This window comes from Manis javanica, chromosome 2, assembly GCF_040802235.1.
Source record: "Manis javanica isolate MJ-LG chromosome 2, MJ_LKY, whole genome shotgun sequence".
NCBI classification, from domain to species: Eukaryota; Metazoa; Chordata; class Mammalia; order Pholidota; family Manidae; genus Manis; species Manis javanica.
In genome coordinates this window covers 223,643,787-223,712,448 of record NC_133157.1, presented here as the reverse complement: position 1 = coordinate 223,712,448, position 68,662 = coordinate 223,643,787, and the positions used below count along the sequence as shown (strand labels likewise).

The 68,662-nt window shown below is 59.6% G+C and overlaps 1 protein-coding gene and 2 long non-coding RNA genes across 5 annotated transcripts; all 3 read left to right on the top strand.

Moving 5' to 3' along the window:
• The first annotated feature begins 2,795 nt into the window (after positions 1-2,795).
• C2H8orf90 (chromosome 2 C8orf90 homolog) lies at positions 2,796-6,562 on the top strand. The gene is made up of 2 exons (XM_073230242.1): positions 2,796-2,893; positions 4,468-6,562. Exons 1-2 carry the CDS (start codon positions 2,827-2,829, stop codon positions 4,932-4,934), a joined length of 534 nt encoding a protein of 177 aa, XP_073086343.1. The 5' UTR covers positions 2,796-2,826; the 3' UTR covers positions 4,935-6,562.
• Positions 6,563-31,014: 24,452 nt separating this feature from the next.
• Positions 31,015-50,528, top strand: LOC108409599 (uncharacterized). 3 transcript variants are annotated; one of them, XR_012128608.1, is made up of 5 exons: positions 31,015-31,346; positions 34,709-34,959; positions 48,617-48,765; positions 49,298-49,414; positions 49,591-50,527. It is a non-coding gene; the product is annotated as an uncharacterized lncRNA (long non-coding RNA). The 3 variants fall into 3 exon arrangements; XR_005062610.2 differs by having other exon boundaries at positions 49,298-50,528; XR_001856267.3 differs by lacking the exon at positions 48,617-48,765 and having other exon boundaries at positions 49,298-50,525.
• A 575-nt stretch (positions 50,529-51,103) lies between these two features.
• LOC108409600 (uncharacterized) lies at positions 51,104-55,534 on the top strand. The gene is made up of 5 exons (XR_001856268.3): positions 51,104-51,472; positions 51,580-51,775; positions 54,301-54,438; positions 54,669-54,760; positions 54,881-55,534. It is a non-coding gene; the product is annotated as an uncharacterized lncRNA (long non-coding RNA).
• Positions 55,535-68,662: the final 13,128 nt, after the last annotated feature.

Here is a 68,662-nt window from a genome sequence, read left to right as displayed (position 1 = left end):
AACAGATTCTCCCCTAGAACCTCTGGAGGCAGCACAGCCCTGCTGACTTCTTCTAGATTTCCTCTCAGCAACACTGTTTCAAACCACCATGTGTGGGGTAATTTGTTACAGCAGCTGTAGGAAACGAATGCAGTGAGCCTCAGGGGGAACCCATATGAGACACACTGGGTCTTATTGGAGCAAACTGGGAGTTGTCCCTCCAGATGCTTGCACCCAGCTGCCCGGCTGTGGACTGCATTTCCCAGGCTCCTTTGCAGCCACACATGATCACGGGACAAATCTGCCCCCCTGGAATGTGAGAGGTAGAGGGTGGTTTCCCCTCATGTCCCTAAAAGGGAACTGCACGCCCTCTGCCTCTCCCTTCCTCCCTGGCGGGCAGGCAATGGGGTGCCACATCCAACAGACCAGGGCAGCTGGGGGAGCAGAGCCACAAGCCGGAGGGGGCCTGGGCCCTGGGCCCTGGGGTGGAGCTGCCCAAGGCCTGGCCGCGGAGGCTGCATGAGGAGATGCTGCTGTATTTACTGTGGGCTGTTTGTGACCAGAGCTGAGACACCCCCTGACCAACACTGACGGGCCTGGACCTGGTCCACAGAGGTGCTCAGTGGTGGTCTGTAGAAGAAAGTCCTGTATTAGCCCCTGATATGGAGAGCTGGGCACCCACTCAGAGCGGCTGCCCACCCGGCCTGAGTTCACGAGGCTGAGCCGCGTTGCTCTGATGCGTGCCCTGAGAGCTGGCGTTTGGTGACCCATGTGGCTAGAGCACAGAACAATGGAAACCACGCCCTGTCCTGTGAAACCAGGTGCCCACCCACCTACAGCTGACGTTGAGGCCTGAGGGCTGGTTGGGCCCCTACTGCATGAGCACCATCTTGTTCCAACCCAGGTCCAGCCCGTCAGGGGCTCAGGTATGGTGGGTGGGAGGCAGCATGTGCCAGGGGAGGGCCCTGGGCCGGCTGTGGGTGCTGGTCGGCACTGGAGTGATGGCACTCAGGGTCCAGACCTCCTAGGTGGAGGCCGGACACTGGAAGCACGCCTCAGGGCGCATGCTCACGTGACCGTCCCAGCATCCTGACCTCCTGCTGGAGGCCACCTGGGCTTCGGGCCTGTGCCAGAGGGCAATGGGGGAACTGTGCAGTCCCCACCCTTGCTACCTTGAGCAATGCAAAGGTGTTTTCTATCTCATGCATATGCCGCTGTTGTTTTACGATAGTGAGCAGAGCAGGCTTGCTGGGGAGCTGGAGAGGGTTCCAGCCCCGTCACTCATGTAAGGTTGGAGGCTCTTCTACCACTAAGAGACTGTCCTGGGGCACCCAGGAAGCCAGTCCTCAGGGATGGGGGCAATTTTCTACGACTGACTGAAATCTCCAGTTTTGTCACATTATATCATCCTTTCTGTAATGTTCTCATTTAACCTCAGGTAGGCTGTTCTCAGCCTGTTTACAGGTGGGGAGGTAATGTGGTTTGCTCAGCCAGCAGCCAGCAAATGTCCTATTCTCTCTCCCAACCCCCAGCCCTTCCCTACCTCCCCCATGGCTACTTTTCAGAGGGTGGTGGGAACCTGTGGGTACAGCTCATTTGGAGAGGGGTTTCCACCCTCCCAGTGGGGCCAGGCTTGAGCTGATCATGCCCACGGGTCTGGCCCAGAGGAGGTGTCCAGGCCTGCCTGTGGGGGCTCCCAGTGCAGGGAGAAGACTGGTCCTCCCCAGAGCAGCCATGGCCTCCCTGACTTCCCACTCACCCACCTCCCTAGACCTGAGGGGGGCACTTGACATGAGGACTCTAAGGGAGGGAGGCAGGGCTGAGCTGGTCAGACGGTGGTGGCTGGGTGGTTGGGCCCTAGACTCAGAGGTGGGGCTGTGTGCAGCCTAGACACGCAGATGTCCTCACCAGGACACATGGGGACACCGGACAACCCATGGGAGACAAGGGTAGGGCCAAGTCTGACTAGGTGACTTCCAGTAGAATGGCCAGCCAGGCCTTGTGGGGTTCTGGGGTGCATGTGGAACAGGCAGGGAGGGCTTCCTGGAGGATGCGGGGTGAGCTAGGGCCAGAGGATGCATGTGAATTTGTACTGGAGAGGGTGGGAAGGGCAAGGGTGTGGAGGTGTGAAATGCAAGGCCAGACTTCTAGATGGCGCCCTTTCTTCCCTCGCTAAGTAGCAGTCAGCTGACTGCGGGGCTGGGGGAACAAACTGCTCTACCGTTCAGTCGCCATGGCAGTCCGTTCCTTGCTCACTTAACAGTCTGGGGCTGGGGCCCAAGGGTGCATGCTTCGGACCTCTCCCTCCCAGCTACCCGTGGCCATCACTGGACCACCTCTTGAGGTCTCCCCTCTCCTGCCTGTGTTTGGGTCTGCTTTGGGGGAACATAAACCTAGAGGTGTTCCTTGAGGCCAGGGTCCCAGTCTGACCCATATAATGGGGATTACTGGAGTTGCTAAAGATGGAGCTGCGGACCTGCCCCCTAGCCCGACCCACGGGATCCCCACAGGATGGGCAGGCCAGCGGGGAGCACATACAGAATGGGGGCTGTGGGCGCCAGACTTACCTGAGCAAATGGGGAAGCACAGGAGAGGGGCCGGTTAACCTGGGCGGCTGGTAGGGGTAGCCCAGAGGTGTCTGAGTGCAGGGCGGGGTGGTGACGGTTCCCTGGGCAAGGCCACGTGAGGGCAGGGATGTTGGACGAGGGGCCTGCCAACCCCCACTCCGGCCCAGCCCAAGTCCAGGTGGGGCCCCTTTAAATGCAAGGTTCTCTCCCCACCTAGCAGGCTCCGCCCCCCCGTCTCCTGGGCAGCCAGGTAAACAAGCCTGACCCCCAGGCTGCTCACATGGCTTACTCCTGCTCTGAGGAGTCCAGCCCAGCAGGCCTGCCCCTTCCTCCCGTAGCCACTTCTGGTGAGACACATGGTAGGGGGAGGGATGGAGAAGGGGGTGCCCGTGGCCTCTGGGGCTCTAGAGTTTGGGAGAGGAAGCAGCCTCTGCCAAGGTCACACAGCAGGACGGGTCCGGGGCTGGGCGTGAGCCTCACCTGCTGACGGTCCCCTCTTCCTGCTCCACACCCACGGCAGGGGGCCCCAGGTGGGCTTCTCAGGCCCCTTCTCTTCCTATCCTCACGGCCTTCGTGATTTCAGCCAGTTCTGTGGCTTCATGCCGGGCCTGCCCGGACTCCGGTCACTGGCCTCTCTCCCTCTGCTGCCCACTGCTGAGTTCTTCCCTTGCCCTGCCCCCTGGGGAGGCCCCACCAGTGTTTGCTGAAGGGGAGGAGAATCGTCAAGGAGGCACTGGAGCCCGAACGATGTGGCATAGCAGTGAGTGGTCACCCAGCCGGGGGTCGGGTCGGGTTTGGGCCTGACTTCCCTGGGTCTGATCCTCACCAGTAAAACAGACAATATTGTCTCCCCTTCCCAGTAGTGTCAGGAGGAGGCCTAAGAATTCATGGTCAGAACCTTGTCCGGGTTCATCCACTCCCTCCTCCCATGCCCCCAGTCCTGCCTGTCCCCAGGAAGCTGCCCAGTCTGTCCAGGATCGAGCGAGGCTGGTCTCTGTCCTGCCTGGGCCTGGGATCAAGGGGAGGCCCACACCCCTTCTGCTCACCTTGGTCCCCAGAGCCAAGCATGCTCATCAGATAACGAATGCAGGAATGGTGTCTCCTGGATGAGGTGCCCAGAGGTGGGCACAGCAGCCCAGACAGCATGAGGGCATGGGGCACAGCCTGGGGAGGGACTTCCAGGGTGCAGGGGCCTCGCACTAGGTGCACAGTGCTGTGTTCAAACACACGTGCGTCCCTGGATTTCACCAGGCGCCCAGGCGTCCACGTGTGACTGAAAGACCATGGGTCAGAGGTGTAGAGAGCTCCCCACGTCTCCTGGGCTGGCTCCCCAGGAAGGGTGCCCAACAGACACTTGCTTCCAGTCTTCCCCCTCTCCCCTGTGGGCCTGCTCCTGCCTCTGGGTGGGCTGGGAACCGAGCTGTCCCCCTGGGCTCTTCTCCACTTCCATGTAGGAGGCCTGGCCTGGCCCCTGGTCTCCTCCCAGCAGAGCGTTTCTCCTGTGCTTGTCTCGGCTTCATCCGTACGTGGATCTGACGGCACCTCAGGCTGGGCCCCCACAGTCCAGCTCTCTGCGCAGCCCAGCAGGACTACCCTCTGAGAGCCGCCTCCGCACCCCCTGCCCTTCCAGGGTCCGCGGGATGCCCCCAGCCGACACAGTTTGCTCAGGAGGCTGCACGTGGCCAGCCCCGCCACTCCCCAGGCTCCTCCTCCCTGGAACTATGGTCCAGATATTTGGTGCCTACGCTCTTCCACACCCTCCGGGGCCTTTGGCCCTTCAAGGCGGGTGCTGCCGGCGTGCGCCCCTCTCTGCCACCCCGTGGCTCGGCGGAGTGGGGGACAGGTTCCCCAGCGGCGGCGCCGCCGGGCTCGGTGGCCTCTCCCCGGTCACGCGCTGACGGCCGCCCCGCCGGTCCCGCAGGTCCCGCCGCCCCCCAGGAGCCGCCCTTCCCGGACATCTACGGCGGGGACGCGCAACTCTGGGAGGCGCACTTCCGCGGCATCCGGCGCGCCTACCGCGTGCTGGGCAAGGAGTGCGACTTCGCCATCCGCGTGCTCACGGAGGACTTCACGCTGCCCTTTCCGTTCGCCTGGCCGCCGGGGCCCGACCCGGCCCGCGGGCCGCTCTTCTACGACCCGCACGACCGCAAAGGCTTCGACTTCCTGCTGCGCGGCCCGGGCGCGCCGCCCCCCGCGCTGCTGCGGCCCCTGCACGCCGCGGCCCAGGCGGCTGTGCGCAAGCGGCGGCTGGTGTTCAGCTATGCCAGCGCGGACGCCGGCCGGGGGCCCTGCCTGGTGCTGCTCGCGCCCGGGCTCGCCGCCGGCGCCGCCTTCCCGGGGCCCGCGGGGCCCAAGGCCGCCAGCCTTGGCGCGCCCGAGCTGGGCTAGCCGCGCGGTCTATGGGCAATAAAGAGTTCCTCTGCCTCTGCACCCAGGCTCTTGGCTGCACACGTCGGACAGGCATTTGGTGCCCTCTGGCTCCAGGGGGGCCCTGATCCCAGCTCTGCCCCAGGCAGGCCAGGCTGCGGTGGTGCGGTAGGGGCCTCGTGGATCTCAGATAGTAATGCAAGGAGTAAAATCAAATGGCAACCAGGACAGGCCGGACAGGCCAGAGAGCAGCTGTCCCAGAGGAGAGGACTGGGGCGGGGAGGGTGGTGGTGGGGGGCCTCCATCCACAGGGCCTGCCCTTCAGGATCCTAGCCTCAGCCCTGCCTGGGGATGACCCATCCCACGGACCTAGACGCTGAGGTCCCAGCTCCCAGCCCTTCAAAGAGTAGCTGGGATCTGGTTCACTGTGTGTCTGACCCCAGTTCAATGGTTTTCCCCATTTTCCATGACAGGGGGGCACTGGCATCTGGGGGCACAGGAATGTAGGTGGAGGCAGAGAGCAGGAGACCTTGTGAGTGGGGGTCGGGTGGGGAATGTGACGGGGTAAGGGACACTAAGGTGGAGTACTGCGGGGCGGTCCCCAGAACTGCTGCTGCCCAGCGGTCCGCCCGCTGCTGTCTCTGGGGAGAAGGGAGTGCCTCCGGCACCCGCCCCGCTGTGAGGCGGAGCGAATTTGTTGGGCTGGGAATGGCCACATGCCCAGGTTTCCTCTTGTTCCGCCTTTGGATTCCAGGGGTGCTGGGGGAGGCCACTGGGCTGGTAGGGGCATTCTCACTCCAGGGCAGATGGAATCAGAGCTTTCCCCCTTCCCTTTCTTCTAATCCGGGAGTTATTCATAGCTTTCTAGTCGTGGGCAGAAATGTTTTTTCCAAAGCCTTGTTCGGTTTGCCGGAGAGCCAGTAACAGGAAATGCTCACCTCTGGAGAAGGAGGTTTCTGGGCTCCAGAGGGGTGTCTCCTGCTTCCCCTCCTCCACTGGTGGCCCTGTCAGACACCAGTCCCTGCCCCAGGCCCCCTCTGTCTGTGGACCCGGCTCTCTGGTTTATAGACATGCACAGTTATCTTGAAATACTTTGGCATTTTGTTCAAGATGGGGCAACAGCAATGACATTAGGTATTGTATCTGCTATATTGCATATTAATTGTTTGGGTTCTCCCGGAAACAGTCTCTACACATGGATTCAAGTGCAGGTGGTTTATTTGGGAGGTGACACGTGGGAACACAGCAGAGAAGTGAGGCAGAGAACGGGGGGAGCTAATAATAGGCATGATACACAGCATGCTAGTCCTGGGGACAACTTATGTCCACTGGGGGCCCGGGGAGACAGCGTGGGGTGTGCCTCTGTGCCATCCCAAGCCAGGGACAGGGAAGCCAAGTATTTAATCACTGCCTCTGAGAGGCATTAGCTCGTTGGTGGTTCAGCTTGCTGTGTGGGGACGGATCACCCGTCCCTCCTGGAAACAGCAGAGACAGAGAGTCACCACTTCAAAAAGTTGGATACAGACTGACGGAGTAATCTTATGACTGTAGAGTGTAATAATGAGAATTTGGGGTTTATATTTAGAATTTTTGTTAAGTGGAAATTTTTCTAGAAATGTATTCTTAATACAGTTTATGAAAGTTTTGACAGACTGGAAATAAAAATGCTGTTTCTTCACCACCACTACTTGGAGAAGCATTGACCTAAGGGACAAAGACCCAAAATGTGTAATAATGAAACAAACACAATGTTTTAAAAAAAGAGCAAAACACGGCAATAAGTACTGTGAAGAAAATGAATGGGGGCAGACCCCATTTCAAACAGGGTGGTTAGGGAGGGCTTCTCAGAGGAGGTGGTGTTAAGAGGAAGAACGAAGAGGAGCCAGTCATACGAACACTGGGGCAGGTGCTCCAGGCTAAGGAGACAGCTCCCAGCAGAGGGGACAGCATGGGCGAAGGCTGAGCAAGACGAAGAAGCTTCAAAGGTCAAAGGACTAGAAGCAGGGGCTCCAAGGCCAGGGCAGAGCGCACTTCAAGGAGGGACTGATGAACAGCCACCGTCCTTCCAGAGGCACAGCGCTGTAGAGTCCAGAGCCCTTTCACATTCACTGCATCATTTCACCTTTGCTGAAATTCCACGAGGTCACTGACAGATGAGGACACTGAGGCCCAGAGAAGGGAAGGGGCTTTCCCAAGGGCACAGACCAGTGTGTTATCAGAACTCCAGAAGGCCCAGCTCCAGCAGGCCTAAGTCATGAAAGGTTTAAAAATGGTTCATGTAACTGGAAGGTATGGAAATTATGAGCTTCAGGTAAGGTTTGATCTAGGTCTCAAGGTTTGATCCAGTGGGTTACCTGTATTAATTAGCTTAGGCTTGTGTTACCTGAGCCAATCCCTGTGGCCAGGGTGTGGCAGTTACCTTAACTGAATTGTAAGAATTGAGGCCCAGGACACTATGGAGGCCCCCACATAGGGGAGGATAGAAGGGATGATGGGGAATGATTGCTATGAGGTATGAGTCCTGGGATTTGGCCCCAGGGCTGACGTTTTCTGTAAAATCACACATTTTCTCTTCCAGTTAGATATACTGCTCCTATGCATGGTCAGAAAGGGTCACCAGGGGTTGGGTGGGCAGGGGGAGGTGTGGGGGCATCTGCCCTTTAGTGTAAAGCAGGGTCAAGAATCTAATCTGTTTCCTGAGTGCCTGCTTGTGTGGGGTCCAGAACTGGGGCCAAACGTTCAGTGGGGAAGACATTGCCTACATCAAAGCCCACAGACTGAGGGCAGGGAAGCCATCAGGATGACGCCCTGCTGTGCCTCAGACGAGAGCCTGGGAAGTCCTGCCTGGGACTGGACTTTGCCTGCTTCCCTCCACCCCACGGGGAGACCATGGAGCCCTCACCTTGCCCTTTTTGCACTAGATGCTGGGATGCTCAGGGCACATTTGTGCCCCATCACTGTAATTTTCTCAGATATGATCCTCTCGGGAGGATGCCTCTCCCATCTGGCCTTGTCTTCTGCCGGCTGGCTTTCAAGTCTTAGGATGCTGGGGCTAGAATTAGAAGAATGCCACTTCAAATCATTTTTTGAAATTGGAAGGAAGCACCTTCTTTTTACTCACTGTCTGGTGGCAACAGTGTGCTCACCATCCTCCCATTGGCTTGCCAGAAGATTCCATCATCTTCTCAGAACCCTGCTCTGTGGTCTGTGCTGAAGTATTGTGGTTGCTGTGCCAGGACCCCCCCGCTGTGAATGTGCAGATGGGACCCAGAGAGCTCACCTTGGCGACCAGAGGGGCTGGGCATGCTGGGGGGTTTCGGGGGGGAGGGCAGGACTGGGTTATCAGTGCAGACCCTGAGGTTGGGTTCCTCTACCTCACAGCCACCACACGCCTCCCTAGTGAGACAGGAGCTGTCACATCCTGGACATTTAAAGGAGGTGGCTCCCCATTTGATTCCTGGGCTGCTGGGTACAGGAGTTGGGGCAACCTCCCCCCACCCCCATGTCTTCGGGAGCAGACCCTGAGGAGCAGCGAGAATGTTTCATTAATTGCAATTACAATCTTCAAAGGAAGCCGAGAGTTGAAAGTTGCTCCTGATTACTGGGTTATGGTGTCGCTGGCTCCCCAGATTGATTGTGTTGGAATTTCCAATGGAGAATTAATTGAGTTTCTGTGAGGACCCACTTGTATCTCTCCCTGTTTAGACAAAGCCTGTTCAGCCCGGCACAGGCGCGGGCCTGGAATGACGACGAGGGGTGGGCCGGTAGAGGATGGAGGCAGCTGCCTGGATGAAGAGATCAATGCCAAGGTCAGGGCTGAGGGAGTCACGCCTGGCTCCGGAGTGGAGGCGTGGGCCAGCCGAATGGCTCTGCGTGCTCGCTAATGTCACTCGCCAAATGCTTCTATTCCTGCCTTCTGGCACTTCCTAGGGAGGGACTGCTCCTCCAGCCCCTTGTGGCTGGGTGGGGTCACGTGACTGGTGCTGGCCAAGGAGTTGTGGGCACCATGGCACCTGTTGCTTCTGGGCCAGAGCATTTGTTGCCAGTGCAGTGTGAGGCCCTCTGGGGTCCTTTTTCCCTTTGCCGGGTGGCTCCTCCATCATCCTGAGTCCTGGAGCTTGCCCTGGGGGGCCTGCAGCACGAGTGAGAATAACCCGTGCGTGCCAGGCCCCGAGGTCTGGGGATTGCTTCCTCCTGCAGCACAATCTTGCCTCTCCTGACTGATGCAGGCTCCTGCAGAATGCGCGGGCCCAGTGCAAAATAAATAAGCCCTATTCAAAAACTAGTAAGAACCACACAATGGCAAGAGCGGAGTAGTAAGCCAGCACGGGGCCCCTCTGAGCACAGGTCCCTGGGAGTCTGCCTGGGTCACCCACACATGCAATCGGACCTGCTGCAGACCTAGGTTTCCTCTTCTTTCTGCACATGAGGATGTGTGAGTTTGTTTGAGTTGCTTCCTTTCTCTGAGCCTCAGTTTCTTCATTTGTAAAATGGGAAGCCCTGAAGACTGAATGGGACGGGATGGGGGGGAAGTGTGAGCGTGTATCACGGGCAGGAGGTCCTGTGGTCCCTTCCCCTCCCTCTGCAGGGCTCACTTTCCTCCCTGCCTGCCGGGGGGCGCCTTCTACCTCTTTCAGCAGGCAGTCACTGAGCTCCTGCTGCCTTTCAGGACTGGTTTTCTGCGCTGGCACCCAGCAGGAAGCCCTGCCTATGAGGCAGGCCACAGGCATAAGTGAGAACATGCCATCTTAGGGCACTGAGTGGCTCACAGTGGTGTCAGGCAGGCAAGGGGAGGGCATCATTGCTGTGGGGCCAGGAGACCACCTGAGTAGGGAGATTTGAGCAGAGCCCTCAGGGGAAGCAGGCTGGGATGCAGACAGCTGGGGGAAGGATCGTAGGTGGAGGGAATTACAGGTGCTGGTGTCTGGAGGCCTTGAGACTGGGGCTCATGTGGGCAGAAGTGGAGAATATAGGTATCTCATGTGGGGCCAGGACCTAACTGAGGGGACTTCGGTTTGTCCCATGGGTGAGTTTGGAGCAAAGAAATGACATGACTGCATGAGGGCTTTAGAGCATGCATTCATAAGGGGGGACAATATTGCCCCCTTGGGGAAAGTTTGGTTCTTGGGGGATGAAGAAATCTTATTCTTTATGTGTGCAAGCATAGATATGCATATAGTATATATACACAGACACTTGGCTCATCTGTGACATTAAAATTTCATGGGGCCAAATCAAGAAAGAGTATCTAAAAAGGCTCCTAAGGTATGTGGGGTGATAATGAAAGAAAGGTTAAGAGTCCCTGGTCTAGGAGGTGTAGGAGGTCCAGGAGGCCCGGGAGGTCTAGAAGGATCACTTTGCAGCTGAAAATATAGAGGTGGGTAGTCGTGGAGGCTAGAAGTATTAGGGGATGTTGCAATAATCCAGGTGAGCCATACTGGGCATCCGATGAGGGTGGGGGCTGGCTAGTGGGGTTTCCTGAAGGTTAGATATGAACCAGAGAAGGAGGGAAGTCAGGGACCCCCAAGGTCTGGGCTGGAGTTTTCAATTGCTAAGGTGAGGAGGCTGTGAAGTAGGCAGTCTGGGGATCCTCGGGGTACCAAGGTGGTGGCAGTCTCTGCATGGTGCAGGCCTGCAGCCTAACGGGTGTACTGGGGACAGAGGCTCAGCACAGAAGGAGGTCTTGTCTGGTGGTGGCTGAGACCCAGAAGTGCCCTCAGAGCCCCTTGGCTCGGCAGGCCCTCAGGTGTCCCATCTGTGACATAGGCCTGCTGACACCTGGCTGGAGCAGGTTCCTCTCTGCGGGCAGGGTACTCTGGCAGGAGCCGCTGAGGGCCATTTCAAGCCCCAGTCCTGAGTTGTTGCTGGGGCGATGAGTTCTCCCCTGCCCTTCAATCACTGAGGGCTTACAAGCCCTGACATTGCATGAAGAAGGGGAGCTGCCCACCTGGGCATCCCTGCTTCCCCCACCGTGGGAGAGTTAATGGGAATCTTGGGGGCAGGGGGAGCTGGAGAGTGGGAGGCTTAGAGTAGGTTCCACCCAGGAGGCGGGAGGCCTGGAGGCTATAGGCATTCTGATGGTCAGGCGTCTGCTGGGCTCACGTGGGCCATGGAAGAGGGGTGTGATAGCAGTGTCAGGGCCAGCCTGAGAGAATCCTGCCCCAGACAAAATGGGTCCCATCATCTGTGCTTTTCCCAGTTGGCGAAACTGAGGCACGCGGCAATAGCAGGGCAGGGAGTGGCCAAGCAGATTTTTGGGCCCAGTGTCTGTGCCTTGCACTGTGGCTAAGCTCCCTGACCTCGCTGAGCCCTGGTCTGCTCCTCTGGAGTTGGGTAATGGGGTGCCTCTTCACGTGTGGGGGTAACCGTTGTGTGGATTGAAGGAGAGGCTGTGTGTCCATGCTCAGCCCCGCACTGGCCAAGGCTCCCCCAGCCTGGAGGCTCAAGGCACCTGTGTCTGTGACGGGCAGGGAGTCCCTCTGTCCCCTGACCATGACCCCACCACCAGTCACCAGCCACACTGGGTCTCAGCTGGTTCCCAGGCACAGAGTGCTGGAAAAAGACCCAAAGAGCTTCTCCCTCCCTTTAAACGCTCATTTGTTCCTACCCATGAGTATGCGACTGTCGCCCACCTCCTCCCCAGAACTTCCTACACTCCAGCAGCCGAGTTCTACATTAATCACGGCTAATTGCTAGCGGGAGTCATTTATGTCAAGAGCCATTATTCCTGGGAATAAAGAGAAATAAGCGATGCCTCCTTTCAGGAAGCCCAGAGTTGCCTGGGAAGGAGCAATGCGGCCCTGGACGAGGTGCTTGTCCCGGCTCCTGGGCCAGCCCACGCGCAGAGCCTCCAAACAGCATGTGGCAAATGTGGGGCCTCTGGCCTTTGCTGAGTGTTAAGGAAAATGAGCACGTCCGTCATGTTCATGCATTTTTCTGAAGTCGTTGTAAGTTTCCTTGAAACCAGGGATGGTTTTTTCTTTTTTCCTTTTTTGGCAACAACAGCTGGGAATAAGTTGACACTTTCTAAAAACTGTCACTTATCGCTTGGGAAGGGGGCAGGGGAGGGAGCCATGCTTGCCAAGCCCCAGGCCCAGATCCGAGCTTGCACACCAGGATGTCCTGGCTTTTCAGGAGGTCGGTGGCCTGGGGAGGTCGGGGGTGGGCCTGAGCCCGTGGGCCCTGGGGTAGGCTCACCAACCAGGACCCAGAGGACAGACAGAAGGACAGTAGAGAGGAGTCTCTGCATGGGGCTCAGTTTTGACACTGTTCCCGTGTTTTCATTTTTATTAAGGGATGTCTTAGGTCTGATAACTAGAACATCTGATTATTTTCTTATAATCAGGTATTGTGTCTGATTTCTGTTAATCCTGCCCGAGGCCACACCCATGAAGGGGATTGGGGCATGAGCGCAGTGGGCACGCAGAGCTCCAAGCACTGTGTGTGTGTGTGTGTGTGTGTGTGCATGCTCTTGCTTGTGTCTGCACAGGCATGTTCGTGTGTGCTTATATGTGCGGATGTGAGCGTGTGCACTTACTAGCACACACGTGTGCCTATAAACACACTCTTGCACACACATACACATGTATCCATATATGTGTGCATGTGTGTGCATACATTTGTCTACAGGCACCTTGTTTTTCACACACAAATAGTACACAAAGGCCCTTACAGTTCACAAAGCCCCACCCCTCCTACCTGTCTGTCACAACAGTGCCTGAACTCTGGGATTTTAGGCCCAGTTACTAATGAGGACACTGATGCTGAGAGGACACAGGGGACCTGCCTGGGGCCTCTAAACTGAGAACTGTCCCAGCAGGGGCGTCTGTGTCCATGAAGCCCTCTGGCAGGCCAGGTGGGTCTCCTCCTGACTGGTCTCAGCCTTCTCCTCAGACTCCTGCCCACCTAGAGTGACCCGGACCTGTGCTCTGTGGCCGCCTTCCCACTTCTGAGGCTATCTTCCTGGGCGTGTATCCCAAGCCCCACACATGGCTCCGAGATGGGGTGGAGTTGTCGTCCTGTTTGAGCCTGTTTCCTGATGGCCCTGGGGACTCCCTGGCTCCTCACCCCCGACACCCACCAACTGAAGCCTGAGCACCTTGCTGCTCTCTGGCCTCCTCACCTCTCGATAATACCTCCTCAGGTTGCATACCTCCTCCAGGAAGTCTCCCTGGATCCTCCCACACCCCAGGTTGGGATCCCCCAGGGCTCAGCCCTGGAGCTATTGTTCCTTTGAGTGACTGTGGCTCTGCCCCCTGCCCTGTGCTCCCAGCAGGCCTGAGTCCCATGTGCCTGCCTGCACAGAAGCAGACGGTCTGTAGCCTGAATGGCCTGAATGTTGGAGAGGTGAGCCATCAGCTAGAACTTCAGGGCAGAGTCCCCTGTTCTGCTGCTCTGGGCCAGGTGGCAGAACCGTGTGGCCTTGACTCCCCTGACAAAGCCGCCCACCCGCAGCAGTTCTGAGCGGCAGCCAGCAGAGCTGGCAGGAGCACATCTCCAGCCCTGCACTGCTACAGCTGCTGGGCAGGGCCCGGCCCAGGTGGAGGCTTGGCAGCACCACCCTGGGGTGCCTTGTGCGGGAAGCGTGCAAAACCCGGGCCCTGAGGGTGTGGCCCCACCCACACAGCCCCAAAGGTGTCCCTTTCTGAGTGCCCTGCAGCCAGCCAGCCAGTTCCAGCCCCGATTCCCGCGTCCCCTGCACCTGCCTCGGCTCTGTCCGCCTTATCACCTGCACCATCCCCAGAGCCTAGGCCTCAGTCATGAGGACACAGGTTCATGTCCGGTGGCTCTGTTACTGGCTGCACCATTCTGGGCACGTGTCTCCACCAGCCCCCAAAACTCTGCTCCTCGTCGGCAAGCTGCATGCTGTGGGATGAAGTGAGGTGAGTGTGAGGTTGCAGACTGGGACCCCCAGAGAACCTGGGGAGCTGGGTGGAAAAAGCAGTCTTGCTGCCCTGCTGGGAATCTCCAGGTCCCCAGGCATGCTGGGCTACCTCCGCATCTCTCCGGAGCCTCAGCTAAGGACCAGATGGTGTTTTGAGCATTTTAATAAGAGCTATTTGCAGTGTTGTTGCCTTAAAAAAATTCTTGCTTAATGAGCAAATGCACGTCGGTAGCAAGTTAAAGGCGCTTGGATGTTTTAAATATTATGTACGTTGTGTTCGTTGATGTTAACAAACCTGATTTTTAATTACACTTTCCCCTGCTGCCTGGCTGGAATGAGGGTAGGGGAAGGGAGGGAAAAAATCAGGTAAAACAAGAGTGGTTTGCCATCAGAGGTGACAGCCAGTTTCCCCAGATCTCCCCTTGGCCGGCATGGCGCTGATGGCATACAAACACGGGAGCTTGGCAGGGTGTGGGGATGGCCCCCCTGCCCCCCTTCAGTTCTCAGGCGTAGGCTGAGCCTGGCCCCGGTCACACGCTGACCCTGGTCCTGGTTGGAGAATAGGTCCTTTTCTCTGGTTGAACTCAGTTGAACACTGAGCCTAATCCTGGGTGTGTACTGAGCCATGGCCTGATCACAGGCTGAGCCCTGATCCCAATCATACCTGAACTCTGACCCTGGGCATAGGCTGAGCCCTGACTAATCATAGGCTGAGCCTTGATCCCAAGCATTAATTGAGCCTTGACCCTGGTTATAAACTTAGCCCTAATCCTCACCACAGCCTGAGCCCTGATCTCAGCCAGGGATTGAACTGGTCATGTTCACAGACTAAGGCCCTGATGGCCCCAGTTCTCTGCTGGTGCTGCCCATGGGAGGCAGGCAGGGCAGGTCTGAGCACGCAAGCAGGCCTGAGGCCCCTGGAGTAGCGCCTCGGGCCTTCAGGAAGGTGGTGTTGGGACCTGCTGCCTCGCTGAAGCTTCCTGGAACGCTGGTGTCTCCCCGTCCCAGGTTGGGCCGAACGTTCCTGCCCTCTCCCCTGTGAGGAATCAGTTCCCTCGGGGACCCGTGGTCCCGTTGCCGGGAGAGGGTCTCACAGAGGTTGAGTGTCTATTGTGGTGCCCGTGTAAATCCCTGACCCTCCCACGTGGCAGGCAGGTATTGACACTTTCCCCTTTGCAGGTGACAAAATGGTGGCTCTTCTGGGCAAGGGCCTGCCACCCTCACCCCAGGGCTGGAGTGCTGGGCAGGGGCGGGGTCATCCCCTGGTGGGACCCTGTAGGAGTGGCTCCCAGAGGCCGGGTGGGTCAGTCCTGGGCGGTGGCTGCACAGGGAGGAGGAGCCAATGGAGGGAAGTGGTCTCTGGGTAGGATATAGCCGAGCTGCAGGGCCCCCATGTGGGTTTGTCTATGACACCATGTCCCTCGGGAGTGTCCAGCCGGGTGTGCAGCCCGGGGCAGGGGAGGGAGCTGACTGTCCAACAGAGCGGCTTTGGGCAGAGAGGGTTGGGAACCGGCCCTGCCTCCTGCGCCTCTGTGCGCCTGGGAGGTCCCAGACCTGGGAGCCCGCTTTCCTCTGCCTGAACACAGCCCGGCTCAGGCCGCTGTTACTCCGCACAATGTGGGGAGCGCACAGGTGGCTCCTAAACAGCGCGCACTGCAGGCTTCATTCCCTCGGAGTCCGGAGTCCGGGGTGTGAGCAGCCACCTGCTTCCTTCTCAGCGTCCCCAGCCCCCTACCCCCCAGTGGGACAGGATGGCTGCAGGGGCCTGGAGCCCCGCATTTCCCCACGCCCAGCAGGTGAGGCTCTGGGGCCTGGCATTCCTGTGCAGGCCTCTTAGCAGGAGCTGAGGGCTCTGGGGAATTTCAAAGTGGTCCTTCCCCAGCTCCCTGCTGGAGTGCGAGGGCTCTTTTCCATATTCACGGTAACAATCTGGTAAAGCATTTGGAAATTCGACTCACAGAAGTGTGGCACCCTGGGGATTTTACACAGGCCTTCCCCAGGCATGCCTGACTTCCCGCCGGGGACACTGGGATTCTCTGCATCCATCTCCTCCCAGACCCTCTCGGGGTTGGGAATCCAGGCTCCAGTTGCCCCTGTGGAGGGACTGGGGCTTGTGTTTGGTTGGACCCTTGGCACAGAGCCCTGAGCCTGGTGTCAGAAGACTCATACTGCAGAGCTGCTGAGTGTGTGAGCAAGCCGGCCCCGCATCCCGCGGCTGCAAGTGGCACAGGAGGGTCCTCAACCAGGTCTGCCAGCCCAGCTGTGGTGCCTCCCCTGATGCCTGGGAGTCTGCTCCTCAGCCAGGCTGTGGGCTCCCGGGCATGGGGCATGAGCTTCCCACTCACCAGCAGTTCTGCGAGGGCAGCAGCCCCTGGCGCACATTGGGTTGGCAAGCCCGTACGGGGGAGAGAGGTGATTCCCCCTTACCCCTCCCCGTGTGTGTACACAGTAGCAGTGCTGAAGCCCAGGTGAGGTATAGAAGGAGGTCGTTAGATTCTCAGCTGGCCTGGGCGAGGCAGCCTGGGCCCTCAGGCATGCTTCTGCACGGTGGTGCACTCACTCCTTCTGTGGGCATATTCTGAGCACTTGCTATGAGCTAGCATGTTCCAGGTCCTAGAGGCACCCTGTGGGTGAGACGCCACCCCTGCTCTCCAGGAGCTGGCCCCTCAGTGGTAAGAGACACACAGCGCCTGCCCAGCTCCCGGCCAGTGACGTTGGCTGGGAGATGGGTGGAGGAGTGCTGACGGCCTGCAGTGTTTCAAGGCCTGATGATGCGGCACGCTGCAGCCGAGCCTGAATGGAAAGGAGGTTCTGGGGACACAGCATTCGGTCACAGCACAAGCATGGCAAGTGCCCAGGGTGGCCTGGGGGCCTCAGGCCAGTCGGCCACTGTCTGCGTTTCATTTCCACATGTGTCAAGTCGCCTACCAAGTCCCTTCTGTTTACCAGGCACTGTTCTAGGAAGAGACTCAAACGTACAAACACCCCTGCCCTCCTGGAGCCTGTGCATTAATTGCTCAGTTCTCAAAGTGTGGTGTGTGGAGGCATGAGCAGGGTTCCTCAAGATGCTTTCAGGGGACCCACAAGGTCAAAACTATCTCCCCACTAGCACCCAGATATTAGTTGCCTTTGGCACGATGCTGGCACACAGGCACCACAGTGAGGTAAAGTGACACTCAGTGCAGCTCAGAGCAGGGGCTCAAGCTGCTAGTCACGGGCTGTCCAGGGCCACAATCAGCAAAACCTCGAGCCAACACGGCCTTACTGCAGACTGTCACCTTTGGTGACGCAGGGAAGTACCTCCTTAGCCTGGCCTTGAGTGTGCGTCGCGTTGGGGCCTGGGGAGAAGCACGCTCAGAGGCCCCTGTCCCCACAGAACAGTGGCCCTGGTGGTCGTTTCAAGGATGGCTGCAGGAGCCTGGACCTCAGACCTGGCTCTGCGACGTCCACGGGCCCACAGGCCGGCCAGGAACGCGAGCGGGTCAGGGACAAGCCCCCAGCCTCCAAGGGCCCTGCAGGCAAGCCCTCACTCGGCCCCACAGCCAGGGCCTGCAGGGCTTGTCGCCACCCCCGGACCTTCTCCTGCATGTGGGCGGTGGGATAGTCCCGCCTTCCTGGGAGGGCTTTGAAGGCTGGAGAGTGTTTGTAAAGTGCCCAGCATTGTTCTACAAATGGTCCCAGTTACCACTGGGAATGACCTTTCTGCAAACCTTTTGAAGGATGTCCCTATACATCTGTTGTCAAGAGGGGAGACTGAGGCTCTCAGGGGTTGCTGACCTGCCCAGGGCCCCACAGTGATGGGGCCTGATGGCCATGCCCAGTCATCCCACACATTTGGATGCCCTCTTGCACTGACGTCCGAACCTGGCCTGCAGCTCAGGCCTCACAGAGCTGATTTCTGGGGCTCACAGCCCCCTGGGGCTGGCTCCTGGTCCGTTGTCATGGGACCTGCTTTCTCACCGCCATGTGCTGCTGATGTGAGGCCGGGTTCCAGCAGGACAGAGAGGCTGGGCTGAGAGAGCAGGGCCGAGGGGCCAGACGGGGGCCAGCTCCTGGACGGGCCTGCGTGGGCTGGCTGCCTCTGCCTCGCAGACACTCAGGCAGTCTTCACTCTCCTGGGAGCAGGGAGGGGCCCTTAGGGGGAGTGACCAGCACTGCACTCAGAGCTGGACTGAGGGGCTGTTCGGGGCTCTTTCATTGCAGCCAGGGGTCCAGGGATGCCCAAAGCTCACCTGTCAATTACCCCACACCTTCCCCTGCAAGAAGGCAAGCAAACTGGACACGAGGATAAGAGCAGGGTGAGGACTGAGACCCTCGTGGGCAACCCCCTGGTACTCTGTGTCCCAGGCAAGCTCTGGGCAAGGCCAAGTAGTGGCAGGCAGGCTTGGCGTGGGGAAGGCGCTGGCTTGCCCAGGTCAGGGGCTGGGGCAAGTATGGGGACTGTGGGGAGGCAGCCATGGGAGGATGTGGGTGAGTGTCTGTGGGGAGCAGGCTGGGCAGGGGTCCCCACGTATGTCCAGGGTGGCCATGGTGCTGTGATGAGGGCCTTGGGGGGTCACGGAAGGCCTTGTTGGCCCAGCTGGGAATTTGCATTTTCCTGTAAAATGGGGCCATGGGACACTTTGGAGGGTTGCCTGGCTAATGGGTGGGCCACAGAGGAGGGTGAGGGCAGGAGTGGACGCAGGAAGCCTAGGCCTGGGGTGGGCAGGCAGAGAGGGGCATGTGGGGCCTCTCTACGGCTGGTGGGTGGGCCTGACCCCAGACTCCCTGGGGGTGGGGCTCCTCTTCCTCCTGTCTCTGCTCGCAGCGTGCCCGGGGCTCTGCACTGCTGTGGAGTTGGGGCCAGCTGCCCTTGGACATGGGCTTAAAGGCAGTCTGCATGGTGTGAGGTCACTGAGTCCTGAGTGACCTGGGACCCCTGCTGCCCTCTAAGTTAGCCACCTGTTAGCGAAGGGCTGGAGGACCTGACATCCTGTCCAGCTCCAGCTCCTGGGATTCTGAGACAACTGTGGGACCTGAATCTGCCCGCCCCTTGTCCTGGCCGTGACGGGACAGAGCTGACTCGTTCCTGGGCACTGGAGTTTGCTCTCAGGAAGAAGACATGGCATAAAAATAGCATCCCCGCACCAGTGAACATACGCTGCTTCGAGGGGGCGGTGGGAGGGATTGAGGCCCGCGGATGGGCTCAGAGCAGGAGGCCTCATGGCTCTGAGGGAGGCTGCCCGTCACTGGCACTGACGTGGGGGCGGCAGAGGGGAGCTGCTGCTCATGGGGCACCTGCTGCGTGTCGGCTGCAGCATTACGGCGTCAGTCGTGTCTCAAGGCCCAAGCCGGTGCCAATACTGCTCCCCAAAGTAAGGACACTGCAGGGAGGGGGAGCAGGTGACTGCTGGGCCACCCAGAGCGAGAGGCAGAGCCGAGCTGGGTGGCCTGAGCCCAGGGAAGGTGTTTCTCCTGTTGGCACGGGTGAGACTTATCCACACCCCCCCTATATTCTACCATCCACCCACCCATCACCCACCCATCAATCCTCCCATTCATCCATCCAGCCAGCCACCCATCCATCCATCCATCTGTCTACCCACCCATGCAACCACCTATCCATCCATTGATCACCACCACCCACCTACCCACTCATCCATCCATCCACCCACCCACTCATCTACCCATCACCCATCCATCCACCCATCCATCCATCTATCCATCCATCCATCCATCCATCCATCCATCCATCCATCCATCCATCCATCCACCCACCCACCTATCCATTACCAGGTTAGATGCTGAATTCTCTCCTCAAATTGTCCTGGTTCACTGTGTACCCTAAGCCACGGCAGGTGGCTATTTGGACCTCAGTTTCCCTGTCCATGGAAGGGAGGGGTGTTGGAGTCCACAAGCATCTCACCAAGGGCCCTTCGGAGCTCTGCATACTCAGGGTGAGAGAGTGAAGGTTGTTCCATGGGCCCTGCCCCCATGCAGGGGGCTGCCCAGGTCTTTGGCCCACACCCAGAGTCCTGTGTCCTGGCCCTGCCTGCCACTCTACTACTCCCCATCCCAGCCATCCTTCTTCTCTCCCCCTCCCCCGCACCCTCCTGTACTGGGGCTGCCTGGAGAGCCCACCAGTGAGCCATTTCCCCCTCCACCCCTTTCTCCTAGCACAGGGGTTCATGGCACGGCCTTGAAGCCAGGCTGTGTGGCCTGTCTTCTGGCTCCTTTCGTTGGTCTTTCTGTGCCTCAGTTTACACATCTGTGAAATGGAGAGGCCTCATCTTAACAGGTTGGGAGGATTCTAAAGCCCTGGATCTAAAGCCCTATTAAGAGGCCCGGTTCACATGCATGCTCAGGTGTTGGCTGTTATTATGAACCAACATTCAGGGACTCAGAGGTCACCTCTGGGACCTCAGGCCCAGCTAGGGCCCTGCTGTGTTGGGAGACATCAGTAGCAGTGCTCAGCGGCTGCAGGGCAAAGCCGGCGGTTCCGTGGGGGCACGTCCAGCTGGTGACCCCCGCTCCTGCCCAGGCCAGGGCACGGCCTTTGGCTGCTCCTCCCACGGTCCCACCAGGCTGCTCAGAGGAGAGGGGCACGCAGCTGGAGCTTGGCGCCCAGAGACGGAGCAGGGGCCACCGGTGCTCCCTCGCCACCCCTGCCCCTGTGATGTGAGCCCTGATGTGTGGGACCCCGTGTGATCCTGAACTTGGGCTGCAGGCCTTGGTGATTAGAGATGTGAATTTTTGCCAGTGGATCCTGAGGAGGCTGGAGACCCGGTCCGGGCCGCAGCTCCCCTGGGATCACCCGTCTCGCGCCCCCCAGTCTCCGGTGGTCCTTCCTCCCATCTGTCCTGGCTTCCACCTGCTGCAGCTCCGGGCAGCCTTCCCTTGGAGCCTAATTATGGTCAGGAGGTGGGAGCAGTGCTGGGAAAGGCTTCTGCCCGGCTCAGGGGGCAGCACACCCCCTCAGAGTCCTCTTGCAGCTCTCCCGGGGGCCGGGAGCTCTTGGTGGAGAAGCTGGAAGCTACCCGGCAGGGAGCGGAGCCCAAGGGGCCTGGGACAAGAGCAGGGAGCTGTGACTGCGCGACTGCCAGGGTGGCTCTGCTGCCCCCTGGAATGGGGGTAAGGGGGTCCGAGAGAGGATGACCTCTTTACCTTCCAGACATGAATGCTGGAAGAACGTCCTCGCCGTCCTCATTGCCCACCAGCCTCCCCCAGAGCCCCTGCCCTGCCCCCTGGGGAGGGACGTGGTGGTCCGTGGTCCTGACTCGGGGGTGAGGTGACTTCAGAAGCACCAGAGCACCTTCACCCAAAGACCCCCAGGTGGGCCTGTAGGGGAAGCTGTTTGAGAACGTGGCTTCCACACAGGAGGTCAAGCCCCAGGCGCCCTGGCTGAGGTCCCCAGCACGTCAGGGAAGAAGGGCTTCAGGAATCATGTCTGGGGGCTGGGGGGCATGAGACCCAGGTGGTCAGTGAGCTGTCCGGGGTGGTGTTGGCCCAGCATGCCCCAACGAAGCAGACCCTCAGAACAGGAAGGCTCAGCATGTCAGAGCAGGGGCAGGGACACCTCACAGATGGGGAAAAACTGAGGCCCAGTGGGGAGAGAGCACACCCAAGAACACGGCTTGGGCACACCATGGCTCTGGATGGGCTGTGTGAGCAGTGCCAGGCGATGGGCCGCACGGCGATCCCCCAGGCCATGGCAGGGCCCTTCCTGGAGCTCCCCCGCTGCCGCTGCCCCTCCATCACAGCCCTCCCTGAGGGTCCCTAGCTGGTTCCTTGGCTGTCTTCCCCAGGCTAGGTTCTCCAGGACAGGCTCCAGGTGGCGCATTCACATTACATCCCTAGTGCCTGGCCCAGAACAGGTGATGGGCACTTACTGAAAGACGATTTGCCTAGGTAACCAACAGGAAGGGCTCAGGGCCAGCCTGAGAATTTGGTATGTTTGCAGACAGATAAATGAACTCATGGCATCAGGCCCTGCCCACCTCTTGTGCCTTTCGCAGACATTGCTAATCAATCACAGAACTGCTTCTCCTGGACCCAGATGTAGGGAGCCACTCAGGCCTCCTCCAGTGCTCCAGGTGACCTCTCCCAAGGAGGCTCTGCACACCCCTGAGATGACACCTGCGTGCCCTTGGCCTGGGCAGTGGGGAGTAACTAAAGATCTGAGAACAGGAGTGTGGCGTGCTCCCATGGGAGCCTTCCGGACGATCTGGGGGAGTTCATGTCTGAGGGCCACAGGAGTTGAGAGCAGGTCACCAGGAGGCCTGGTCGGCAGCGGGGTGCGGACAGCTTCTTGGAGGGGCTGGGCTTGGACTGCCCAGCAGAGGCAACAGGACTGCGTCTTTGAGAAGACTGCGTGTGAGCAGGAGAGGGACCTCTCCCCACACACCAGGCGGGCGGACGCCACGCTCCTCATCCCAGTTAGTGGTCGGCAGCCGCAGGGGGCGCCCCATCTCCATCTTCTGAGGGAAGAGAGGGTCATGGAGCCACTTGAGGCCACCCAACTCTGAATAAAGTTCTGAGACTCCATGAGCCCAGTGTGCTTGGACCCCAAGTTATACCCCTTACACACACACATGTGCACACATGCACACGAATGCACACTCATATCCTCGCACATGCTCATTAACACACACATGCCACATGTACCTTCACACCCACTCATATACATGTGCACATACCACACAATGCACTCACAGGCACATGTGTATTATGTGTGCACACACATGAACACACATGTGCACACAAGCAAACTCCATGTCTGTTGCACATTCCTGTCATACTAACACTACATGTGCACGTCTCTGTTATATGCACAAACTTTCCATACACTCACATCCTTCATGCACACATGTTACACAAACACATACATCACACAGAAGCTGGGGTTCTCCTGTCACACGGCATAGCACACATGTGTGGACAGAGTGAGCATGCCCAGGTCCCATCCACCCTGTGCCAGGGGTTCTCAAACTGCAGAGGAGTGGGGGGTCCACCTGGGTGGGGCTTTCAAGGCACATCTGAGTGTGCAGAGGGTCTGAGGCCCACTCTACTGAAATGCCACCAGGCTTGCCCTTCTCAGCTGTTTGCCTTCTTCCCAAGTCCAGTTCATTGGAGACAAAGGCCTTCCTGGAGGGAGTGGGCACCAGGAGTGGGGACGGCATCACGGGCCCCAGCAGTTGCCGCCTCCCTAACTGGCCTCTCCTTGGCCCTCCAGCCCACCTGGTGACAGCTGGGACCTGAGTGCTCCCATCTTCCGCAGATGGGGGCGGATGGGAAGACCCAAGGGACAGCCTGTCTCATGGAGTAAGTTTCTTGTTCTGCCACTTTGTTCTTAATCAGTCAGTTCCACGCTGGCTGGGTGGCCAGAACGAGGGGTCCCTTTGAGGGGCAGATGCTCTGCAAAGCCCTTTTGGAAGCCAACACATTTGGATGGAACTGAAATCTGTCACTGGGCATTGACATTGTTCACTACTGGAGGCCAAGCTGCCAAAAATGTATATTTCTAATTAAAATAGGAATTAATCCTCTCCCCGACTACCTGCTATCTCCAGCCAGAGAAGCAAGAGTTTATGCTGCTAATTAATGTTATCGCCTGTTAGCTTTATTTACATAAGCAGATGTAAGTCACACGGCTTTGTAGGAGCTGATGGAAAAACTAAAAAGATTTTTTTTTTTTAGTTAAAACAATTGATTACCTGGCTCACCCCTCCTGTAGTCTAATCACAGACTTGCAGGGGGCCCTCTCTGGTGCTCCCTGAGACCCTGGGTTGATGCCTTCTTCCATGAACCTGGGGGCTTGTCCCAAATGGCGGGAGAAAACAGTGAAAGTCGCTGCAGAGCAGCTTGGAGGGAAACAGGCTGGGCTGCACATGCCGGGCCCCGTGGACGGGAGGGTTATTTACGGTTCCTGGGGTTGGCTGTTTTTGTTATCTAGTTAAATAGACTCTAAATACCACACTAAATTCTTGGAAAGTTCCTGGCAAATTAATAAACCATAGTAATGGCTCTGGGGTTCAGCATGGATTTCAGGAAGGTTCAGGTCTGTTTGGTGACGACACCTGCATGGCTTCGCTGGAGGGTCCTTCCGGAGAAGCAGCAGAGGCCAACGGCGGCGGGAAGCCCTCGCCCTGGCCTGGGTCAGTCATCAGACATTAGGGGGAGAGGGCTCTGTGTGGCTGGCCCTGTGCCGCCAAGTGATGTGGGCAGGCTCCCTGGCTATTGGGGGTTGAATTATGTTCCCCCAAAGTTCCATCCACTTCTGAACCCCAGGACCTGTGAAGGTGACCTTATTTGGAAATAAGGCCTTTGCAGATGTGGTAAAGATGAGGTCAGAGAGGAGTAGGGTGGGCCACCAATCATGTGGCTGGTGCCCTTGAAAGAAGAGGGAGATTTGGACACAGGCCCAGGGAGAAGAGTGCACCAGTGGAGACAGGCCCAGGGAGGGTCCATGCGACGACTGAGGCAGCCATGGGAGTGGTGGGTCTGCAAGCCAAGGATGCCGGGATTGCTGGCAACACGAGAAGTGGGCGAGGCAGGAAAAGATTGTCCTCAGAGCCTCCAGAAGGAGCCCCCTTTCTGACACCTTGATTTCAGATTTGTTTTGGCCTTCAGAGCTGTGGGAGAATGCCTCTCTGGTGCATGAAGCCACCCAGTTTGTGGCACTTTGTTCCTGTGGTCTTAGGAGACTAATGCATGGCCCCTTGGACCTCCTTGTCAGTGGGACGTGGCTGTCATGTCTGTCTTGATTTCTCCCCCTAAGCTCTAAGCTCCTTGGGAGCCTCATTCCACACAGTGTCCCATCCATCCCTCTGCACAGCACCCCCCAGGTCCTGGCAAGTTGGCCAGCCTGGCTGGCATGGAGATCCCCCCACTCTGGGGAGTGTGGCAGAGGGCACCCTTGGGGACTAGCTCTGCCCAGCCCTGAGGGAAGCAACTTACCCCCGTGCCGCTTTCCACAGCGGTGACGCGGAGGCCGAGCCCTGGTCCTGTGTGCATCGAGGCGGGTGAGGGCGCACACGCTGTGGGAAGGTGCTGCCTGGCCCCGTGGCCTCCCTGACTCCCGTCTCTGATCTGTGTGCGGAGGACCCTGACCATGGCCGAGTCTGGGCTCAGACATCACCTTGCGATCTGAGGCCTGGGGCTTCTAAGGAGCCCCAGGAGTGAGCAAGGGCAGGTTCTTCCAGGGGACAAAGTCAGAGCAACTTTGAGAACCATCCTCGCCTGCAGGGAACAGCTGTGCGGTCTCAAAGCATTTCCTCTGCCCACAGTGATTCTGCGGTGTTTTTTCCCCTCCTTGAATGAAGAAAAGAAGTGATGCTGAGTAGAGCAATTACCCAAATTGAGGCGGAAATCAGCCCTGAAAGGGAGAGAAATGAAGAGGATCAGCCAGGCAGCAGCCCCCACCCGGCCCTCTCCCGCGCCCCACCTGCCTGCCTGTCCCCGAGGTCAGGCTGCTGTCCTTTGCAGAAGCAGTTCCGCTCTGGTGGCCAGTCCCCCTCCCCCCACTGCCGCCCAGCAAGGGCCCTGGGGACCCACTGGCCCTGCACCCAGGGCCTCTGGGATCTCAGCATCGCCCTCGGGATTCAAAGTGGCTGTGCCCTATCACTCTCTCCTTTCCTCCTGGTAAAATTGTCCTAGTTTTCCCTGTTCGATGGGCAAGATCAGACCACAGTCATGGGCAGAAGAAAGAAAACTGAAACCCACCCGCCGCACGCACAGACACCCGCCGCCCTCAGCGTCTCCTTCCAGCCCCTCCGGGGCAGGGACCCCCACTGGCCGTGACACAGACCTTCCCTTTGCCTTCCTGCGGGTGATCCCATATGCTGCCACCCCACACCTCGGTTTCCCCATCTGTAAATGAGTTGCCCCAGAGGTGGTTCTCTTAGGTTGGGTTCTCTATGAAGATGTCCTGAGCAAGAAGTTGTGTGCATGGGTTGTTTTGGGGGTCCCAGGGAGTGGCAGCAGGGGGTGCCATGGAGCCACTTACCCGTGGGCTGCTGGACCTGGGAGGGTCAGGGCCCTGCTGTGGGGCGGCGGCTCAGAGCCGGTGTTCCAGGACCACTTGCTGGCCTCCCCTGCCCCAGTCTCTCAGAGACCCGGATGAGCGTGGTGAGAAGGCCAGGTGGGGTGCAGCCCCAGGCAGGTGCTGATGGGGGGGTCTTAGCGCCAAGGTGGGCCGTCAGAGGGGCACTTTCAGATTCCTGCTGGGCCTGCAGTGCTGGTTCATTCTCGTGCAGAGCCTCGGCAGCGAGGCAGAGCAGACCCTGCTGTCGCACCCATTTACCGGGTGTGGAGGCCAAGCGAGGGCAGCTGGGGAGCAGCCTCGGGCCTCCCTGTTGGGCCCCTAGGAGGAGCAAGGGCCTCGGAGCCAGCTTCCCCTCACTGGGTCCGTAGGCTGGGCTCGCTGTTGCCCAGCAGGCCTGTCCCGGTGACGTGACGATTACCGGATCCGCTTCTTGCTCACGCACGGTGGCTGCAGGAGGCCTGGGGCTCCAGCTCTGGAAGGATGCTGGGCCCTGCAAAGGCCAGGCAGAGCGGCAAGGTCAACCCCTGGCCAGTCTGTGCCTCAGCCCAGAGCGACACGGCATTTCCCCTCACAGCCAGCGGGAGGTGGGGGCAGGCAGGATCGTGGGGAGCAAGGGGCTGCCTCTGGGAGCCTGTGCCCTTCGCTGTGTGACGGGGGCATCACCCTCTGCCGAGGTTGTGTGGGGCTCAAACATGCTCATGGTGCATTCAGCTGGTGCTTGATGAATGCTTAGTGCCAGCACTGAGGTCTCACCTGGGTGTGGGGTCTGTGTCTTAGAGCCTGGCTGTGCCCCATGAGGGAGAGCCTTGGAACTGGGAAGGGTGCTGCAGGCTGTGTCCTGCCGCTGGCCTTGTCACCGGGGGTGGGGGGGCAGGAGTGGCTGTGGCTGCTCTCCAGGAAGTGACATTCGGAAGGAGGGGGGCCTGGGGCTCCCATAGCGTTTGAGTGCTGCTGTGAGTGCTCCCAGGGCAGCCAGATGCGTTCGCAGTGACGCTAGTGGGCAGCAGGAGTCAGCACGGAGCACTGGCAGGATTTGGGGCTCCAGAGGTGTGCTTCTCACTGGCGGCTTCATCTTCCTGCCCAGGTGGCTGGGCAGGGGAAGGCAAGGAGAATGGCCTTAGAGTCTGGCCCCCCCTCCGACCTGTAGCCCTGGGCCCTGGGCCCCTGGCCCCTGGACCTAACTGTCCACAGGCCACATACCAACCCCACCCCACCAGCCTTCCGATGTGACGCCCCAGCCTCCTTCTGATCTGGCTCCTGCCACGTGCCCACAGGCAGCACACTCCACTCCCTTCTCCCACCTTCGAATTATCTGGGGCCTTCCCTCCACTTGGGCCTAAGTTTTGAGGGGCCCCTCAAGGATGCAAGGGCTCAGAGCAGCGGCTGGAGTCCCGCTCTGAGAAGAAAGCACTGTGTGGCTGGGGCTGAGATGAAGGGCCGTGGCTCACCTGCCCCCCTTTGTTTCTTCTTCCTGGTCAGACACACCTGCTGTGGGGTGGGGTGAGGTAGGGGGTGAGGGGCCGCCACCCCCACCACCTCTGCTGGGCATGGAGCCCCCCAAGCTGGCAGGCAGGACCAGTGGTGCCTCATCTACCCAGGGACCTGTGCTACCCTGTGGGGACTGGGCCCCCCACTCCAGGCCTTCATCTAAGCTGCTGCATCTGCCTGCCATGCAGTCCCCTCCCTTGACTGCAGACCAGCCGGTGAGACCAGGAGCCTGGAGCCCGATCTCAGCGGCCTTTGTCCTGGGGCCTGCGATGGTGACTAGGTGCCTCGGCCTGCACACAGCGCAGGTCAGTCGCCCCTGGCTGGGAGCTTGCTGCTCCCGGCTCCTGGCCCTTCCCCTCCTCTGATGGCCCTGCCCTGCCCACCAGCTGCCCAAGGGGCCTGGAGCTGTCTTTAGCCATCGAATCCTGCATGTCGGGCATGGACACAGGAGCTGGGGAGGGCAGGCCATGGTGGGCAGGATAAACAGGACGAGGACCGAAGTGGATGGGCCCAGCAAGCAAGCAAACAGGATTTCCTAGCTGGTGGTGAGTGCCAGGCGGGAGGGCGGGGCGAGGACAGAGAGGATGGGTGGGCACTTCACAGCGGGGAGCCTCTCTTCTCTGGGAGAGCCTGCTCCTCCTCCCAGTGCCAGCCATGCCCTGGTGCCCGGGGTGGCCTGGGGCTGGATGCCTGCCTGCTTCCTTCCTGCAGGCTCCTGTTTCCTGGGTGGGATTCCAGGGCATCCCAGGGCCAGCCCATCCCTTCTAGACCTCAGGGGCACAGCTGTCCAGTCCCAGCTCTCTCCCTGAATGGCCTCTCTGCCTCTCCTTGTCCCCTCTGACCCCTGGTCTCCCATGGGCTCCTTGGGGACCCCCAGCCCCAGCTCCTGGCTTTGCAAGGCCCGCATCCTGCCCTTCCTCCAGAGAACAGCTGAGCCCCCCACTCCCACTTCCTTCTTAACATGGAGCCAGATCTGACTGGGGTGCTGTGTCAAGCTGTGCTGACTCCTCTCCGATGTCACCTCATTGCATCCTCAGCTGGGTACAGGACCGTTGCGTGCATTTTCTTTGCCCCAGGAGACCTGCACACACTACTCAGAAGCGGGTGGCGAGCCGCCAGGGCTCTCCCAGAGCTGAGTCCAAGACTGCCCCCATTTCCTCCCCCTCGCCTGGGACCCTCCCTTCTCCCTCCCATGGCCCCCTGGCCCGCACCCCGGATGCGCTGCTTCCCAAACTGGCCCATCACCACTCAGCTGACGTGGTTCCTGCGGCTGGCTTCTTAGGGCTGCTCTGCTGGAGGGCTCTCTCTCCAGTGGCTCCTCCCCCAGGGAGGCCACTCTGGCTGGCCCATCAGATGCTCTCCAGGACTCAGTTTGCAGCAGAGGGTTGATCTCAGTGGCAGCCCCAGGAGACTCAGTCATGCAGTCACTCAACAAATGCTCCTGGAGGACTGCTAAGAGTGCTCAGCCTCCCTTTTTTTGATCAAGGCAGCCTAGAAGGGCAGGTGGGCCTCTGCTTCCCATTCCAGACACCTTCCCAGGGCAGGTGGGCCTCTGCTTCCCATTCCAGACACCTTCCCAGCCTGATCCCTGGGGTGTCTGGTAATATGAAAAAGTGTCCACTCTTTTTTGATTGGTAGTTATTTGAAATTGCAAGAGAATCTGCTATCATAACTCAAGCCAAGTGCAAGCAATGGTGACTTCCAACAAGTATGCCTCCCATCCCTCCTGCCAGTGGGGGCTGATTTTAGTCTAATTGTGTTCCCCTCGCTTCCCAGGCAGGGAGTGAATGGTGTGTGTGCTTGTGAATTTGAGTGTGAGGGTGCACGTGGGTGTGCGCTTGTGTATACACATGTGCAAACAGAATGGTTGCAAACATGTGTATGTGTGCACGTGTGTGAGACTGTGCACCTCTCTGCCAGTGTACAAGCACTGGTGTGTGCCAGCATGTGAATGGGTGAGTGTGTGTGTGCATGCACATGCATAAGTACATGCGTGTGGGGGGTATGCATGGAGACAAAGAGGATGAGCTTCCCACCTCCAAGGTGCACACTGTGGGCCCAGTAGGTGCCACACCTGTGAAAAGACCAGGCCTTGGGACTTTGCGTGTGCAGGGAGGTGAGCACCAGGGAGGAGTCCATGGGAGGGGTGGTGCCCCATCTGGCTGTGGAGATGTGTGTGGGAGGCATCCAAGGGGTCAGAAGCTATGTGAACCCAGATGTGGGGCAGCCATGCTTTGATGGTTTTATCGAGGCAGCGCCACTGCTTCTGGCCTCCAGGCAGAAAAGGGACTTGGCTTACCTTTCCGGAACCATCTTCCTTGCTCTCACCATCGCGTACTGGTCACGGGGGCCCCTCCAGTTCACAGCAGGGCTTTGTGTCTGTCACCTCATGTGTCCTCCCATCAGCCTCACCTCACTGTCCTCGGGGCCAGCAGGGGAGGGTGTTGTGCCTATTCTACATATAAGGACCCTGACACTGGGGAGGGGAGATGGCTGAGGGGAGACCGTGGCCACCCTGCTGGACACAGATGGGCAATGAAAATGGGGGCCAGATCAGGGATGGCTTCCTGGAGCTGGTGGCCCTGAGGAAGTGGCTTAGAATCAGGCAGTTAAAAACCAAGGCTCTAGAGCCCCGGCTCGGCCTCCCTCCTCAGAAGCTTCAAGCGAGTCCCCTCCCCTCTCTGTGGGTGCTGCTGTTTGTGACAAGGTGGGCCTCAGACTGCGCCACGGCTCTTTCTGCCCTGAGGTTTTATGACTTTGACTCTAGGGTCAGGTGCCTCCCTGGCCTTGACCCTTGAAGGTGGGATGACAGAGGGCCAGCTGAGGGTGTGGGTTCCAGCTGTGGGCAGCGGGTCTGTGGTGTCCTGGGAGGGCCAGCAAAGGTGTGGTTCCCAGGAACCTGTTGACCTGGGTGGGCAGGGCTGGCTGCCGGGATAAGAGGCTGTGGAGGCTGCCGGCCACCAGCCTGCGGTATGCAGCTGCTGAGGTGGCGGAAGGGAGGAGGCATGCCCCTAGGGCGCCGGGAGGGAGATCTGCCTGCCCTTTGCAGTTGGCGGCTGACTGCCTAGGGGCGCAGACGGTCAGTGGCTGACCCATACTGCCCCCAAAGGGGATCTTTCTAAAGCCACACAGATCAGATTATGTGCTGGAGCTGGGGCCACCTGTGTGGATCCTAATGGCTCACGTCAATCTGTGGAGTGTGAGCAAGCTCAGCGGGGGGCAAAGCCACCCACCTGAAGGGGAGGGGTTGTGGCAACCACAAGGGCTTCTGTTTGTCATGCAGAGACGGCTTACTTCTCTCGGGCTGGACACTGGATTAGTCCACAGGACAGATGTCTGCGCCGTCAGCAGAGTCTTGGGGACGTTGTACAGGACGGCCATGTACAGCTGCTTGTGTACCTCACGATTCTAATGCAAACAGCATCCCCTATGCCATGTGTCTATTTTGTATGTGGTTTGAACACAAAGGCTGCCATGAGTTCTCACCCTTCCATGCGGTGCCAGTAAATGCTGATCTTGCTCTGCCTTAGGCCCACCCAGTGCAAATGTCCCATGTCTGGGAAGCCTTCCCAGAGTCCCCTGGGTGAGGCTATTTTCTGTCTCCTCTATCGTGATGGGCCAGGACTGCCCACAGAATTCCTCACCTGCGCGCCTGCCCCTTTGCGACGTGACCGTGCAGCTCCTCCCATCAGGAGGCGGTCACTTTCCACCCTCGAGTCTGGTCTCGGCTCTTCTGTCTGCTTTGGTAGATGGGACAGTTGCAAATGTGACAGGAAAGGGGCTTGAAAAGTGCCTGAGTGTCGGGACGCGCCCTGTTCTGCAGCCCTTGGGGACCCAGGAGCCACCATGGTGGAATGAGTCTGGGCTAGCCTGTGGGATGAAGGCCCAGCGGCCTCCTGCTGACAGCTGGGCGAAAGCCAGACACTGAGTGAAGCTGGCAGACAGCTAATGCACTTGTGAGCCGGATGGCGTCATGTGGAGCAGCGACGCACATCTTGCTGAGCCCTGATCCAGTGACCAACTCACAGGCTTGTGCACAGTAAGTGACCATGTTTCAGCTGTTTTATTCTGGGAGGTTTGCTACGCGGTGACAGTGAACTGCTGCTGATCTGTGTCCCACGGCACTCATTCTCCAGCGTTGCCGCCAGGGTCATCCCTGTGGTGACATTACAGCCCCTGGGGCATGTGTGTAAGAGAACAGACTCTGGAGTTCATAAGACTTGGACCCAGAACACTGCTCTGGTGAGTCCTGGCCCATGGCCTGGATGCATCACTTCACGCCTCTGAGGCCGATTCTTCATGTGCAAAGTGACAATCAAAGCTGTTTGGTTCCAAGCTCAGTGGGTCATGATCAAACCTATGAAGCACTCAGTAAGAGCAGCCAGTGCCCGTCCTCGCTGCCAGAGCTGGTGGCCCACATGTGACTCCTTGTGGCTTGTCCTGGGATCCCTGTGACTGGGGTGGGGGAGGGGACTTGTCTGGTCTCGGGGTGCTTGGGCCAGAAAGTCCCACGGCTCGAGTCCCTTGATGCCCCGAGACCCCTTCCCCCTCAAGCATCCGGGGAGAGCTGCTCTCCTACTAATTCTGTGAATATTTTTATTCATCGTTCATCTTGGCATTTTTTGTTGACATTCAAAAACAGTCAAGCAGGATGAATATCTGTGTCCGGGACCCATAGGCTCTTGCCTCCGCCCACTAGCTGTTAACTCACTTCTACCTGCTGTCATCACAGGGGTTGTCTGTGCTGGGGCCCGCAGGGGTGGGTCCTGGGGGGGCGGCTGCTGGAGGAGATGGGGCCCTTATGTGAGCGTGATTACGCCAGCGTTGGGCAGCCGGGGGCTCCGGCCCTGCTTGCCTCTGTGGTCTTCTCTGGTAACCTGCTTGCATTCCTGCAGGGCCAGGAGGCACAGCGTGTCATCTCCCAGCCTTAGTGGGGGTAGCCTTTTCCATGAAGATTTCTGGGGTGAGGGGTCCCACAGTTGCCCATGCCCTTCTCTCTGTATCCCTGCTTATTTAAACATTTCCCTGGGCAGAGATGCTGACTGTCCACCTGCTGCTGAGGGTTCGTGGGGACAGGATGGGCCTCCTGCACCCTCTGAGGTGGCTTTCCCAGCCCTCTGACCCATGCCTGCAGCCCCTGGGCCTTCACTAAGCCTGGCCTGGTGCAGGCTGGCAGCTGATGTGTTTATTTGCCTGGCAGTGGAGGTGGGCGGGCAGGCACGGCAGTAATTGGTACATTTTGTAAGCAATCATCTCCTGGCACCTTCTGCTGCAGCGTATGGGCCTCCCAATCCCGTTAATCATGGCCTGCGGCCTGAGGTCCCCTCGCCTGACAGCCCCATTTCTCTATGCTGGGAGGATGGAGCTGTTCTGGCCCCTAATAGCATTATCTGTTATTCCCGACTCATTGCTCTCTCCTGGTGTGAATGGAGTCAGAGCCTGTGCACGGGGCGGGTGAGGAGGTGGCAGGCAAGGGGTGGCTGGTTCTGGGCCTGGGCAGGCTAGCAGGGAGGGCCATCGGGGGCCTCAGCTTGGCTGATCCTTGGCACAGCACTGCATGTGTCTCATGGGCAGAGAGGCAGGAGGGAGAGGTGATGCCCCATACAAGGTCACGCAGGCAGGAGGGCAGGACTGACCCCAGCTCCCCTGGTTTTAGCCACCTAGGATGAGAAGTTAGCGAGGGAATTTTCAGAGCCCACTGCAAAATAAAAATTGAGACCCATTACTAAAAAATTATTGATAATTTCAAGGCAGCAGCAGAGCGTTAAGCTGAACAATGGGCCCCTCCGACTCGGAGTGCTGTGTGGCCGTGTGGGTGACACGAAGCTGCCCTACCCACAGTATTCACACATCCCTGTGTGCACACTCACATGTGTGCACACAGACACATGCACGTGCGCAGGGCATCAGGGAATGCCGCAGGGGCACCTCAGAGTGACCCAGGCTCGGGCCTTGCTTGCTCTGCGGCTCCCTGTGCTCCGGTGTCTCACCTCTAAGAGGGCCCTGGGCAGAGCCCCAGGCCAGGGCTGCCGTGGGGCCCAGAGGCGGGAATGTCCCAAAGCAGGGCTCCTGCAGGGAAGCACACCTGGGGTCCTTCCTAATATTGTTTATAATGGTTGGGATGATGGCTGCCTGCGGGAAAGACAGCAACAGATTAATCCCTACATGATCGATATGCAGCCCAAAGTGTGCTAATGCAATCTGTTTCTTCATTTGCTCTGCAACATACACACAGCACCCACTGGGTGTCAGACCTTCCACAGGGTGCTGACTCTGCCTGCCCACCAGGGCTCACTCAGACTTATAAGCATGCATCCATCCACCTACCCACCCACCCACCCACCCATCCATCCATCCACACATTCGTCTACCCACCCATCCTTTCTTCCATCCATCCTCCACCCACTCATCTACCTAGCCATTCACCCATCCATCCACCCACCCACCCATCCATTCATCCATCCTTTCCTCCATCATCCATAGATCCATCCACCCACCTACCACCTGCCCACCAGTCCATCCATCCACCCATCACCCATTCACTCATTCATCCATCCATCCATACATTCTTTTTTCTACACACCCACCACCCATCCACCCACCCACTTATCCATCCGTTCACCCACCCACCCTTCCTTTCTCCCTCCATCTGGTCATTCATCAATTCACCCACCTATCCAGCCAGCCAGCTAGCAAACACTTATTCTTTCTGCAAGTATTCACTAAGCTCCTCCTTTGTGCCAGCCCCTGGGGGGCCAAGAATGAACCGTGCACATGGATCTGCCCTGAAACTGCAGTGTAGGCAGAAGGGAACAGGTGTCCAAAGACACAGAAGCAGGAAGGGCCAGGGTGGGGTGGGCCTTTAGCTCATCTGCACATGTCACCGTGGTACCCAGCATGTGACTGGAACCCTGCTGAACTGGGCTCAAATGAGGCTCAGCCACTCACAGCCGTGCCACCTTGAGCATGTCACGTGATCTCTCTCTCTCTGCCTAAGTTTCCTTATCTGTAGGATGGGGATAGTTACTGTACCTCTGCTCCCAGGATTGTTGCATGAGATTAAAAGTATTAATTCAAGTCAAGCACTCAAAATGGCCTTGGGCATATTGTTAGTTAAGTGCCATGTCAGCATTAGAAAGAAATAAAATTTCCAAATTGATTTTTTTACATTTAAAACATTGCAGCTTGATAGGAGGGTCTTTCTGGGCCCAGTGGGGGTCTGGTTGAGAGAGTGGGGTGGGGAAGGATGTTCAGCGCACTGCAGACACACGTGAGACCCTCCTAGTGATGGACAGTGAGCCGCACTCCGCAGCCACTGATCCCGAGGGTTGGTGTGGTGTGGGCTTCTGGGTGTTTCTATCGCAAGCACTGTGGCCTGAACATGTTTTTCCTTGTTGACAGCCTGACCAAGCTGGACGTAAGCCCTTGAAACCCACTGTGGTCAGGGTGGTGATGGCGGATGAGGAGACACAGCACCCGGGTGTCAGAGGAGGAGAAGCCATTTCTGTTTGGGGGCAGGGAGCGCCATTTAATCTGAGTTGTCAAGGCAAACAAGGAGAGGGGCCATCCCGGCAGGAAGAACCAGCATGTGCAGGCGCAGAGGTGGAACAGACTAGAAGCTGTATCGCACAGTTCCCAGACTGGAGGTGGAGGTAAGACCCTTGCTACAGGTGGATAGACGGGCAGGTCTGCGCCAGCCTACATCCAGCGCCCACCGCACACAGACGTGATCCCCAAACACTCGGGGCAGCTGCCCTGCCCCGTGTCCTGAGGGCTGTGAGCTGCAGGTCAGGAGGGTTGGGTGATGCGCTCAGGCTCCTGGGTGGTCGGACTGGGGCTCAACTTGACCCCAGGCCCGAGCTCTGGGATCAATTCCTGGGCCACAAGTTGTGGGGTTAATAGGAGCAGAGGTTGCCGGTGGGGTTTGTGTTTCTGGGCAAGAGGGTTCTGGATTTCCACCTCGTTGTACGGGTGGCGGTCACACCCCTCAGCTGGGCCCTTGGGGTAAAGGGTGGCCAGGTCCGTGGCCTCCAGGAGCCATGGCCGAGCAGCTGGCAGGTGCCGAGCACTGTTCCCTGAGCCTTGCTGCCCGGGCTTTCGGTGGGGCATGGCCTCCTGGGGTCCATGGACCCCGCTGCCCCGGGCAGTTTGCTCCAGGGGGTTTGTGGGAGGCAGGGGCTCTGAGGCAGGTGGCCCGCTGCACCCCTACTCCCCCACGTGGGCCCAGTTCCAGCTCAGTGCCCTTTGAGAGGACAGCCCTGGGGTGCTTCGCTGGCCTGCCTGCCTGCAGCCTCCCCTGTGCCCTCATCTGCCGTGATGACCAGCTTCCCCTGCCCACCCTCTGCTGTGATGCCGTGTCTCCCTGCTCCATGACTGCCAGCAGCTCCCCGCACCCAGCTGCTGCCATCTGAACGTGTGGTTTCAGGGGCGGCTCTTCTGGCCTCCTTGTCCTCCCCAGCGTCCTCTCCTGATGCCCAGGAGCCCGGCATGCCCACTCCTCCCTGCAGCTCTGTTCTTGGGAAAGCAGGGCAGGTTCCCCCGGGAGCTGCCCAGAGCTCCTGGGTGTCTTGCTCCTCAGACTGGGCTTGGAAGTTCTTGGTGACAGGCCCCAGTGCTTCAGCCTCATCTCCCACCAGGCCCCCTCCCGCCCCCACCTCGGGTTCCCTGGCCTGTGCTCTGGGGGTGTGGGTACCCGGGGAACCGCTGCCTTCCCCAAACCCTCCTGGGGACTCAGAGGGCCCTTGCCCCACAGGCTCAGCAAAGCCCTCACTGAGGATCCCAGACTTGGTGTGTCTCAAGCTCTTGAAACCCCGAGCTTGGGGCTGCTCTCTCCGGGTACATGAGGTGACTGTGTGGTCACTGGCACCCCCCTCTGTGTTCCTGAGCTCAGCACCCCTGCCCCTCCACTGCCCGGGGCCCTGGGGTCACCTGTTAGAGGGTCCCAGAGATCTCTGTCTGGAGCTGAATCAGCTCAGGGACCTAGTCCTACGTGCTCCCACTGGAGACAGGGGTCTGTAGGCACTGAGCGCTCCCACCCTCGAAGGCAGGCAAAGGGGCCTCTTAGCTTGGGGGCCCCCGTGTTCTAAGATGCCTCCAGGGTGAGCCAGGAGGTGCAACTTTTTGAGGGTCCCTTCAGCTCAGGCTACATCAGAGGTACTGGGACACTGCTAGTGACCAGGCCCCAGTTTTGTATGGTCACCCAAATGATGACAACGTGGGTCCCGGAGCCTGGCTACCTGGTTTCAAGCCGCAGCTCTTCCACCTGCCACTGTGTGACATCAGACAAATTAGTGAACCCCGCTGAGACTCAGTTTCCCCATCTGCAAGGGAATCTCTTCATTTGTTGTGGGTTTCCAATTAGGGCATGAAGGTAAGATGCTCAGAACAGGACAGGCTCCTGGCGTTTACCTGGTTCTGCTATAGTGGCGGCTCCTCTCCCGGGCCTGCTGTGGTCCTGGCCGCCAAGCCCTGGCCTGGAGTTTGTGTCGCCTCTTCTCCAGATGCTGGGGTCCTACGCGCCCTTTGGGCTTTGAAAGAAATGTGCCCCCTCCATCCTTTAGCAGAAGAGCGAGTCTTTCTAAGATCAAATGAGGCTCTCAAAGGGCTATTGGCCTGCGCGGACAGACAGGCTGGCCCTGGGCAGCTCTGTGCCGCACTCGCCCCTAGAGAAGGAGACAGGAGCCCTGCCTGGCCAGCGTTCTGTTCTGACTCATCTCTTCTGACCCCACACAGAGGGTCGGGCTCCAGGAGGTGTGCTGTGGCGATTCTGAGGATGGCTTCTGCCACCCAACCCTGTGTCCAGAGCCTGGGGAGTCATTGTGGAGGCCACCGCCTCTCAAGACAGCCCACAAGACTTGGCCGTTGGCCACAAGCCCTGCAGTCTCAGAAGGGGGACAAGGTGCTGGAAGCAGCAAGGGGTAAGGGGAGGGGGTGCAGGCAGCTCATGGGGCTCAGGGGTGGGGACACAGGGCAGCCAGCTGCCTGTCCGATGGTCACTGGGGGGATGGTGCACCCCACACCCCATTGAGGGCTCCCTGCAGGGATGCTGGGCCAGTGGGAGGGACATGGGCATGGCACCCTAGCTCTGAGGCCTGACTGGAGAGGTCTGTGTGAGGACAGGTGGAGGGGAGCGTTCCCTGGGCCAGGACACGTGCTGTCGCTCAGTGGGCCCCTGGAGCTCTTGGCACTACACCATACCTCTCAGCAGTGCGCACCCTAAGCTCCCCCCAAGTCACGGCTCCTCTGTCTGGCAATCCTGGAAGCCAAGGACATCAGCCCACACAGGGCAGCAGGAAGGATGGGGGTAGGGCCCACCTGTGGGGGCAGGAGTGGGTGGACAATGCCCAGCCTCTCATCTCCAGGGCTCACTTCTGAGCTGTGCTCAGCACCCAAGTGACTACCTCCAAGAGCCCAGGTCTTGTGCATCCAAGGTGACCCCTCCCCTGATTGTGGCTAACCCCTTACTCATGGTAGGGTGAGTGTGGATAAAGCGAAGGTTCCTGTGGCTAGGATCTCACCTGGCCCTGGTTGGCTAGCTCACTACACACGTGTGGCAGTACGTCATTATTGACTCTATAAAGAGCCCTTCCCAGTGCTCTGGGCGACACGGTGGCATGGCTGCAAGGCTGCAGGAGAGCAGAGGCTGGAGGGGTGGCAGCGCCGAGGACAGAGGCTAAGACAGGCTGCAGGGGCAGAGAGGCCCAGAGGCAGAGACCGGCTTGCTGCCTAGAGACTTGCTCTGAGTGGACGGGATTCTAGTGACTGACCTGCCACCTGGAAATAAAGTTGGGTATAACCCCTCCACCCCAAGAACATTCTACTGTCATTTGTTTGGTCACATTGATTCCATAGTGAACTTGGCTGGGGCTGAAACCCATTGGCAAGACAGTGAGGGTCACACCGGCCCAAGGTGACAGTGTAGGTGTGAATACACCCAGTGGGCAATCCTGCCCTGCCCTTGGTCTCTCCAAGCCTCACGTGCTGCAACTGTAAAGTGGGGGCAGCTGTAACTCCCTCATGGGCTTTGTTCGCTAAAGAGTAAATGAGGTAAATGTGGTGAAAACTGAGGTCGTGCATGTGGAGTGCTGAGCGTGGGGCTGGCACGGCTGACCATGTACGGCCCTGGCCGTGCGCTCAACTCAGGCTGGGATCCCGTGCTTGGGACCATGTCCCCAATACACTTGGATGGCAGATGATGTCCTCTCACCACTCCCTGGTGGTGTGGCCTGGGCATAATGTGGTCTCTGAACCTCGGTGTCCACCCACAAAGCGGGCACCGACCCTTCCCCCAAATGAGACGGCACCTGTGAAAACCCCTCTCGCGCTGTGGAGGCGGTTGTCTCGGGGGGAACCTGCGGGTCCTGCCTTCCCTCCTCCCAGCATGGGCCTGCTGCTCTTGTGGCCTGGTCAGTGCAAGAGGCTGGCTGCATGGACGGGCTGGGCTCCAGGCAGCTGCTCTGGGGGATCCGGAGTTGGAGTGCGTGACTCAGCCATGCTGAGCTCGGCGAGGACCGTGGAGAGCGGGCCAAGGCGGCCCTCCCTCCTGACCGCGCGGCTCCAGCAGGGGGCATCAGACCCGCGGGACGTCTATGTGCCCTCGGGAAACAGGGCTGTGATTCTCTCCCGTCCCGGGCGAAGCCTCAGGGACTGTGTGCTCTCCGAGTCACCTCTGGGAGGAACGACTCCTCTTCGGACACCCTGGGACTGCGTGGCCTGGAGGGCTGGGGACTCCAGTGGAGACGGAGTGGTTCATGCCCTAAACAGCGGCACGGTCAGCAAGGGGGCAGGAGGCCTGGGCGCCATCCTAGGAGGCCATGGGAATGCTGGTGTGAGGAGGGGACATGGGTGCCAGGTGCCCCCTGCCCGGGTGGGTGTGAAGCGCTTTCTCCACGACTTGTAACCTGCTCACAGGGCCGCCTTTCGTGGGGTCTGACGGTATGGCTCAGAGCTCAGGGCCCAAGCCAGCTTGGGGCAGGACTCCAGCGCCAGGCTGGGGCTCCTCCCCACATGCCTGGGAGGCTCCTGGATGCCGTCAGGTCTCCCAGGGGTGTCTGGGTGTCACTGGGTTAGATGAGTTTGAACAGTGCATCTCCTGCTGTTGTTATGCTTTGCCCCCTGTGCCTCTCTGAGGGGGAGACCAGGCTGCATTTGTGAGACCTCTCTGACCCAGATCCTCTTGGGCATCCCCCGGGGATGTGCTGGGAGGTGGGCTTCAAGGCTGCTGGCCTGGGCAGCTGGCACTGCCCCTCATCCTTTGGTGAAGCAGCTGCTCTGAGGGCTCCCTGACCTCAGAGTCCCTTCCCTGCCCTGCACTGGCCCTAAGAAAGAGCAGTGCAGGTGTGGGCTGGGGCAGCAGGGAGGGCATTCAGGGTCCAGTTCCTCGGGGAGCCTGGGGCCTGGTGGCAGAGGCAGGCTTCAGGGGCTGCCCTGGGCGAGGTTGCTGGGTCAGGACCCCTGCTGAAGGGATAGAATTCCCTAATACCTTGCAGTGGCCCCTCTTAACCCGTTCTTACAAAAGAGATGGCTGGGGCTCAGAGGCTGAGCGACTTCCTGGGGCCATCCAGCCTAGGGCAGAGTGGGATCTCAGCCCAGCTCTGTGGACAGACGCAGCTCTGAACAACCTGTCCCCACCCCCGCGTCAGCTCTCACGGGCCTTGATTTGAGGAGCCCCCCAAACTGCCACCCTGCTCAGGCTGGCTCTTCTGCCGCATGGTGTCTGTGTGCTGGTAGCAGCGGTGGGTGGGACTCTTAGAGCGGAAGAGGGCACGTTGTGTTCAGTGAAGAAGCTGGTATTGGGGGCTGAGCCATGCCCAGTGCTGACCCTTGGGTGGGCACAGCCCTTCTCATCTGTAAAGGGGGCGCTTGTTAACAGTGCATTACAGAAGCCACGGGAGCTGGAAAATCCAAGATGACCTCGGGGGGCTCGTGGAGGGAGCAATAGCTGGGTGTGGGCTGGGGGTCTAGAGGGGCAGAACACACCCCTACCACAGCAGCCAGGGGTGGAATCGGGTGAAGGGGTTTGTTCCTCAATATGCTGGGATCTAGATTGGACCCCCAGCATGGTCCTGGTTCCAGGTACCACACTGTCCACACCACGCTCACGCAAGCCCTCTGCACTGGGGGCTGGAGCCCAGGCGCCGAGGCCCAGGGCGTTCCGGTTAGTACCTGCTCTGCAGCGCCTGCCAAATCGCCTGGTGGACGCGGCCTCCTGGAGGTGGAGCACTGCAGGTGCCCCTGTGGGCAGCCTCGGGTGTGCGGGATGTGCTCTCCTTTGGTGGCCCTCATGCCCCTGGCATCTCCTTGGCTGTGGGCTGCTCCTGCCCTTTGCTTCCAGCCCCCTCTTCCTCTGTGGGCACCAAACGGTGCTGTTCCCTGACTTGGCCCCCGTCTCCTCTCCTCTCCTAAGCCGACAAACATCCACCACACCTCGGTCTGCAGACCCACCCTGCCTCGGGCCTGCACCAGGGCCTTGGGGGTGGGCCGGCCATGGGCCTCTGCATGCACTGGGCTGACATTCCAGGGCTCTGCATCTGGGTGATTCACAGATGGTCCAGAAGTTCAGGGAGCCCCTGAAATTGCCTGCCAAATTCCCCCGTGCACTTGTCTCTCTGAGGAGGGGGGTCCCATTATTCATCAAGAGCTCAGAGGGTGCCCACGGCCCAGAGAGAATCCAGCATCCTTGTTGCGCCCACTCCCTGGGTGGACACTGGCCACTGTCCTGCCCAAGCCCCTGACATCAGCCCAGCTCCCTACCCCCCACTGCACAGCATGAGCATCTAAGCTCCAGACTGCTCGCTCCTTCCTGACACCTCTGCCTGGAAGCCCCCTGGCATCTCATGCCCCCCTCTCTCATCTCTGCCTTCTTCACTCCCACTTTGCAGGTGGCACTCCCTCCAGGCTGGTCCCCCACACTGGGTTCTCACGGAGTCCTGCGGCCCCTTCTTGGAAGAACGTACCAGATCTTCCTTCTGTCTCTCCTTCTAGAAGTGCATGCCCTGCCTACCCTAGTTCCCTTAAGCCACAGATTAAAGCCACGGCTCCCAAGTCCTGCACATAATCCCCTGCCAGGCGGTCCTACCCTCTGTTGAGCTCAGTTTTCCCATGCCCCTTCTCAGCCCAGCATCCTGGCATCAACAGCTCCCAGGACCCTACAGAAGGTTCTAAAGGTCCTGGCCCACCTCCGTGGAAGGCTCTGGGCACCAGGCTGGGGTTCTCACACCTCCAGGCAGACAGGGATGGTTTCATGGCCAGAACCAGGTCTGAGTCCACCACTGGGGTCGATTTGGCAGAGGTGTGCTGGAGGAGAGCTCCAGGGCCCCTCGGGCCCCCAATTCCTGTGCGGGCCCAGCCTGTCCTCGAAAGTACTCCGGACAGAGCCTTACGCCTTCTCCAGGGAACGGGCCAGGTGGGGGTGTCCTGCATCCCCCTGGGGAGGCAGTGACCCCTCTGCCTGTGGTGCACTGACCTCTTGGCCTTGCTCTTATGGACTCTTGGGACTCTTCGGTGCCTGTGCAGAGGCCCAAGGGAAACATGAGGGTGTGCGGGGCGGAGGCTGGCAAAGAGGCAGAGAGGGAACCAGTGGGGGGATTATTACGGAGTCAACACTGCTCATAAACTTTAATCAATTCAAAGCCTGTTTTCTGGGTATTAAACTTCACTGCCCATCTAATATCCCTGGTCCTGAGGGTGGGAGCAGGTGTCTCTGCCTGAGCCGCCGGTGGACATGCCTGGCCTGAGGCTGGTTGAGGCATGTCAGGATTGCAGCCTGTGCTGGGATGGGTGGGCTGAGCTCAGGCCTGAGGCAGTGGGTGATGGGAGCGGGTCCGGGCCCCCACTGGCCCGCATGGCCTCTAGCAAGGCTGGGGGAATGGTCGGGTCCTCAGTGCCTGGTGAGGCCTCTGAGGAGGCCTGGGGTGCCGAGCCAGGGGTCCAGAGGGAGGTGGGGCATGCCCGGGGCTGGCCGCTCCTCAGATCCCTCCCCAGCGGCGGGGTGGCGTCCCCTCCCCAGTACGGATGGGGAAACGGAGCTCTGAGGCACCGAGGGATCGAAGGGCTCAGCTGTGAGAAGCAGATGCCGGGAGCTCCGTGGACTGGCAGGTCGGGCACACAGTGGGCTGTCCACATAGGGGTCCTCTCCGGCCCCAAGCCCATGGAAGGGACGCAGCCCTGAGCCTGGGCAGAGCTGGGCTCTCCTTTCACAGAAGCGAAATAGCATGGAAGCTCGCCTTTCAGTCCCCCAACCATGGACATGGGGTCCCTCTGTGTGGGGCATCTAGAGAGGACTCCCAGGCTCCCACACTCAGAGGTGCCTCATAAGTTCTTGGGGTGGGGTGGCTGCGGGGCCCTGGGGCCACCTGCCTCTTCCAGGGCCTGGTGGGTCCCTGCCCCCTGCAGCCGTGTTATGGTGACCAGATTCACGAGTCTGGGCTTCAAGTTGGAAACAGCTGCCTGGGGTGAGCGTGACTCAGCCTGGGGTTTGGTTCCCATGGGGAGGACGGGCCTCGCCTGGCCTCTGGGAGGTCCACGGAACAGTTTCCAAACCCCGGGTGCTGATCAGGCTCAGGGGGGAGGCCAAGACACCCCATGGGCCCCAGTCCTTCCTTCATTCATGTAGCAAGTTTTATTAGACACCTCCTGTGTGCTAGGCCCTGTGACAGGAGGTGGCCAGTAGGGAACTTACCTGACCTGGAGGGAGAGAGAAGCTTTATGGGTAGTTCCAGATGAGAATGGGAAGTCCTATGATGGGGGATGCCCAGGGGCTCATGGGAGCCCATAGAGGTATGTTTCCATGTGGAGGTGACCTTCGAGATGGGTATTGAAGGATGAGTAGGAATTTGTTAGGAAGAGAATGGGAAGGATATTTAGTGCATAGTGACCAGTCTGTACAGTGGCCCAGAGGCACAAACCAGCTGTGTAAGTTTTCAAATAACTCCAGAGGAGGAACTGAAAGGGGACAGGTATGATGAGAGAGTCTAGAAGGGGAAGAGATGCTGTCCATTAGAAGGAGGTGTGCATCAGGAAGGCTTCCTGGAGGAGGTGGCTCTGATTTGAGGCCCCAAAGGGTTGGGAGAGTTGGAGGGCCTATGTGACCTTTCCCAGGTCCCCCACCTTTGTACCCTGAAGGACCACCATTGGGATTCACCCCCTTTGTTTTTGCATCAAACCATCCTGGTGGGGCTGCATTAATGTCTCCTGGACTCACAGAAGTCCTGCCTTGGGAACAGGTAGGGCTGCCCTCCCCAGCCTGGTGATGCCAAGACCCTGGGACTCCGACCCCTGGGAGGCCATATCCAGGAACAGACCCCGGGAGGCTGCTGTCCCTGAGCGGGGGCAGGGCCCAGTGACCACACCCAGCTCTGTCTGCTCACGCTGGATGGATACTTCATCACCAGTGATGCTGCATGCTTCCAGGGCCCCCTCCAGCCCTGGGCCCAGGCAGTCTGCTTTCCCAAGTGGTCTCTGATCCTCACTAGTGGGGGGTGCCCTCAGAGCTGCATTTCACAAATGAGGAAGAGGGTCGGTGTGATCAAGTGACCTGCCAAGGGTGCCCCCCACTGGAGGTGGCGTTGGGACATGGGCCAGGTCTCTGGTGGCGAATGCCATGCTGCTTCTGGGGCAGGAGCTCAAGTCCCTCCCTCCTGGGTGGGGTGGCTCTTGCAGTGTGAGCCCTTGTCCCCCGGCCTCAGCTTCCCCAGCTGCCCAGGGCAGGCTGAGCTCCCAGCTCTCGGGGCTCCCTGCCAGCACCCACCTGCCCCTCAGGCCCTGGGCAGTCCCTGCTGTGGCCCCGCCCCTCCCAGCACCCGTCCTGGCTGCCTGCCCAGGGATGTGCTTGCTTGGAGGAGAATCGTCATCCTGGGCTCCCTCCAGCACCCAGCCCTGGGGCGAGAAAGCTCCGCTCTAGTTTCCAAAACCCCCACACTTGCTGGCAGTTGTGGGTGGCAGATGGAAGCTGACAAGTTGAATAAATTAGGGCACTGTCACTTTTTAGCAGACATCCCATCATACAGCTTGCATACCGTTAGGAAGACACGCCAGGCTCTGGGCTGGGGAGGGAGTGGCCTGTCCAGGATCCATGGATGGTTCTGGGATGCCAGGCCCTGTCCAAATCCCCCTGGTGCTGCTCAGCTCGTACTGTGGGGGGCCTTTGCCTGCCGGGCCTCTGGGGATCTGTGTGTCACATCTGATGAGGAAGCAGGTGGCAAGGCCCGGGTCCCTGTCCCCCTCCTGACATGGGAGCCAAGGACCCAGACATGGCCACATCCTGGATCATGTGAAGCAGCCCTGACCCCCGGCAACCTTGCGTTAGGGCAGGCTGGAGCTTCCCTGGTGAGCTGAAGGCTTCTCTCCTGGGACAACGAGGGCTGGGCTTATCCATTTGTTCAGGAGCTATTTCCTTCCTGGGAACTCCTGGGAACCACTATGGGTGCTGGGTTTGGTGGTGGGCTGCAGAAAGCCTCCGACAGCTGTCACCACAGCAGGAGAAAGGATGTTGTTTTCCACATGCCCAGCCCGGCTTAAGTGCTCTAGGGTACGGTGAAAACTCTCTGGGTGAGACTACAGTGCCCTCTGGCAGAGCTAGGCCTGATAACTGGCTCAGGGTCACACGCCCGCAAGGGTGGGCCCAGGCAGCCTGGCTGGGGTGCCTCTGTTCCCAAACCCTGTGGGATGCATGTAATAAGCAAACAGGAGCATACTGCCCCAGAGAGATGAGAGTCAAGAATCTGGAAAGCTCTGCTTTGGGCAGCAGAGGGTCAGTGCCACTCTGTGGCTCAGTGGACAGTCAGGGTGGACCTCTGGGAGGAGGTGACCTTTGAGCTGAGGGTGATGAGGAGAAAGGGTGAACCCTGCACCAATGTAAGGAAGGGCTGCAGGGGTGCCCCAAGTCCAGAGCTGGTGACACATCCCTCCTGTGGCCCTGTGCCTTCTACAGTATGACATCCGACATCTTGGGGGTCATTCCATGGTCTGTCCTCTGCAGACTCCCAGCCTATGACCCCTATTGTGATCCCATAACCATGACCACGTGCCACCAGCACAGGCCAGCACCCCACTGTCTCAGTCCCAGTCACCTGTGACCCTGCCCAGGGCCTATCTGATCCCATCCCCTCCCTGCCCCTCATCCCTCCTCACCTCCTCAAGGCCACCTCCTCCAGGGAGCTTGCCGGGACCCCCAGGGGAAGGTGTTTTCTGCCTCCGCGGGGCTCCTACAGCATTTTCACTGGACTCACCACCCTCTGATGCCAAGTGTCCCTTCTTGGGACCTGGTTCCAACTCTGGTTCTGGGATGAGTGTCCCTCTGCGGTCTCTGAGGGGCAGCAGTGCCTAGCACCGGCCCTCTCCCACCCCCACAGGGCCCGAGTACAGCCAGTGCCCAAGGAGCCTCACCCTGGACCCTGGGGACACTGGTGTTCTAATGGAAGCTGGGGCCTTATGTGCCCATGGTCCCCTGCCACTCCCAACAGACCCTGCAAAGGAGAACAACCGGAACTCCAATTTGGGGTGGGTGGAGGTCATCATCGGGGGCTTTCTCTGGGCCTCTGTCCTCTGTGGACAGCCCTGAGGTCACCCCCTGGCCTGAAGCAGGGACACTGGTCTGCAGGGGTCTCTGCCAGCCCCACACATCGGATGCCGCTGCAGGGGGACCGGACTGCAGGGAGGGAGGGCGCCTGGCTGCTGGGAGGGCAGCTGGAGGGCAGGCAGGGCTGGAGTGCCCCTAGGGGGCTGTGCAGTGGCCAGGTGGGAGCCTGTCAGGCCAGGCTGTGGGCTGTGACCTAGATCCCCATGGGCTGGGAAAGATGGCTGTGGGCCCCCACTGGCTGAAGGCCAGGTGGCACCGGTCTTCTGGCCTGGGAGGCCAGATGCAGGTGCCCAGGGTGGGGCGGGCAGGGTGAATGCCACCAGCAGCTGTGGAGGCTACCACCACTTCCCAAGAGCCTACCAAGTGAGCGTCTCCTTGGGCCCTTTTCACTCTTACCGGAATGCTCCACACCCCAACAAGCAGCTCTTACTAAGGTCACCCAGGGGGCAGTGTTTGGACCCAGGCCACCAGCTCTGAGCCAGAGCTTTTTTGACCCCACCGTCCTGGGAGACCCCGAAAAGCCTGGCAGTGAGTTTGGCATTGGACAGGCTGAGTTTGCGGTGCCCTTGAGACTCCTGGGATGACTGGCTCTGGAACCCGGCAGAGGGTTGGGTCAGATACTCCGCATCCAGTCCTTGGTCAGCCCCGCCCTGACGACAGGCCAGCCAAGGCGCCCCCAGCGCCGTGGCCCAGCCAGCCCCGGGTCTCTTCCTTTCGTTGGGCAGCCCCAGGGATGGCTCGGGGTGTGTGCGGATCATGATGAATTGGTTGAGAGTCTCACATATCATTCGAACTCAATTACCGGGAAGGAGGAAAAATGAGCCAGAGCTTGCGGTGCAGGATGGCAGGGCTGATGTGCCGGGAGGTGTTGGCAGCTCGTTTCTCCTGTTCCGAGGGCCCTGCCCGAGCAGGCGGCTCCACCGGGAAGGTGGGGGTGACTGGCTGGGAGCCGGGAGGCCGTGCGGAGGGACCCTCTGCCCCCAAGTGGATGCAGAAAGGACAGGGCAGCTGGAAGCCCTGCCGCCCCAGAGCCGGGTGCAGGGCAGGATCACCGCCTTCTGGGGCTGGGGGCGGGGCGGCCCATGGTGCCAGGGTGCAGAGCTGTCCTGGCTTCTGTCCCCTCTTGGGGAGCAGAAGCCTCTGCCAGCCCGAGGAGCCTTTTGGCCTCAAGCCTTCTGTTCATGTCATGCACAGGGACACCGAGGTGCAGGTTGGGGCAGTGATGGCGACTTGTGGCCGAGCTAGGCTCCGCACAGGTGGTTTGAGGCCCAGCAGGGCCAGCTTACGCACAAGGCTTCAAGGGGCCCAGGTTTTAATTTCCCTTAAAATTGGAAGGGAACAAAAATGAAGTTTTAGGTCCAAGAAAACATTTGTTTTTTATTAGTATCTTTGTCTTTATACCAAAGCAGTCATAAAGTATAATTTTAAATTATTTTTTATAGAGGGAGGGGCCTGTGAGTGCAAACGCTCAAGACCCGCAGGTGTCAAATGTGGACAGCCCTGAGGTCACCCCCTGGCCTGAAGCAGGGACACTGGTCTGCAGGGGTCTCTGCCAGCCCCACACATCGGATGCCGCTGCAGGGGGACTGGACTGCAGGGGGAGTCTAGGCATGGGGGACTCGGTCACCAGGTTTGGGCAGCAGGGAGAGGGGCGGGGCTCAGAGGGGGGCTCCGTGTGCCTGGATCAGAGCGGCCCCCAGAGCCTCTGTGAGGGCCCCTTGGGCAGGGGCAGGCCTGGTGCTCCCCGGGGACCCAGGAGCCATGTGAGTGCAGGTTAGCTCCCAGAGCAGCCTTCCCCACCCACAGAGGAGCTGAGTCAGAAGGCACGGAGGCCTCGGCTGTCCCGGGTGGCTGGAGTGTCCACGGAGAGGCACAGAGAGACAGGGAGACAGGGAGGTGGGAATAGACACAGACAGAGCGAGTCAGAGACCCTGAGAAACAGAGACAACAGCAGCAAAGGGTGGCCACAGAGGCTGAGAGATGTAAGAGGTCACAGACTCTGTAAGGAACACGTGGGGGACAGTGAGGTGTGCTGGGCAGCCGCCCGGCATCTCAGGGGGCTGCCAGCCCTTGGCCCTCCCCTAGTCATTGTGAAGACGGGACTCTGGGCCTGAGGGATTTGGAAGAGAGTCAGCACAGAGCTGGCAGTGGAAATGCCCCTGTGGCTGGTCAAAGGGCATGGGGGTGGAGGGGGCGGGCACTGTAGGAAGGGGGAGGCTGAGCACGGAGGGCTGCTCTGCGCCCCCATCCCTAGGGCTCCATCCTGGGGTACCCCAGGAGCTCTGCCCTCCCAGGCAGACACCCTCTACTCTCTCTCCCCTGGCCCCAGGCCCCGTTGTCCCCCACAGCCATTGTGAGCACTGGCTCTGCCATCAGACTGTCCGGGTGCAATCTGGGCTCCCTGACCTTCCAGCTGTGTGACCTCAGGCACCTTAACGAACCTCTCTGTGCCTTGGTTTCCCAATCAGAGCTACTTTAAGGTGCTGGTTAGGATGAAATGCGTTCATCCACAGAAGGCACTCAGCCACCGCCTGTTAAAGGCTGGCTGTGTTATCTGCCCCAACCCCTGAGGCGGGCAGCGGGAGGGCAGAAGGCACTGGTCCTTGGCGGCACAGCCTCAGCCCTGGTCAGCGGCCGGCAGGGACTCTAGGCAGAGCCAGGGTGCCTGTCCCAGGTACTAACGCAGCTGTATCTGGCCCTCTCTCTCTTTCTGCCTGGCGTCCGAGGACCAGAGGCCCCTGTCTGCTCTGCCCCTTCCACCAGCCTGCCTGGGCTTCCTGGTCACCAAGTGCCTCCAGCCCTATCCTGTCCTCCTCTCGCCCTGCGGGCCCAGACACAAGGAAGCTGCAGTCCCACGGGGGGCGCCTCCAGCCCTTTCCTGGTGCGTCCCCTCTTCTCTGTGTGCAGGCACAGCCAGGGGCCCAGGGGCCCAGGCCTGGATGGAGCCCTACTCCTTTCCTGGCTTTGGGAGGTGGGGGAGAATTCCTCCTCCCTGGATCTCCGTTTCCCCATCTGTAATGGGGGGGCAGACTCGGTGGTGGCAGCTCTAGTGTGGTATTCATCCCATCATCCCCTGTGCAGGGTGGGAATGGGGCAGGTGTCATGTGTTGCAGGTGCGGTCCTGGTGCCTGGGAATGGCATAATTCTGGGATTATTGTCTCCAATCCCAGCAGCCAGGAATGCTGGGCCTGGAGGTGCAGGAGGGGTGGGCAGGGGGATGGGGAAAGGAGGAGGTGGGGGGACCTGGCTGCTTCCTGGGACCAGGGAGGGGACACCAGCTGCCCCACGTAGCACTAATTACAGGGATGCCCCGGAGAGGGGCTCCTCTGCTGAGCTCTTCAATACAGGATTTGTCATGGAAGAAAAATGTTGTATTTCGTTTTTAAGACCTTTTCTTGATCCTATCATGCCAGGGAGAAGAGAAGAAAGAAATAACAGTCAGCCCGGAGAACGAGAGATTTGGGAAGGGGCTTCTGAGGGACAGCCGGGGCCGGGAGGCCCAGCATGCCACCTCTGGAACGCCACACAGAGTGGGCAAACCCACAGGGCAGAACACAGAATGGTGGCGGCCAGAGCTGGGTGGGGGGTGGGGGGATGACCCCTTAATGGGCACGGGGTCTCCCTGTGGGAGATGAAAACGTTCCTCTGGACTGTTCACTTTAAAATGCTTAATTTTCCATTTGTGAAGTTCACCTCTGCAAAACAGTGTTGGCTGTTGCTGTTCTTCGCTGGGCATCTCACCAATGCTGATTAAGCCGGGCACACGGACGGACAGGGCAGAGGCATCTCCTCCTCTCTTGGAGCCGATACACATTCATGTATTCATTCAATAAACTCCCGGCTCTGAGGCGACGCCCTAGCACGGCCCCTGACTGCCCTCTTCCTGCTGACGCCCGGCCTGGCTGCCTCAGGCTGAGGCCCCTGCCAGATGCCTGCTGTCCCAGGATGCCACACACGTCCCCCCCATCTCTCCTGCTGGGCCCCCAGGGCAGCTCAGAGGTGGCCTGTAGGGCTGGGCTGAGCGCTCCAAGATGCCCAGAGCCCAGCCCATGACTCCCTCATGCCTCCTCACCCAGAATCCGAGGGCTTTGGGCCGAGTGGTCCCTGCAGTGCCCTCTAGCCCACCTGCCAGGGCCTGTTCTGCAGCTCTGTGACTCGATGCGTGATGATATTTAAGTGTGCAGGGATTCTATTCTGGGTGTCTAGGATTCCGTTTGGATTATATGACTTGTTTCTCTGATCCCATTATTTTATTCTATGATCCAGGCACGCTAGTACGTTATTATTGTCACGAGTGGGTGATTCCCCAGGTCCTGTGGAGAAGCTGCAGAGGCCGGGGTCACAGGGAAAAGAGGGAGAACGTGTTGGGGGAGGGCCAGCTGCCCTGTGGACACACACATGGCTCCTCCTCTAGGCTGGCGTCCGGGCACAGGGGCCAGTAGCTGGGGCACCAGATGAAGCCTCTCGGGTCGGGGGCTGCAGCGTGTGGTGCACATCCGCAGAGTCCACAGGATGGGCTCCGTGCCCCCAGCTGTCACCTGGCCCCAGCACTGCCTGCCCTCTGGGCCCAAAGACCAGAGCACTTGCCCCACTTGGGAGCCATAAAGACTTTCAGTTTCCTGAGGTGAGGGAGGGGCTGGGTGGAGAAGGGGGCTGATGCCAGGGTTGCCAGCACAGCTCTGGTCCAAGGAGCTGAGGTGAGGGGGTGGACAGGCCCCATCCCAGAGTCTCAGGGAGGCTGGTGTTGGCTTCCAGGCTCGGCCGGGCATGTCACTGCCAGCCAGCACCAGGGACCCCACCTGGCACAGGCCCTCCCTCCACACCTGCCCAGGGCCCTCCCTCTGTTCCTGCCTGCTGAGGCAGCCTCTGCTGGCTCCCAGGCCTAGATCCCAGCTGGAAGTCAGGCGGAGGTCTCCTGAGGGATTTCCAGAACCTTCCTTCGGCGGCCCCGGAGCTTTTCTCCACCAGGCCTTTGGGCTTGTCTCCATTTCAAGTTCTCTTTTTCTGCTGGTAAGTGGACAGTGTTAAGGAAGGTTCTGAACTAGGAGCTTCAAGAAAATGTTCGGTGCATCTCCTCTGGGGGGTGGGGGTGAAACGACACGACTTCACACCCAAGCCTTAGTTTCCCCTACTGGCCTGTCCCCTCACAGCATGTGGGTGCCCCTTATGGAGCTGGCACCCCACCAGCTCCCCCCGCTTTCCTGCAGGGGGATCTCTGGCCAACAGCCCTCCTCCGGGACGCTGCCCTTCCCTTGTGTGGGACCTTCCCCTGACTGACTGATGGACATGGGTGGACAGACGGCTGGCCTCTGCATCAAGACGGGACCTGCATGGGAGCCACACAAGCTCCGGTGTCCTGTGTGGCCGGGCTGCCTGCACATCCTGCCTGCACGTCCTGCCCATTCATGTTTCTTTTCCCAGCTGCCCCCACAGGGGCACGCGGCCCTCAGGACCAGGAGCGCCACAGGAGGCAGCTGGCAGGGCAGGCTCTGCAGGTGGCTGTTTGGCCTGCCGATGGGGTGCAGGTTCCGCTGCTGGGGCAGGTCCGGGGTTGACAGTCACCAGAGGCGGTAGTGGTGGGACTGCAGGTGAGTAGGCAGGAGGGTGCCATGGGGGGGAAGCTGGAGCTGGCACGGTGTGCCTGGCATGGGGGGTGCAGGAGGTGCCACAGCTAGGAGGGCCGTGTGGTCGGCAGCTGTTGCTAAGAGCCACTGATGCACCGAGGAGAGAAAACGACAGGTTCGGGCCTGCTAATCATCCAGTTGGAGCACGTGGGAGTCAGAGGGCCACCCGGAAGCCTCGAAGGAGAAGCTCCCTTCCTGCAGTCGGGGCAGAGAGAGTTTGGTGGTGAGGCCCAGGACTTGCTGGAAGCAGGCAGCATGCTGGAGAAGGTGGGCTTCTCAGGCTGTCAGCTGGAGTCCGACAGGGAGACAGTGGGCCCTGAGACTGGGGTTTCTGGGATCACTGAAGACCCACAGTCCCCAACCCCTCTGCCGGAGGATTGCTCAGGGGCACCAGTGAGGCAGGCATCTGGAGACCCTGTGTCCTTCCGGGGTCCGCGCATCAGGCACATAGTCGGGCCGAATCTCAGGAAGCAGGCCTACGGGGCGCTGGGCCTGCTGGGTTGCGGTGACACCCAGGAGCAGCAAAGCCTGGCCAGGGCACCTGCAGGATGGGGCAGAGCAGTCGGGGTCAGGTTGGGGGGTGGGCATGGAACTGAATAAAGGGCGCTGGCCAACGGGGGGGCCACTCACCCGAGACACTGGACTTAACCCCTGGCCAGGCCTAACCCTGTGTTCCCACATGGCTCTTGGAAGTGCTGGAGTTAAACCACTGGCCAGAGCTGCTGTGATAAACCACGGAGGAGGGATCAAGAGGTCTGGAGGAGGGGCGTGCTGCAGCAGTCCCCCTTTGATGGGCTGGAGGCCCGTGGGCTGCTCCCCAAGGTGACTGGGACGCCCTGGTGCATGTGTGGCATCGTAGAGATGCCATCGCAGCTGGATTATAAGGTCCCCAACTCCAAAGGCCTGGGCAGCGCTCCCGGCAGGAGCCAGTGGGAGAAGGAATTCCGGCTGAGACAGCGGGCAGCCACCCTGCAGCGAGCTGTAAGGTGGCTTCTGGAACACCTGCTACCAGGGCAGTGACTGGGCAGCCGACAAGAAACTTGCTAATACATCCCCTCTAAAGAGATTGAGAATGGAGAAGCAGAAGCTGGTGCCAGCTCCTGGTTGCCAAACCAGTGCCAGGTCTCAGCCCCAGAGCCCGTTGCTGTGCGGAGCAGTGGGCACTGTGGTACACAGCTGGCATCTATGGTAATGGTTCCCATCCTTCCCAGGCACCTGTGGCCACACACAGAAGCCACTCACCCAGGAGGGACCACAGGGGCTTGGGGGGAGTTGGCAGAGGCTTGGCAATGCTGGTTCCTGGGTTTCTGAGGCCCCATCCCGGTCCCTGTTGAGAGGGAGCAGGTGGGGTCAGGTGCTAAATGCACCCTTGCCTACGTCCATTCTATGAGGGGTCCCCTGGGTCCACACACTTGCCCACCCAGTGGTCATGTCTTTGCTTTTGGAGTATGGATGGCAAGGGGCATGTGTGGCTGTGTTTAGGAGCCCTCCTTCTCCGTCGGCAGGGCGGGGCCTGCTGTACTCCCCTGTTACCTACAGTGTCCACACGGTGCTGCATTCCATGGGTGCCTCTGAGATTTGAGGCCCAGCGGTGCTTCATTCTGACGTCTCCCTACCCAGTCGGCATGCCCTTGGGCTGACGGCTGGCTCTGGATGTTGGTGTCCAGGGCAGGACATGGCTGTCAGGACCTTCTGACCAGACAGAGCAGTGGCACCACCCTGGCACATCTTGGCAGTTTGGGCCTCTGCCTGGCTGCACTGGTGCCTTCTGAGCTGCTGGCAAATTGAAATCTTTAACATTTTTTTTTTCTCACTGAAATTGATTCAGAGCCTGCTGCAAGTTGGCTTTGGACCCCAGGTTTAGTGGTTTGTGTTTTGGGTGCATGTGTGGGTGCGTGGATGGGCATCTCCACCCCTGGGGCACGTGGCCAGTTGTTGGAGGCGTTTCTGGATGATCGTCTCCACCCTATGGGGCCTCTCGGAGCAGGATGCATGTTGGTTTTTATTCAGCACTACCACCGGCCGGCAGCCAGGCCCAGAGAAGGCCCTTCAGGTCTTTGTAGGACCACGGTCATGCTGGGTGCCCAGTAAGGGTGTGTGTCCCCACCAGGGCTCTGCTCCCTCGATTTCCTCATCTGCAACGCAGGTCCACAGCCCCTCATCTGCAACATGAATGCAAAATGTGCTGAAAACGACCTGTGTGTAACTGGTTGGGTGGCATATATGATCTGAACTGAGGGATTCGGGGTGTCTGTTCCCCCGTGGTGTGATGTTCATGGGCTTTGCTGCAGAGCTGCCAGGGTGCGTGAGCCCCCTGGCTGCTGTGTGACACGCAGGTCTCACGCCATACTGCTTTTCTGCGGTCTAAAACATGCTGGACTCCCATTCCCTCTGGCCCTAGCATTGGGGTCAGGGGTCACAGACATGAAAGAACAGCAGTCATCTGTGGGCTGTGGGCTGCTGTGGGCTGGTGAGCTGGTGCAGGAGGCATCAGATGGCACCATCTTGGTGGCCACCTTCTTTCCATGTCCCTGCTGTCATATCCAGCAGGTCCCACCTCAACCATCTCCCGTCCTAGGAGCCATCTCAGGCCCCCCATGCCTGCCCCAGGGGCAAAGGCTGTGGATGAACGGTCAGGGCTGCATGCCCAACTCTGCAGGCCTGTGGGAGCCGGAGTGAGCAGTGGGGGACCCAGCGCTGCTCTCTGTGGTGGTGGCCCGTGCCCCTCTGGGGGTGCCCCAGCCCCCTCCCCGCCTGATGAGGACGTGGGTGGTCCGATTCCCTCCCTGCAGGTGTTTCTGACTGGGGTGACCACCCTAAGCGCCCTCCCTCTATCCTGGTGAAACTGGAATCTTCACACACCCCACAGAGGTGACTATTCTTGCTGACCAGCACCACAGAGATGACCTTTGGCCTGTTGGGGAATTGGGGTGAGTCCTGCCCTTGGGGCTGCCATGCCCAGGATGTGGGTTTGTGCCAGCTCTGCCCTCCTGTGCTCCTGCCTCAGTCTCCCTGAGGCTCAATTTCCTGCCTGTAAAATGGGGCCACAGCGTTCCTCTGCCTGGGGTGTTGTGGCCTAAACATGCTGCCCTTTACAGGGTGGCCCGTGCTGGACCCCAGGGGGCATGCAGGTCTTGAACTCCTCCTCCTCCTCCCGCAGGGCCCGAGTTCTGCATCCTGGCACATGTTTGCATATGCCAATGGGGTCCTCTGAGGGTGCGCCTCTGCCTGAGGCCAGCGCTGGGCCTCTGGGTGTGTAGGAATTCCCGGATCTGCTGTCCCTCCTGTTTCTGTCCTCCACCTGCCCCAGGAGGCCTGGGGGTTGGCTGCCACGCCGCCTCCCTGCAGCCTGGCGTCCCCCCTTCTCACCAGCCTCTGGTTGAGACCTACGGGGCTCACACCTTCCTGTTCGTCTGCTCCAGCGTCTTGCTGTTTCATGAATCTGATGCTCCTCAGCAACCTCCTCTCTCAGGAACCCTGGGGACCCAGCACGTCATTAATCATCGGGACCAGGGAGGTGCCACCGCTTCTCCCAGCAGGACAGGCCAGTCCTGCAGTGGCCATGCTGGACAGCCACACCCATGGGAGGGTAGAGGAGAGGCACGAAGACCACAGCCTCTGCCCGTGGCCACACGGGCATTGTTGCTCCCAGGGTCTGGCTGAGGGTCCCTGCGTGCCAGACCCAGATCATGTCCAGATGGCTCCTGAGCAGGGAGGTGCAGGCTGGGGAGGGATCCCAGGGCCGTGGGAGCCTGCTGAGGGCAGCACACATCGCAGGCACCTGCAGGAATACGGCTCTGCGGGGGCCTGCTCTGTGAAATGGGGGAGGGCACTGCAGGGCGAAGAACTAGAATGAGCAAAGGTGTGGGGGGAGGAGTGGGTGCCGGGCACACTGCACCCTCAGCAGACCCTGATCCAGCTGCCTGCAGGCTGGAGGCACCAGCGAAGGGCAGAAAGGGCCTGTGCGGTGTGGAGGGGCCGGGGTGGTGATGGGGCTCACAGGGGAGGCAGGACAGGACTGGCTTTAGCAGGACCCTGCCTGCTGTGGGGAGGGTGGGCTGTAGGTGGGGAAGAGGGCAGCAATATCTAGGTGGAGGCTGCAAGAGCCCACCTTCTGGTCCCCCAGTCAGGGTCTCAGCCTGGCCATGCTGCTCCGTCTCTCTCTGTCCCTGGAAGAGCCCGGTAGAGGCTGGCTAGGAAACAGTGGAGGTGCGTGGGCAGGCTTTCCGTGTGCAGGGAGCCGCGGATCCCGGAGCGTCTAGCTTTGTCTGCCCTCATTTTCTCATCCGCAGGAGGGCTTGTGGCCACCACAGGTGGCATGTGGGGACCTCCGGCCTGGGCGGCTCTTTCTACTACTAATGTACCAGCACCAGGCCTTTTGAATCCTAACCCCCTGGGTGGTAAGCACTGCCCCCGCCCCATTTTACAGATAAGGTGCCTGAGGCTCAGTGGACTCCTGGCAGCAGAGCCTGGATGTGGTCTTGTGTTGTCTGCCTGCAAGTCTGCCTCTTGGCCTCCCCTCCCTGGGAAAGGCTCCCCAGGCCCCCAGAGGGCCAGCACGGAGGAGGTGTTCCACTTGTCTTACGGGCTGTGTGCCTGAGGACCCTGGGGCCCGCAGGCTCCGGAGTGGAGAGGCCATGGACCTCGCCCCTGGAACGCCAGCCTGCCTGGTGCTCAGAGGGGCAGACCTGAGGCTCCTGCATGCCCTCCCCAGAAGCCAGCTTTTAGTCCCAGCTCTCGGGGAGTCAGTGTCCCCATCTGAGCAGTGGGGCTGCGGGATCTGCTTGCCCGTGGCAAAGAGACCCAGCGTGACTCAGCAGCAGCACAGAAGGCTGTCAGAGCAAGCTCTGGACAAGGGGCATCTTCGGGTGGGTATCTACAACAGGGGGCACTCCTGTTGGCACCCTGCTCTCAGGCGCCCTAAGTGCAGAGTCCTTATTCCTTGGCTTCCTTGCAGTGACGTTTAGTCTAGACAGGGATTGGCTGTTGGAGGTGATATATTTTTGGAGCTGGCTTTGATATGGGGAGGGTGCTGCTAACTGTCCCCCAGGAGTAGATTTAAGAGCAAATACTACTGTTTCTTATCAGAGGCATCTGGGAACGTCTGCAAGCCTACCTCCTTCCTGCCTGCTGGGTGCCCTGCCAGGGGAGAGCCATTTACACAACTCCTGGTGGAGGAGGCGTCTTACCCAGGTCTGCTCGGAAATGCTGGGTGACCCCTCCTCAGTTTCCCAGCCTGTTGCACGTGGGGGTGGATGACGGGTCCCTCCTGCTGTAGAACAGACCCTCCTACCCCCCTCAAGGGAAGAATATGAGCAGCGATGTCTTCCTCCAGCTGATCCGGGGTGGCGTGATTTGCATGTGATTTGCATGAATATGAATGCAGATTTCATATAGGCCCTAGGTCCAGACATTTTAGGAAAATTCCAATAAATAGAATAGGCAAAATGCCTGTGATTGTCCTGGACCCTGAAGGCAGCTTCACTGAGGACTGTTCCTCCCAGGTGTCCTACAAGTTGTGTCCCCTGCATTTTGTCACCTGGGCATCAGAAGGGGTTGGGATGGAGAGGTAGTGGTCCCCCCGCCTGGCCCAGGCCACTGTGCCCCACACAGGACCAGCACTTCCCAAGAGCTGCCCAGCAGATCACGGTGGAGGTGGATTTGGGGTCCCAAGTTCAGGGCACCCTTGGGGAGCCTTCAGGACACTTTTATTCCTTCAAGACTCTTCAGTCGGGAGCCCCAGAATGGGGAGAGATGGCCCTTTTAATTCAAGTCAAAACTGCTCTCCGGGTCACCTTCCCTCCCCTGCTGCCTCCCAACCCCAGCTCAGCAAGGCCCCCCAGCCCCCTCCATCCTCTGAGCTTGGAGCTGATCATACTACCCTCTGCCCCTAAAAACCTCAAACCGAGACGGCAAAAGCCACTCCCGTGGCTTCTCCTGGCCCTGGGAATCCAGACAGACTTGCGCATTGGTCTGCTGGCGCTCACTCTCTAGTGCCCACTGGCTGCCACGCAGGTCCCTCCACCCCTTCCCCGAGTGTCAGCTTAGCTGCCCAGCACACCCAGCCCAGAGCTGCCCATGAGCCCAAGCTTCCTCCACGCTCACACCCACACCTGCCCGCTGACTCTGCTCACTGGGTGGGTTTGCTCCATCCCATCTCTCAGGACAGCAGGCACCACCGGGCAGGGACCAGGCCTGCCCTGGCTCTGCCTGAGCGCCAGCATGGAGCAGGTGCTCACTGGATGAATGAGTGAATGACGATGAGCTCCATTCCTACCTTTGTGCCAGACAACCACACAGATGTGGCCCCAGAGGCCAGGGCTGAGCGTCCCCTCCCCTGCTGGTGCCACAGGGAGGAGCTGGAAGTCCAGACTCTGGGCACCCATGGACGGGAACCATGGCTATGCCAGTAGCTTCCGGCCTGGGTCAGAGTGGGGGGGCTCGAGCCTTTAGAAATTTTCGTTCTAACAGCTGCATCTGGCTGTGTGTTGGCCAGCGTTCTATTCCAGTTGTGGGTGGGGGCGCTACTCAGAAAGAGGCCCCCGCCCCCACAGGCCTGGAGGCAGGCATGGCTTGCTATGGGGCCTCCCCTTAAAACTCTCCTCTGAGGCCTTCCAAGCATCCTCTCTTTCCTGCCACGGCCCCGGCCCGCATGCCCCCCCATTGCTGTGGGGCCTGGGCTTCCTCCTTCTCTGAGCCTGAGCCCTAGTTTGTCCGGGACCTTCCTTTCGCCCCTGTTCCTTGGTGCTCTGAGGGGAGGCCTGGCTGCCGGGAAGCCAAGTGTCGCTCCTCCATGGGGTCTGCTCGGGGCTCAGAAAACTTTTCCCCAGAGGAATGGGACATAAGAAAGCGAATGGCCAGGCCACGCACTGAGGCCTCTAAGCTGAGGTCTGGGGTCTGGGAGAGGAGAGCGGGCCAGGAGGCGGGCCTGGTGGGCATCGGGGTGGCCGGCCAGGATGATCGTGCTCTGCTGGACATTGGGCTGCCGTATTCCGAGTGGGGTCAGCGATGCACAGACACTTTAGCAGGGATGCTGGGGAGCAGAGCCCCTGGTTGAAGCTTCCTGCCCCCAGGGCTTGCTGCTGTGTGATCTGGGGAGAGCCCCTGGCCATCTCTGAACTTCATTCTGTACCAGCAAATGGAGAGAGCAACCATGGGGCAGCAGTCAAGGTCAAGGTCAGGATTTTCCCTGTAAAGGCCTGGATAGCCAACATTTTAGACTTTGTGGCATATACAAACAAATAACCATTTCAATAAAGCTTTATTTATAAAAACAGACAGTGGGCTACATTTGACTGGCAGGCTTAGGCTGCTGACCTGTGGTGCCAAGGCAGAGGGGCCTTCTTTGTATGCGCTCCAGTCCTGGAGAAATAAACACCACCCTTAGGTAGCCTTGCTGGGACCTTGTCAACAGAAGCACCCATTTCTCTCTCCTGAGCAAACTTGTCCTTGAGGGCAACAGGGAGGGCTTCCTGAAAAAGGGGATGCCCGAGCTGCCTGGCAATGTGAGAAGGCATGCTGCAGGCCAGAGGGAAAGGGGATTCCAGTTGAAGGGATTTTCTGTGCTGAAGGAAGGCTGGTGGCAGAAGGGAAGGGGCTGCGATCTGCCAGTTCAGAAGCGAGCAGACTGTCAGAGCTCCTGGAGCCATGCTGACCGGCCCCTAGCTTCTAGCGCTGGCCCTGTGTTCCTGAGCAACGGTGATGGATGACGGCTGAGATTTTTCTTAAGCAAGTGGTTCTTGGAAAAAAAAAGAAAGGTCACAGAGAGTCGGGCCTTGTGTATCTTACCTTGTTCTCAGCCAGCCGGGGCGATACCCTCCGAGGTGGCAGAGCCGATGAGAGCATGGGCTGCCAGGAACGGGCATTAGTATCCAAAGCACAGACACAGGAACAGCCCTGACATCACACCTGGTAGAGCAGGCATGCTGGCGTTGGCAACAGGGGTGTGCAGTGGGGGGGGGCCCCAGCAAAACCCGAGGGCTCAGGAGAGAGCCTCCCAGCTCACCTGGAGGAGGCGTCGCTGTGCTGGGGGTTCCAGGCTGGAGGTGGGGGTGAGGGATGCCAGGGGGCAGCGTGTAAGGGTGTCTGCTGGTGGTGGGGCTTGGTCCTGGCCCCAACTGCAGCCAGGCTCTGGGGTGGCTGTGGTCGGCTCTCTGCCTGTGACAGGAGTGGGCGGGTCTGGCTTGAGTCCTGGCTTTACTCTTCCAGCCTGTGTGGCTCTGGGCAGCTTGCTCACCCTCTCTGGGCCTTGGATTCCCCAATCCTCATCGCCACTCATTGCACACTGCATCCTCTGTCTGGGCATAGTCTGTCTCCTGTACCTGCTCTCAGTTGGACCCAGTGCGTGGAACATGCTGGATCCATGGTGGGTTCTGGACCCCTGTCTGTTAGATGACGAGAGATGCCGTGGAGGTGGGAGAGTGAGACGACGCACACCTGGAGGTCAGAGGACAGTCGGCAAGGCTGCCTGGAGAGGAGGCTTCCCTTCAGTGTGTCTTTTCCCTGTAACATAGGCTGCAGCCCAAGAATCAGGCCCCAGCATGACACGTAACAGGTGTGAAAAGAGAGGTGTGCTTAATGGAGGGGTCAGGGGCCAGCTTTTAACGGGGCTGTAGTGTGATGTAGCAGCTTCAAGAGAGGATGGCTGTGTTAGCAGGGAAGAGGGGATGGCCGCCGTTCCTGGGAACCTCATAACAGCATGGAGGGGACACTGACGTCCTCACTGCATGGTGCAGGGCTCTCCACAAAAGAGACACGTCCACCTGGAGCTTCAGATCATGACTTTTTGGACAAGGGTGTTTGCACATGTGATTAAGGTAAGGGTCTCAGGAGAAGCCCACGGCACTCCTTAGAACAGAGAGGGGCTGGGGTTAAAGGAGTGGGATTCAACTCCAAGGATGCGCTGAGCAGCCAGGCCCTGCATTAGGCCCTGGGGGTAGGCCTCAGCGTTCAGAGAGCAGGGCCCCCGTGGGGAGATGGCCAGCCCAGTCCAGACAGAGGGGCCTGAGCAAGGCCTGCACCCCTTGCACATGCCTAGCATGTGGTGGGCGTGCAAGATGGGTACCCCCGGGCTGCCAGGGCACCCATCCCTTTCTGCCCAGCCCAAGGCTGTGGCCTGCCCTCTCTCTCCTGATCTCCTGACTGTCACCCAGCTCTCACCCCGAGTCCTCTCTGCTCCATCTGCCTGCCTGGCCCTGCCCTGGCCCCTTGCACTGTCTCCCCTAAAGAGACATGTCCACCTGAGCCTCAGATTGTGGGTTTTTGGAATAAGGGTGTTTACACATGTAATTAAGGTAAGGATCTCAGGGTGAGACTGGCCTGGGTTAGCGTGAGCTCCCAATCCAGTGATAGAAATCCCTGCAAAAGGCAGAAACAGGGACACCCGCAGACACATAAAGGAGGGGTCATGTGACCACAGAGAGAAACCCGAGGGGCACAGCCACAGCCAAGGGCTGCCTCGCCCCCAGAAGCGGAAGCAGCGGGAAGGATCCTGCCCTAGAGCTTGTGGAGGCAGCATAGCCCTGCTGACGCCTTGATTTTGGACTTCTGGGCTCCAGAATGTGAGAGAATATGTCTGTTTTTAAAATTTCTAATTGTGGTAAAATACACGTATCATAATTAAGGCCGCTTCTAAGTGCAGCGCAGTGGTGCCAGATGTGTTCGCTCGGTCGCGCACCGTCCCCAGTAAACGCCTCTCCCCTTCTCCTCTGTCTCCATGAGCCTGGCTTCTCCAGGGACTGCAGATGAGTGGGGGACATGCAGTGTGTGTCCTGCTGCGACGGGCTTACCTCACTGAGCGCACATGCCCGAGGCCCCTCTGTGTTGTAGCAGGTGTCAGAATGCCCATTCTTTTTAAGACTCAGTGACACTCCATTGTACGGATGGCCTGCATTCGGCTGTCCGTCCATTCATCCGAGCACGGCCCCCAGGGCTGCTTCCACCCTTTGGCTACTGTGACCAGTGCCACTGTGAATGGCTGTGCCAACGCAGATTCTGTCATTTCCTGTTGTCCAGTGTGTGGTGACCTCTCCGGCAGCCCTGGGTGTGGATATGGCATCCTGTGGCACCAGACTGCAGCCGTGACAGGGCAGAAAGGGCGGAGCTTTGGAGGTACCTGTAGGGGCCAGTCTGGCCCCGCCCCTTGGGAAGCAGGCACTGAGCCTCCCAATTGCCCAGTGGTTGAGAAGTGGGGTGGGGATGCAATGTGATGAGGGGGGTCTGGGGGGCATGGGCTGGGCACAGCCACTGGAGCGGGGAGGCCCTCTGAGTTCCACCTATGCTTGGCTACTCAACATCACATGCTGGCCAAGTGCCAGGCAAAGGATGGCAAAGAACAAGGCCCACTCCCTCCCTGCTCGTGAGGCTGTGCCAAGGCAGAAAGATGGTGAGCACAGGGGGTCCCAGAGGGACAGGGAGACAGAGGCAGGCAGCGGCCTAGTGGGAGGGCCTCTCTGAGCTAGGCACCATGCTGGGTTGGCAGCTTCCTCCAGCTGGAGGGCTGGGGTGAGCGGCACAGAGCAGGGCAGGGGGTTCTCACTCCCAGAGCTGCCCATGCCCCTGTCTCTGTGGCTCAAGCTTCTCGGGCACACAGGCCCTTGCAATAGGAAGGGCAGCGCCCATCAGGCTCCGGTGAGATTGTCCTTAGTTTCCTGACCAGGGCCGGGACCAGGACAAGGCAGGGCCCCGGGGGAGCTAAGGTGGTGCTGGCCTTGCCCTTGAACGCTCTGAGAGCCAGCTCTGCCATCAGCCCTGCTGGGCACCTTGCCAGCCTCACCCTGGGCCCACCTGCTCCGGCTTCCTGTCTTGGGAAGCCCCGGGAGCTCAGTCAGCTGCAGGCTGTCCCCCCTTGGCTGGCCGTGGAGTGGAGCTGCACGAGGGACTCACAGGGTGGCAGGAGCCAGCCTCCATGGGATCACCGGTGCTCGGCCAGCTGCCCTGGTCTCCCAGGTCACAGGACCATGGGGTGATGGCCACTGCTGGTCAGTGATCCCAGAAATGGGGCTCTGAACAAAGAAGTCTGGGGTGGGGAGATGGGAGCTGAACAGGAGGCTGAAACTGCGGCCCAGCCCCGCTCCACCTCTCGGACCTGTCAAGGGCTTCAGCTACCCGAGGGCAGTTCAGCCGGGGTGGAGGGCATGGGGGGTGAGGGGTGCTTATTCAGCCAGCAGGGATTATCTATCAAGCGCCTGTCACATGTCTGTCAGCCACAGTTGTGGGCGCCAGGGTGACAGAGGGGACCCTCCAGACCATGATCTCCGTATCACAGAGCTTCCATGGAGAGGTGTGTGTTTCCACGGCTCCCATCGCAAATGACCATAAGTTGGGAGGCTTCAAACAACCCAGTCCTGGAGGCAGAATCTGATGTCAGGGTGTCAGCATCGCCACACAACCCCCAGCGGCTGCGGGGGAGGGTCCTTCCCACCGATTCCAGCCCCCGGTGGCTCTGGGCGCTCCACTGTAGTGCTGCTCCCTGCTGGCCTCTCCCTGTGTCTGTGCGGCACATCGCCCTGCACCTCTCCCTATGAGGACCCTTGTCATTGGCTTTAGGGCCCACCCAGATGATCCAGGATGGCCTCTTCGTCTCGTGACCTTTAATCTAATTGCTGCTCCAAAGACCCTTGTACCAAATAAGGTTTTGCCCAGGTTGCAGGAGTTAGGGGTGGACATCTCTTTTGCGAGGCCCTCAATCCACCCTCACAAGGGGAGATAGACACTGCCCACACCCCTTCAGTGGTAGGGAGTGGGGCCGGGGGCATGCGCTGGGGGCACAGACCTCCTGATGTAAAGCCCAGTTACCCAGGGATGCTGGGGCCCTGATGAGGGGCAAGCATGAGACACGTTTGAAGATCAGAAGGAGGCATGGGCTGGACCTTTGTGAGCCAGGCCAGAGGTGGCGGAAGAGAGGCCCAGGGTTCAAGCCCCTGCACACTGTGACCTTGGGCCAGATCATGCATTGTTTTATACTGCTTTATTTTATGTGTTCTCATTCCCAAGGAGCCGAGGGTATCAGTGCCATGAATACCCAGCTGTCCACCTGACCCTCCAGGGAGCTCCATGCCTTGCAGAGGAGCCGTTCGGCTGATCCCAGCTCAGACCCTGGGAAGAAGATGCAGAGAGAGTGTGTGGCCACGGCTGTGTGCGTGGGGTGGGTCCTCCCTGGGCAGCATTCTTCTCCAGGAGAAGCTGGGACTGCCTGGACGCCGCTCTCCCAGTGCTGACCTCAGGGGGTGCCCTGGTGGCATGGCCAATGGCCTCACCATGCGCAGGGCCGTGTGCTCTCCACCATGCCTGAGAGAGACGGTGAAGGAGCTCTGGCTGGCTGGGTAGTTGTTGGAACACAGGCCAGGGTCCAGAACTCCAGGGAAGTGAGTGGGGACCCGGGGACAGGCGACAGCCCTGAGCCCAGGGCTTCCACACGCCCCCCTGGGCAGTCCTGACCCAGCAGGGGTGCTGGGTGACGGGCCAGTGCAGGTGGCAGTCCGCAAGTGGTGCTTGCCTGGGGCGGGGACAGAGGGCTTAGGTGAGGTCAGCATGATCGCGATGCAGTATTGGGCCAGGCCACAGAGTGCAGGCAGCAGGCGGTGCTAGCCCGCTTCCCGCCCTTCCCTCAATCAGTGTGTGACTCTTGTGTTGGGCTTTAGCTACCTTCTCTCAAAAGGGATGCATTCACTCACCCATCCATCCATTTGTTTCCAGAGGAAAACCAAGCAGCAAGTGGCTTGAGGGGGATGATGTCTGGACCTGGGAAGGGGTTAGAGAGGTTTTCCTGTAGAGGAGGTTTGGGGCCATAAACACCGTCCTCTCCAGGGGCTCCTCTGGCAGAGGGAGCAGGTGGGCTCTGTGCAGCCCTGTGGGTGGCAGATTTACATTCCACCTGACCTGCCATCTCTTAGTCTCAGGCACTCGAGTGGGTCCTTGCCCTGGGAGGTTCCAGTTTGGGTGGGTGCCAACTGACTTCCAGAACCCTCGGGCTTCTCTGGATGGGGTGGGTGCTGTGCTGGGAGGACAGCCACTGGAGGCAGAGGGGCCTGGCACGGGGCCCACCTGCCCAGCTGCCTCAGGGCATGGGGGCTGATGGAGCCACCTGCACTCAGTGTGGCCTACAAGTACCTGGTTAGGAGCATCTAGAGAGAAGTGTTATTAAACTTGTCACTATAAGCAGGTCCTGAAGGCACCCTGCAGGCTACCAATGTCCACTGTGGGCTAATGAAAGGATGGCCTCCTGCGTCCTCCCACGAGCTCCGTGGAGCATCTCCTGTGTGCCAGGCAGTTCTAGGCTCTCGGATGAGACACAAAGGTGAATAGTGCCCTCAGGTCCCTGACCTTGCAGTTAGATTCTAGTGGGGAGAGTTAGACCATAAAGAAATAGCTGTGTGCTTAGCCAAGGTTAGGTGCTAGGCAACCAAAACCAGGAAGGGGGTGTGGAGTGGGGGAATGGTGCCTAGGAGGTGGTCAGGAAAGGCCTCCCCAATACAAGGACCTTGAGCAGGTTGGGGTGCAGGACCTGGGATGAGGGTTGACCAGTAGGTGAGTGGGGAGGAAGGGAGTGGGGAGGGGAGGCTGTGCATGGTGGGTGGGGCACTGGGCTCAAACCTGGCTCAGCCATGGCTCCTGACGTTTCCTGCCTGGTGCCAGAGTTGTCAGCTGTGGAATGGGTCCGTGAGACGTGACTGTAGCTGCTGACCCTCAGGCAGCGAGTGCAGCCTCAGTGCAGCTTCCCTGTGCCCTCTGTTGTGAATCACAAAGCTGGAGGCTTCCTTTCTTTGCACCTCAAGGTAGACAACTGAGAGGTGGTGCTGGGGAGCTCCAGGCTCCTGAAATCTGTGTCTCCTGTGACCCCCTCCCGTGGCACCAGCCCAAGGCGAGTGGGGAAGCTCTCTCTGCCTCTGGCCTCCAGGTGCCAGCTCCCCCAGGCCTGCTCCCACCCTCACTTGCCCCAGGGAAGGGGCTGCAGCCTCTTCACCACCTGCTCTGTGGGGTGATGGAGGGATGGCCGGCAAAGGGCCCCTGAGAGTTTTCGGGATGCTTGTAATGTTAGGTTTCATGGTATCAGGACAGAAACTGGGCAGGTGGTGGCCTGAGCAGAGGACCCGAGGCTTCTAAGAGGGCATCTGGCTCGTGTTTACAAGGGGCAATGGCCCTCTCTCATGTTCAGGCACCGAAAGGTGGACTTTAGGTCCAAGAGGCTCTTAAACCAGGTCTGACTTCCTCATCAGGTGCTGCAACTCCTGAGGGACTTGGGGCAGAGAGAGGCAGGGAGGCCTTCTGGGCTCTGGCCTGGCCTCTACCCGGGTCTCCAGCCCCCAGCACACAATGGGACCTCAGAAAACAGGAGGTGCTTGTGAGCTGTTCTGCCCTTGATTTCTGCCCAGGATGCTGTGGTGGGAGGCCCCCTCCAAACGCCCCGCCCGGACTCCCCTAGGCCTCAGCCTGCGCCCTCTTGGGGCCTGTGGAGTCCTTGTGGCTGGGTCCCCTCTCCTACCCCACGGCCCCTCCACCCAAGGCTGTCCTGGGGTCCTGTCTGCCCCTGCTCCCTCCCTTCTCCCCTCAGGCTGTCTGGATTCCAGTTCTGGGGCAGGTGCTGGGGGTTCAGGAAGCTTTGGAAGCCCCCAAACCCCTGGGGACACTGAGGAGGAATCCCACATGGGAGTGCGGGGCGGCATCTGGGGTGGGAAGGGGGTGCCTTCCTGCCTCTCCCTGGGAGCCGGCTGTGGTCAGGACCAGCCCCGGCCTCCCAGGCTTCACCAGGCCCATCCCCTCCCCCTGTGTGGCCGCCAGTGGGCCTGCTTCAGGGGCCACAGAGCCGAGTGGCAGTTCTTCTCCCTGCAGCTGGATCGTCACCTGCTGAGCAAATGAGCTGTTGCTCATTCATTTCCCTGAGCTGCGACGGCTTCCTGAGGGACTTTCCGTGTACTGGGCGCCCCGATCCCGGGGCCCAGATCTGCGGGCCTCAGGGTGGCCAAGAGCCCTGTTCCTGGGAGGGCAGCCACCCGACCCTGGCTGGCTCTGGTTTGCCCTCCCCATCAGGTTGGTGGGGAGAAGATGGTAGGCGCTGCCTAGATGGAAAAATACCTAAGTGGACTGGCTGCGGACCCCAGAATTAAGTTAAAAGCTGCAGCTATTGATGTTTTAAAAAAACAGCATTTAATAAGAGTAGGGAGATGTTTTGCTCAGAAGGCTCCTTTTCCATTTTTTAGGTACATTTTATTGATTTCTACACCGAAATAGTGCTTTCAATGTTTTGAAATAGAATTGGAGGCAAAGGGATTCCGACTCAGGATTTAAGTGGAAATTGGCTTGGCTCTTCATAAAATGACCTTAAAAACAAGACTTCACTTCCCGAGCTGGCCCGGACGCTGCTCATGCTCCACTTTGTAGCCCTCTTTTCAGCTTTTGCCTAAAAAAGTTGCTGGGGCGATTGCTCACCCAGTTCCCTTATCCTGCTGTGGATTATTTTCTCTTCTCTCTGCTCTAATGACGTGGGGGCGAGCGGTGCCCCTGGTCAGAACCCAGGGCGGCTTATGAGACTTGCACGGTCGAACTGCTGCCCTGACCTGGAGGTCCCTCTGCCCCCGGGTCGTCCGGGTGTGACCACAGTCCCCCAGCCCTGCCCTGAGAGACGCCTGCTGCCAGCGCTGGACTCTGGGGTGCAGGGCAGCCTTTGTGAAGTCCCCAGGTGGGAATGGCAGCCCAGACAGGGGAGGTTCCAACATGGCAATTCCTGCCTGTCCTCGGGGCTTATCCCTTGGTGGGGAGCGCACCCCTGTCCTGCTGGCCGCTGCTGGCAGAAGGTTTCTTGAGAGCAAGGCTTGGTCAGCATTGAGACCCACTGCTCCACCCCGCCCCGCCCCCATCGCCTGCGGCAGGGCCAGGTCTTGGCCACAGAAGACAGCAGAGGCTGTCCTGCTGGGAGGGTGGTAGCTCCTGGGCAGTACCCGATGCTGTGTTTATTTACTCATGAAACCCTGCTTTTGCCAGGTTCTGTGCCCCGCTGCTGAATGCCCTCCTCGCCTCCACCCATGTCCCAGGCTGTGGTGCTGGCTCAGCCGATGACGGCACCAGAGATGCCTACTTCCTGGTCCCCCTGCCTGGGCTGAACTCCCTTGCCCTCCTCCTGCCACTGGAGCCAGTTCTGTCCCATCTGTGGTCACCCTGCCCAAACCTACTGCTGACACCCCCAGACCCTCTTTTCTCTGGACCCCACGCCTAGTCTCTCTGCTGAGTCTCACGCCCCTGTTGCTGCCCCACTCAGGCTCCAAAGAGGCTGTGCCAGCTGGGCTGTGGAAGGAAGCGCCTCTGCCCCTCTGTGGGGCCCACTGCTCTGATGGTGGCTCGGTGTGTGCAGAGCCAGCGTTGCCAGGCCTGGGCTGACCGGCCACACCCTGGTCTCATCCTGCCTTTCTCCCTTGGCTTTTTCCTGCTTTCCATCTTTTGCTGGCACCCTGGGGTCCTCGGAATCCAGAGTCTGCCTCCCTGGCCTGGTATTTAGTGTCTAGAGGGTTGTAGACCCTCACCTCTGCTTGTGGGGACCCCAGCACAGTCACTGTCCCTCGTTAGGTCAGTGTCCCGAGTCTACCGGCCATCTCCATTGAGAGCACATGGCCCATCTTCTTTGCAGTGAAGTCCCTGCACCTGAGGGAAGCTGTCGTCACAGGCAGGTGGTGCCCTTCCAGGGTGTTGCCCTGTCTGGCCTGCTTGTGGGCCAGGAGCACACCAAGAGCCCTTCCTGCCACCCAGGTTGTCTCCTGGCCAGACACAGGTGGGAATGACTGAGTTCCAGGGAGCAGAGGACATCTGTGGGTCTCAGCACTGCCGGAAAGAGGGTCTTGTGTGTCCCTGGGCCCAGGGCCACCTTGCCAATGGGTCACCTGCCTGCTGCCCAGGCCCTGAGCTCCCTCCTGGCTGGATCTCCCCCTGGCCACCCTGCTTGCTTCCTGCTGCTGTCCTCCTGCCTCCACCAGACCCTCTGCCCTTGACCCTGCCTTGATCTCTAGTTACAGCACTTGCAGGTGTGGCTCTCAGGTGAGCCACTCTGCGGCCCCGTGCAGGCTCTCCCCAGCTGCCACCCTCCCCAGGCTGACCTCCTCCCCAGGTGGCTCTGGCACCTGCTTTCTAATTCAGACCAGACACAGAGACGCTGGGGGAGGAGGGGCC

Bases quoted from the DNA above. Each gene is read 5' to 3' on its own strand.
- C2H8orf90 (XM_073230242.1), top strand. From the start codon at position 2,827: ATGGCTTACTCCTGCTCTGAGGAGTCCAGCCCAGCAGGCCTGCCCCTT. The intron at 2,894-4,467 runs GTGAGACACATG...CCGGTCCCGCAG, and splicing joins TCCTCCCGTAGCCACTTCTG to GTCCCGCCGCCCCCCAGGAG.